The sequence below is a fragment of the Mirounga angustirostris genome, unplaced genomic scaffold (assembly GCF_029215605.1).
Source record: "Mirounga angustirostris isolate CCGP_5_RB_7025 unplaced genomic scaffold, mMirAng1.0.hap1 SCAF_10, whole genome shotgun sequence".
NCBI lineage: Eukaryota > Metazoa > Chordata > Mammalia > Carnivora > Phocidae > Mirounga > Mirounga angustirostris.
Window position 1 is genome coordinate 37924578 of NW_026991718.1, and position 72089 is coordinate 37996666.

At 46.1% G+C, this 72089-nt stretch overlaps 1 protein-coding gene and 1 long non-coding RNA gene across 2 annotated transcripts; one reads left to right on the forward strand and one right to left on the reverse strand.

The window, feature by feature from the left end:
* Positions 1-9831: 9831 nt before the first annotated feature.
* Positions 9832-31825, forward strand: LOC135361853 (uncharacterized). The gene is made up of 3 exons (XR_010405988.1): positions 9832-9976; positions 28948-29142; positions 31572-31825. It is a non-coding gene; the product is annotated as an uncharacterized LOC135361853 (long non-coding RNA).
* LOC123850749 (large ribosomal subunit protein eL8) lies at positions 24590-25199 on the reverse strand (the record flags this gene model as incomplete). The annotated part of the gene is made up of 1 exon (XM_045883973.3): positions 24590-25199. A coding segment is annotated over one exon (552 nt), but the record flags the coding sequence as incomplete, so codon positions are not given.
* Positions 31826-72089: the final 40264 nt, after the last annotated feature.

Here is a 72089-nt window from a genome sequence, read left to right on the forward strand (position 1 = left end):
GTTATCCCTACTTTCTGATATTCATGCTTTTCTGTTGTCCCCTTTCACACTGTGTCAGGGATGGTCTTTGTAGCCAACAGAATATGGCAGAAGTGATGGGTAAGGATTTCCAAGGCTAGGTCATAAAAGACATCGTGGTTTCTATCTGGCTTTCTTGGGTCACTCCCTCTGTTGGAAGCCTGCAGCCACGTTGTAAGGACACTCAAGCAGCCCTGTGGAGAAACCCAAGGAGCAAACAGCTGAGATCTCCAGTCCGTGTGAATGAGCCATCTTAGAAACAGATTCCCCAGCCCCAGTCCAGCCTTCAGATGATTCAGCCCCGGCTGTCATCTTGACTGCAACCTCACAAAAGACCCTGAGCTGCACCCACCCATCTTAGCTGCCCCTGGATTCCTTACTCTCAGAAACCGCGGGATGTCAAATGTTTGCTATTGGAAGCTACTAAGTTTGGGGATAATTTGTTGTGCTGTAATAGACACCTTGGTTTATCTAGCCTGGCCCAGGCAGGAAAACAAAGCATTCCCATATGTCAACTGTTCAGAAATGATCTATTGTGTATAATTAATCTCCTCTCCTACATGGCATAGAATTAAAATAGCAGTCACCATCAGACTGTGTTTTTATTCTTGCCCCCTCTTCCTTCCTCTTTCCTTTTCCTTCTTTCCTCCCTCCCTCCGTCATAAGTGCTATTCTCCTTAAGTTTCCAGGGATAAGAATAGGTGCTCTGGCATCAGGCAAACTGGGTTTGAATTCTTGCTTCAGAACTTACAAGCTGGGTGATCTTGGGAAAGTTTCTTTACATCTCTGCGCCTTGGGTTCCATTTTTCTGAGCGGTAAAAGAGATAGTAATACCACCACCCTCACCAGAGAGGACAACACAAAAACCCGTGCAGCGCTTAGAATGGCTGTCACATACTAAACATCCAGTAAGCGTTCACTATCATCCTCTCGTCTCTTTCCCTCAGCTCCGCTCCCCCCACCTCTCCCCTCCTCTTCCCTTCCCTCTCCCATCCCCTGCCCGTCTCTCTTTGCCCCTTTGCTTCCTTCATTCTCCTCTCTTCTTCATTCCCCTCACTCATTTACTCTTCAACTTCTGTTTTCTCATCTCTCTTGCTTTCTCTCTCCTCCCATCTCCTCTTCCAGCCCTTCTGCCAAGGCATAGGCAGAGCAAGCTTCTCCGGGTCTGGGACTCCCCCAGAAGAAGAAATGAAGCATTTCTAACCATAATGACATCCAAGGGCATGGTCAACCGGCTATATCATCAAACAGCCCTCCATCAAAAGATGTGGTCCGGGCCCAGGACAATAAGCATCTGACCGCCAATTCCAGCATCAGGGCAGTAACTCGGCTCTTCTCAGAGAAGGTATGGGAAGTTGCCTCAAATTTTTGGCATCTATTTGAAAGCTGCTTCCCTAGCATGACACCAATTTGTAGATATTCCTCCTCCTCAAATTTATTTCAACATTTAAGAGATTTAATAGACTGTTAAGTTATTACATAAGCAACAGTTGCTGAAAGATTGTCAGACAAAATAAGCATGAGTAGTGAAAAGAGTAATGTCCTCCTTCCCCTATCCTCACATTACTGGTTGGTGTGAGGACTTCTTTTCTATATTCACATGGGCGTTGTGGCTTTGTTTTACTTACATAAATGGGCCTACATGCTTCACAGTGTGCTGTGACTTTCTTTTTTTTCACATACAATATTCAGTGGACCTCTGTCCACACCAGGACCTACGGATCTACCTTATTCTTTTTTTAATATATATTTTAGCAAATATACCTTATTCTTTTTTTAATATATATTTTATTTATTTATTTGAGAGAGAGAGAGCACACAAGCAGGGGGAGTGGCAGAGGGAGATGGAGAGGCAGACTCCCCCACTGAGCAGGGAGCCCGATGCGGGGCTCGATCCCAGGACCCTGGGATCATGACCTGAGCCGAAGGCAGACGCTTAACCGACTGAGCCACCCGGGCGCCCCTACCTTATTCTTTTCAATGGCTACATAGTACTGCAATTTGACCATTCTTCTCTTGAAGGACATTTAAATTCTTAACAACTTTTTACTCCTAACAATGCTACCATAAATATCCTTTTATATATATTGGTGGGTACTATAAAAACATTCCTTCAAGATGGATTTCTAGAATTATTTTTCGTGGGCCCATGGGCAGATCTTTTATGTTTCGAGGTATTTTCAAATTGTAACAAACCTGAAAAGAGGCAGCTACTCACTTGACAGAGTATGGAGAACATACCAGGCTAAGAGTCCCTGAAGGCTAAGGCCCTGGGGCAAAAGAGAGATAGACCTGTTCCAGGAACTGAAGGAAGATGGGGTGACGGGATTTAGAGAAGAGGAGAGTGGCCTCAGCTGACGTTAGTGAGATAAGCTTGACAGAGTTAAAGAGGGCCATTGGGGGGATTACATTTATTGTAAATGCTATTTAGAGTCATTGAGGAGTATTAAACAAGCGTGGCTCTACTGATGGAGATCTCTGATTACACAGTGCCTTCAGGCATTCACCTTGAAGTCAAAGCCAATCTTCAGGTTTAGGTCATTCATAGACACAAAGATCCGCACACACATACACATACACACGCACTCAAAGATACAAGGGACTACCTGGAGTGTTCTGGAGATAACCTGATTGATCCAAGTTCCAATACTTTTCAACTAAATGACTCAGATGATGGCAGTAAACGTTCGTTCTGAGTTGAAGTCATGGGGCTGCTAATGCTTTGAGGTTTCATGCTCTAACCAGGCTGAGAGGGCCTTGGGCTTTAAGATGGTTTGAAGGGAACCTGGGGAGGAGGAGGGAAATTCCAGTGAATCAAGAAAAGAATGAGAACCTGAAGTCGATTGAGTAGATCATGTGGTTCACTGTGGTAAGAAATCCTGGAAAAAAGAACTTTAAAAAATGAGTAACTGTTTCAAGGCACATGTCTTGAGAATGGAGTTCCCAAGACTCTATGCTGTACTGAAACCAGAGCATCTAGAGGGAGTGACTTTCAAACTTCTTTGCTCATGTTACCCTATAAAAGAATTTTGAAAAACTGTGTACTCTTTTATATACTTTTTAAGTTGACATTAAACATTTCTTATTTGTTTAGCTGGAAAATGTGATTTCTGAATATATATACATACATACACATACATGTGACTTAAAAATATAATTTTGTCATTTAAATTTATCTTAAATTTATCTAATGTGACCTACATTTCACAATATTTTCATATTGATCAGCTGCTTAAAAAAATGCATAAACTCTTTTGTAGAGTTGGAAATTTTACATCCCACTTTTCTTCCCTGAACCTTATCTTAATGTAATTTTTGCCTAAAACTGTTTTACTGACTGTTCACTCTCATACACCTCTGCAATAAACATATTTATGTTACTTTTTTAATGTTCTATAACAATAAAGCTTTCCATTAAAATATGTGGTCATTTCCAATGATTATTAAAACCTAATTGATCAAAACATCGTAAGAGTCCAAAATTTGATATTTATTAAATATAACAAGCATTTATTAAAAACACAGTATTTTTTCTCTGCCAATTAGTTCATTTTTCTATGGATGTGAAGGTTAATTTTGTGTGTCAACTTGGCTAGCCTTTGGTGCCCACTTGCTTAGTCAAACACCAGTCTGAATGTTGCTGTGAAGATGTTTTTAGATGTGATTAGCATTTGAATCAGGAGACTTGGAGTAAAGCAGATTACCCTCCACAATGTGGGTCGGCTTCATCCAATCAACTGGCCTTTACAGAAAAGACAGTTTTCTCAAAGATGGATTTCTCCTCAAGACTCAAAGATGGAAACCCAGCCTGAGCTTCCTCCCTGCTGCCTTGTGGTATTTGGACTTAAGAGTCTCCAGCCTGGCAGCCTGTCCTACAGATTTTGGGCTTGTCAGTCACCCCAATTGTGTGAGTCAATTATTTAAAAATAAATCTCTGTTTCTGTCTGTGTATCTCTCTGTTATCTATCTATCCATCCAACTATCTATCTATCTATAGTTATCTCTGTATCTGTAACTCTTGAAGGCAACTTGTTAATGAAACTAGATTAAAAATTATTCTGATAAATTGGTAATGGTGCATTTTATAATTTTTCCTGGTACCTGTGGAGAAAGTTCCAAATATACGTGTGAAATTTTATTTTTATGGGCAAGTTTGGAATGTCTTACATGAGTGTGATATACAGACAGAGAAATGGACAGTTGAGAGTGATTGTAGTTTAGTAATTCATTTCATGGTTGAATATGATTATATCTAATAATGACGTATTTTCAAATAGACTGATTTAATGTCGGTTTTGCTTTAAAACAATGGGGATAAGGAAGTAGGTAAAGGTGTATAGACACCTTCCATGAGCTGGAATTTGTTGAAGCCAGATGATGCATACATGAGGTTTCACGACACGATTTTTTCTAATTCTAAGTATGTTTGCAGTTTTCCCAAATAAAAAGTTAGGAAGAGGAGAAACAAACTGGTTATATTTATGACTATGTTGTTTTTTAAAGAATGATTTTATTTATTTATTTTAGAGAGAGAGCGCACAGGGGAAGGAGCAGAGGGGGAGGGAGAGGGACAAGCAGACACCATGCTGAGCATGGGGCCTGAATTGGGGCTTGATCCCAAGACCCCGAGATCATGACCTGAGCTGAAACCAAGAGTCAGACGCTTAACCGACTGAGCCACCCAGGCACGCCTATTTATAATTATGTGTATTAATTCTATTATCATTTTAGTTTTTGGATCTATAGATGATCTGCCATTGACTTGGTAGATCTCTAGTGCCTTCATACAGATTTCTTAATAGTTTTTTAGTGGAAAGGCTGGTCTGCAATAACACGAGCTGCTATTGATAGAATTATCCGGCTTTTTTTTTTTGATGGTTTCTTAATCCTTTTTCATGTTTTCAATGATCTCTTTAATTTCTTTTTTTTTTTTTTTTTAAGATTTTGTTTATTTATTCACAAGAGACAGAGACAGAGACAGAGAGAAGCAGAGGGAGAAACAGGCTCCCAAGGAGCAGGGAGCCCGATGTGGGACTCGATCCCAGGACCCTGGGATCATGACCTGAGCCGAAGGCAGACGCTTAACCATCTGAGCCACCCAGGCGCCCGTCTCTTTAATTTCTTTAAACATCTTAAATATATTTATGTTGGCTCTACAGCTTTTTCTGCTGACTCTTGGTCTTAAAACCTTGTTTTGTCATGTGTATTTCAACTGTAAACTCATATTTGTTGGAAGGCTACCAGTGGGAACCTTCTGAGGTTTCTGAAGGAGGTACATGCCTTTGGAAAGAATTTGCATTATTTTCTGGAGACAACTTGAAACATTGCCAGGTTTGGTCCATTTTATTTAATTTTTTAACTCATGATAGAAAATTTCAAACAGGGGCACCTGGGTGGCTCAGTTGGTTAAGCGTCTGCCTTCCGCTCAGGGCGTGATCCTAGGGCCCTGGGTTCAAGCACCACATCGGGCTCCTTGCTCAGCGGAGAGCCTGCTTCTCCCTCTCCCTCTGTTCCCCCTGCTTGTGCTCTCTCCCTCTCTGTCAAATTAATTAATTAATTAATTTCAGAAAGAATAGTATAACACCTCATTTTTCTAACCCCCAGCTTTGACAATTGTCCACTCATGGCCAATCTAATTTCATTGATAAACCTCAATCCACATCCCCCTCACATATCATTATGAGTAAATTCCAACATATAATCGTGTCCATAAATATTTTACTACATATCTCTAATAGATAAGTACTTTAAAAGATCAAAACCACAGTACCATTATCACACGTAAAAAAAATGAACAGTAGTTCCTTAATATTCAATATTCAAGCAGTGTTCAATTTCCAATTATATTATGAAAGTCATATTTTTGTCTGTATATTTATTTGAACCATGATCTAAATAAGGTCTTCACATTGCAGTTGGTTGATATGCATATTAACTTCCTTCACTTATAAGTTTTCCCTCCATCTTTTTTTTTTCTCCTTGTAATCCATTCATCGAAAAAACTGGACTATTTGTCCAGTAAAGTTTCCTACTGTCTAGTGTTTGCCGAAGGCAACCCTCTGGTGCATTTGACATAAGTTTTAAAAACTTGATTGGATTCAGGTCTGATTATTTTTTTTCTTTTTGCCATCTCATTTTTTAAAAAAAGATTTTACTTATTTATTTGAGAGAGGGAGAGCATGAGTGGGTGAGGGGCAGAGGGAGAAGCAGGCTCCCCACTGAGCAGGAGCCTGATGCGGGACTCAAGCCCAGGACCGTGGGATCATGACCTGAGCTGAAGGCAGACGCTTAACTGACTGAGCCACCCAGAAGCCCCATGCTATCTCATGTTAAATTAAAATGCTTATCTTCAAAAAAATTTTTTTGACCTTGCAAATGATGTGAAGACAAGCCCATATCCATTGGCACTCAGGCTTTTGACTGAGATTTCTGAGGAGACTTTCCTTGTCCTCACCAAGAGCCAGGCCGAGACAAACTTCCATACTGCCTTCTCTCAGTGCCAGATTTTTTCTCCAGATTTTTCCTCGTTTCCATAAGGTGTGGCCCTTTGTAGGGTCCAACTTTAAAAAGGGGTCTCTGATCTCACTCCTCGCTCCGGAGAGTCTTCGTCCAGTTCTCTGTGTGTGGTCTCCATGCTAGGTGCCTGGGGTGAGTAGATTCCTCGGGGGAGCTGATAGCTTCCACTGGTGATTACCCTGCATTGCTTCTTCTCTCTAGGATTTCCCCCGCCCCACCGTGTTTGTTTTCCTTTTTGCAAACTCGCCCATGCGCTTTAAAGTGTGGAACTGTTTTGTCCTGGAGGATTTCAGTATATTTACTTTATTTCTGGAAACCCTGAACTCCTACGTAAAAACCAAGTGTTAGAACTACCTCTGAACTATCCCCTAGCTACAATTTTGAGCAGAAGGAAGGTTTGAGCAGAGGGGGTGTCTGATGGAGATCTGCTCCTGGAAATGATGTTAAACCTGAGACCCGACTGGTGAGTAAGAGGGGGACCAGAGGAGTGGGGAGGAGGCCGTGGTTTGGAATTGGGGAACAGTGTTCCAACCGAAGAAGCGCTGCCATGAAGTCTTTGTGGCACAGAAGGAAGGAATGAAAAGCTGGAGCGAAGGCAGAGGGCCCAGGAGGAGGCAGAGGGAGAGACCTATTCCATCTGGCCTCACCAGAGAGGCTGGGCTAGAGCCTTGAGATTTCCACCACACCCGAACTCTTCACTGTGATCTCACCACCCAGCCTCTCTTATCGTCACAAAAGTTCCAGGATGTACAAAGGCCTCCCCCTGCCCCCCTTCAACAGCGGAGAGTTAGTCTCACTGCACCAGTCAGGAAATTGAGGCTGGAAAACCTAAACTGTCCATAAGCTTCTGGATAAGCTCAGGTTTATGCCCCGAGAATGGTTGCCCTATAAATTTATTTAGAGCAAGTGGGCTGGTCTGGGTGATCAATACCACACCCTCGGATTTCTTTGCTCAAACGTCCCACCTTCCTTTTCTTGTGTTGTTTGGGAGGCACTTTCCTTGTCAGGTAAATCCAGCCCCAAAGTAGCTAAGGGAGCTTGGGTGGCTTCCCCTTGGGGGGCAGCTGCCTGGGAAGCCAGCCAAGTTGCCTTTTGGTCTTCTGAGGGGAAGCCAGGGTACAGGTTGGGGCGAGGGGCTGAGGAGAGGGAGGGCTCAGCCTGCTTCATGTGCCTGCCAATAGTCTTGTACACCCCTGCCACCAGCCATTTCTTTAGAGTTAAAAATACAAGTTGAACGACTCCATTAAAAACAAAAGACTTGTTGGTTAGCAGACTTGGAAAGAACTCATTCGATGATGCCTGAATAATATTTCTCCCTTTTTAGAGAGTCTGTTTGTTTCCTAGGGCTGCCATAACATCCCACAAACTGGGTGACTTAAAACAACAGAAGTGTCTTCTCACACAGTTCTGGAGGTGAGAAGTCCAACATCTAGACTGTTGGCAGGGTTGGTTCCTTTGGAGGGCTCTGATGGAGAACCTGTCACATGCCTTTCTCCTAGCTTCTGGTGTTGCCAGCCGTCCTGGGCGTCCCCTGGCTCATTAGATGTACCACTCCAATCTCTGCCTCTGTCCTCACGAGGCGTCTCCTTGGGCCTCCGTCCTCACCGGGCCATCTTCTTATAAGGATGGCAGTCACGCTGGATTAAGGGCCCACCCTAATTCGGTGTGACCTCATTTTAGCTTCACTAATTCCATCTGCCATTATTGTCGTTCCAAATAGAGTCACATTCGGAAGTCCCAGGGGTGAGGACTTCAACACATCTTTTTAGGGAATACAATTCAACTCATGACAGGGTGAGAAAAGGTAAGTAAAAGATCTGTAATACCTGTTCATTCCTCTGCAGTCTGGCTAGAGGTCAACTGCTGTTTTTAACTTCCATCGTCCTCTAGGCCTCCATGTCTGAGAATATACCAGCTCAACTCTTCAAAAAGGCAAAAAGAAATCCTCCAAGTTTTCCTCACTAATGACCTCACGCAGCAGCTGAGTCCAAGGGTCAGCTCTTGCTGAGGACCTCACTTAGAGACACTCAGACTGGCTCACCGAGGACTCTTGGCAAGAAGATACGAAATGACAAGGTGGGGAGGAGAAAAATCGGAATCTTTTTGGAATTTATTTTGGAGTATGATGTCAGACAGGGATTTTATTGTTACTCCAATGAGTATCCAGTTATCTCTCTGCTCTTCATTGAGATACAAATGTAGTATGTGGAAGCCTCCTCTTGTCACACACTGAAGCTTTAAGTATATTTGTGTCTTTCCATCCAGAATCATAACGCGCGTCTCTAGTTCTTCAAGTGTCCTCCAGAAAGCGCTGAAGTTCTGTTCATGTACATCCTGCATGTTTATTATTTTGTTTACTTTTTGGTCTTTTGTTTGTTATTGCTCTTGTTGCCGAAAGGAGACTGTCCCCCATTATATCTACTAATTGCTCACAAAAAGAAGATGACTGATTTTCCTCACGTATATTTTGTAACAAGCCACTTTGCCAAAGACTCATAAACCCTAATAATTTTTCAGATGATTCTTTTGTGCTTTCGGTGTAGACATTCATGTCATCTGAAAATAGTGAACCGTTCTCCAAATGTAGTCTGTACATTCCTGCCTCATGGCCTTTGATTTTGCTCTTAATTGTCTGAATTGCCATCATTCACATCTCCTAAAAGCCTTCTCTTCATCAAGACTTAATTTCTCTGTGAGACTTCTTTCAACCTCCCTGGAAAAGTTAAATTCCCTCTCCCCGAACTTCCATAAAACGTTGTACATGCCTTTATTACAACCGTAGCAAAAGGCATTATAATTATCTGCTTATAAAACTGCTTTCCCTCAGGACACTCAAAAAACAAACAAACAAAAAGCCTACATTTTTTCTCTGGGCTAAGAGTCAAGTTGGAAAAGTTCTATTTGGGTGATAGAGGAATGAAGCCCTTATTCACCTAAGTATTCCCTCTTCTGCGGTTTGGGGATTGATGCAGACAAGTGAGGGAGTGAGCCACTAAGACCCAGACGAACAGACAAAGGAGCCCACGAGGCAGAAAGAGCTGGAAGCAGACCTCAGACCTAGGACCGTGGCTTTTGTGCCCAGATGCTGAACTGCAGCAGGGACCTCCTGTCCCCAAGGCTCTCTGCCGGCAGCTCGTGTGGGGACTTGATCAACCTGGAGGAAGGGAAGTGGGCTGTCTGGTCTGTGTCCTGCGCCCTTCCCAGACCTCGGTCCCTGCTCTGCAGCCCGGACCCAGCCAGGGTTCACTGACGGCTCCTTGAGAAGAATCGTGCCACCTAGAGGCCCGACGGCGGAAGTCCTCCTCCTACAAACCGGTCCAGGGCTTGAATTCCAGTCCCCTCAGCCGACGTGGGGACTCCTCCCAGGAGGTGCTCGCGTCCGTGGTGGAATCTTCCGCGAGGGGCTGCCTGACCCGAGAGCTACGGGGGCACGCTTGCTGAGGTAGGAGCCGGGGAGGGGGCTGCCTTCTCTGCTTCCCACGCCAACTCCCAACCCAGGCCGGAACAGGGCGGAGGGAAGAAAGGCTCAGCCTGCAGGGACTCCGCCAGCTCGCCGCTCTCTGATCCTCCCTCCCACCGCGAAGGCCTCGGCGAGGCCGGGATTGCCAGGCGCGGGGGGGGGGGGAACAAGGCAGCTTTATTTTGCATAATGCCTTCGGACAAACGGCCCCACAACGGGGCGGAGGAGGCGGCTGTCAGGCCAGGAATGCACACACCTGTACCTGGGAAGGTTCCTTTGAATTGCCGCTGCTCCGCGGCCTCCCGGGGGCCTGGCCGCTGGCGGTGGGTGGGAGCTTGGCAGCCTGTGCCCTGGGGAGGAGCACTCCACCCAGACCTCCAAGTCGGGCGGCCACCAGGGGAGACCTGATGGCACCCAACCGATTTCTAAAGTTCCCCCCAAAGCGCCTGCCTTCCTCGAGTCCCCCGGACTCCCCCCCCCTGCCGTTCCCACCCCTCCCCCACCCCAGACCCAGTGGGAACAGAGCCTTCCAGAAAAAGAACTAGTTGGCTGACAGACTTCCTCAGGGGCTTTCAGGCGAAGAATGGACCACAGAGAGCACACAGGAGGCCCCTTTATCCTGTCAGCCGGAGCCTTGCTCTTCGTTTTCCTTGCTTCCTAGTTCATTATCTGACGGATGAGGAAACCGAAGCCCAGAGCAGTTAAATGCCCTTCCTACTTCTCCAGCTGACGGGTCGGGTCGCAGAGCCGCCCTAGTACTTGTTTACTTTTCATGACTCGTTCTGTCAGAATTATTATTATTTTATTTGAGAGAGAGAGAGAATGCACAAGCAGGGGGAGGGGCAGAGGGAGAGGGAGAAGCAGACTCCCTGCTGAGCAGGGAGCCCGATGCGGGGCTCGATCCCAGGACCCTGGGATCATGACCTGAGCTGAAGGCAGACGCTCAACCAACTGAACCACCCAGGCGCGCCTCTGTCAGAATTATTGTATAACAGAGCCATGCTTGACCTTTTCAGATTAGTACCGCTCACGAATCAGTATTTTGGAAACTTCACATGAAAGGCTCTCTAATGGGATCAGAGGGAAGTGGGTGATCCGCTCTGACTGCACGGGGCCTAGTGCTCAAGATGGCAGCCCCAGCCCCAACTGCACATCTTCCCTGCCTCATGCCCGGACCAGCTGCTGCTCGGGAGAGGGAGAGGGAGAGGGTGAGGGCTCGCCACCGCAGTGGACAGGCCAGCCTTCAGCCAGGAGGCAGCGAAATAGGAGTGAGATGTAGTGTAGAGACTAGAGTTCTACCTGTTGCTTTCCTTTAGTTCTACATAGAAGACCCATCTGAAAAGTTTCTCCTTATCCCTGTGAAGTGAGGGCAAAAGGAGTTTTCTGGTTTTTCCTCCTGAGTCAGGGCAAGCTGGCACCCGGGGACCGAGAGTTTTGGGCAGAGCCCAGCACAGTTCAAGAAAACCCCAGGGAGGGGGGAAAACGAGGGAGGTCTGCAGGCCCCTTTGGCCCTGGGCCATGTGTCCAGGAAGCTGGGAGGGTGTGTCTCACGGCTGTGGGGTCTTTTTGCAGCTAGAACAGAAGGAAATTCTTGAACAAGGGCTGGTGCCGAAGGAGAGAGTAGATGAGGAGGATCAGCAAAGAGAGATGGAAAGAGGGAAAGAGGAGACAGGGTGCCCATGGACTCTCACCAGACCTCTCATTAAAGGAGCATTTCTTTGAGCCATAGAACCCTGTGCAAGGTGTGGTGAGCTGGTTGGTAACAATGGAGTTGATCATGACGGGTGCCAGGAGAGGTCCCCCAGCAGCAGTGGGGGGTGGGTACAGACCTCCCTCTAGGGGTATAGAAGAGCCTGGGCTACAGTTCCAGCCCTCAGGCCAGCACAGCTGGGCCTGTGTCTTCTAGCTGGGATAGGATTTGATGGATGAGAGATTTCAGCTGGAAAATGATCCTAGATTTTTCTCATCTCTGAAAGGCTTCTGAATGAACAGCAAAATGACAAACCACAAGAGCTCCAAGGATGCAAGGAAGTCAGCAAAATGATCACTTTGGTTCCAGAACCAGCAACCTTTCCCTATGTCTTCTGGGCCCAGTTGGGTATTTGGTCAGGGGACAGCGCCCAGGCTTTATTGCTCTCATGAGGAACAGAGGGCTCACAGAGGGCCAGGGCTTGCAATCTGAAAATTGTGTCCAAAGCATGTCATATATTTGAGTACAGTGGCAGGCTGTGTTTTCTAAAAATGACCACAACAGTGTTTTCAGTCCCACCCTTCTTCCAGAACTTGTCTCTCTCCAATCAAGAGATGCTATTTCTCCTCCCCTTGAACAAGGGCAGGCCTTGGGACTGCCTCACCTGATAAGCCGAAGTGATGATCTCTGATTTCCAAGGCTTGCTCATTAGAGGTGACACAGATGCCATTTGACTTCCTTTCTTAGGACTTGGGAGCCTGGAGCTGATATTTAAGAAGCTCAGATATCCTGAAACCACCACCTGGAAAGACTATCTATACCTGTCCCTATACCTGTATCCATCTATATCTATATCGAGAGAGATGCTCATGGAGCCCCCCACATGTTCCAGTCCCCAGATGTTTGAATCTTCCCTGCCCAGGTGCCAGGCATGGGAGTGAGCGACCTTCAGATCACTCCGGCTCCCACCCCTCGGCTACTCCAGCTGCTGCCAGATGGAGCAGAGATGAGCTGTCCCTGCCAAGCCCCCAGAATGTTATTTTAAGTCACCAAGTTTTGGCGTGGCTTGTTGTACAGTATCGGATAACTGAAACACACTTGTTTCTTCACCTCATTTAAGGCTGTCAGGCACCGTAAGAGGTGTGTATCACCATCCCTAATTTATAGGCAAGAAAACCAAGGCTCAGAATAGATTAGTCACAAGATGTTATGGACTGACTTGTGTCCTCCCCAAATTCATATGTTGAAGCTCTAACCCCCAGTGTGATGGTATTTGGAGATGGGGCTTGAGGGAGATAATTAAGGTTAAATGAGGTCATAAGAGTGGGGCTGCAATCTCTTAAGACTGGTGTCCTTTTAGGAAGAGGAAGAGACACCAGTAGAACTCTTGTCCCCCTCCCCTATTTGCACACAGAGAAGAGGCCATGTGAGGACACAGTGAGGAAGAGAAGTGTCACCCCAAACCAATCCTAGTGGCACCTTGATCTTGGACTTTTGGACTTCTGATCTCCAGAACTGTGAGAAAATAAGTTTCTGTTGTTCACGCCACTCAAGTCTGTGGTATTTTGTTATGGCAGCTGACTAAGCACAAGAAAGTGCCATGGGCATGATTCATATTGCAATTCTCTGACTCCAGCATCCATAGCACGCTTGCCCGCACTGCCTAGCTGTTGAAACAAGACTCTGTTCGTGAGTAATAGTGCTCCTTGGTCTAGACTCCCAAGTCAGGGTCTTGTTCCAAGAGTCAGGCAGAACCAGAGCAGGGTAACTTTTAATTCAGGATTTGCCTGATTTGCTGGTAGAGCTCAAATATTGGACGAGGCCTGGGGTCAAGGGCCAGAACCTCCAGCACGCAATTTCCAGAAGCCAAGGGAGGCACTCAATTCTCGCCTTGGCTGGGACAGGCTTGAGGTAGCCCCTAAATGATTTTTGGGACTCGTACTAGATCAGGAAATGGGGAGATAACCAGGATTTTTTCTTAAACTTCTCTCTTTTTCAAAGTATTTGTTGAATGTCAGTGATTTGCCAGGTGCTATTCTAGGCATTGGGAATAGAGTAGCAAGCAAGCCAGACAACGTCGCTGATGGCATGGAACTTACATATATATATATTTAAAGATTTGATTTATTTATTTGACAGAGAGAGACACAGCGAGAGAGGGAACACAAGCAGGGGGAGTGGGAGAGGGAGAAGCAGGCTTCCCGCCAAGGAAGGAGCCCGATGCGGGGCTCGATCCCAGGACCCTGGGACCATGACCTGAGCCGAAGGCAGACGCTTAACGACTGAGCCACCCGGGCGCCCCTGGAACTTATATTCTAATAAATGTAGTAAACAGAGAAGTAAATGAATAAATACAAAAACAAACAAATGAGCTTCTAATTGTGATAAATGCTGTGAAAGAAAGAAATAGCCGACCTGAGAGAGAATGTCTTGGCGGGTGGGGGGATCTGAGGGGTGAGATTTGAGCTGGAATGTAAAGAATGAGAAGCAGCTACCATGTAAAGAGTGGCAGGTGAGTGTTCCAGACAGAGGGAAGTGCAGGTGCAAAAGCCCCAAGGTGGGACATAGCTAGGCCCATTGGAGGAACAGAGGGAGAGGGAGTTGCTAAGATGATAGTGATGATGTGAGGCATGGTATGAAGGAAAGTTGATGGGGGAGGCTAGACTTTACAGGCCTTAGAGGCCACAGCAAGAAGTTTGATTTTTAATACACTAGGGGTAGAATTTTGTCACCGTGGTGCTGAACAAATGCACAGACACTGTTGTTGATGGAAAGCATGCTCACCCTCTCTGCGAGGGTCTGGACAGCGCCTGGTGATGAGCCTTTTGTCTGTTTGCCGGTCCAGCCAGGATCCCCTCTTCCCCTGCTGGGGACACGGGGAAGAAATGACCACTAACTTCCTTCCAAAATTGCTTCTCAGGGCACAGGGACATCAGAGCCCTCAGTGGCCACTGCTGGGAGTAGGGACTGACAGCCCAGGAGGAGAGTAAAGGGAACCACAGTGCTGGTACTCATGTCCTAGTGCTGTAATACAACAAGCTTGGTGGCTTATAACAACACAAATGTATTATCTTACAGTTCTGGATGTCAGAAGTCAGACATGGGTCTGGTTGGGTAAGATCAAGGTGTTGGCAGGGCTGACCTCCCTTCTGGAGGCTCCATAGGAGGATTTATTTCCTTGACTTTTCCAACTTATGGGGGCTGCCTACATTCCTTGGCCCATGCCCCCCCGCCCCCGCATCTTCAACCAGCAATGGCAGGATGAGTCCTTCTCTATTTCTTCTTATGTCCTCCTGACCATAGCCAGGAAAGGTTCTCCACTTCTAAGGACCCATGTGATGAAATTGGGCCCATGTCTTAGTTAGGGCTGCTGCAATAAAATACCACAGACTGAGGAACTTCTAAAGAACAGAAATTTATTTCTCGTGGTTCTGGGGCTGGAAGTCTGAGATCAGGGCAACAGCATGGCTTCGTTCTGGTGAGGACCCTCTTCCCGATCAAAGACTTCTTGTATCCTCAGGTGGTGGAAGAGGTCTCTTTTGTAAGGGGACTAATCCCGCTCACAAGGGCTCTGCCCTATGACCTCATCACCCCAAAGATCCCACTCCTAATACCCTCACCTTGGGGGCTAGGTTTCAACATATGAATTGTGGAGGGACACAAACATTCAGACAGTAGCAGCTTACCTCAACAATCCCGTGTAATCTCTCCATCTCAAGATCCTTAACTTCGGGGCGCCTGGGTGGCTCAGTTGGTTAAGCAACTGCCTTCGGCTCAGGTCATGGTCCTGGAGTCCCTGGATCGAGTCCCCACATCGGGCTCCCTGCTCGGCGGGGAGTCTGCTTCTCCCTCTGACCCTTCCCCCTCTCATGTGCTCTCTCTCATTCTCTCTCTCTCAAATAAATAAATAAAATCTTTACAAAAAAAGATCCTTAACTTCATCATATCTGTAAAGTCCCTTTTGTCATGTAAAGTAACAAATTCACAGGTTCCAAAGATTAAAATGCAGACATCTTTCTGGATCACTCTTTTGCCTAAGTTTGCCCAAAGTTAGTTAAGGGCTAAAAGAAGGATAAAAGTGGTTAAGCCTGGGGCCCCTCAGGTGGACACATCCAGATAGTCTATTTAGTAAAGCTTGGTGAGTTTTTGTCTGAAGTTTAATGCTTGTTCAGGGAGACAGATATGAACTAAAAACAATCATCATTTATTGGGAACCCATCGTGTACCAGCCGCCTTCCTGTAACTACTATACTTACTACTTATAAGAATTTGCACTTGCTACACGCCATGCATTATGAGAAGTGCCCTACATAAGTGATAAGAATGAAAAGTACTTAATACTTGCAGAACTAGCTTTATAGTGCCTCACTTCAGAAACCCCAGCATCAGCTGGCTGGTGCCCCCTCTGAAGGGTCTAGTTCCCAGGCTCAGAAGGACCTCCCTCTGAGCTCAGAGACACCAGTACTTGTTAAGTAGTGCCTCTTCTTAGGATTTTGAGTTTCAGCTCCTTAGTACTCCTTCTCCTCTGCATCCTAGGCATTAATATTTTTAATCTCTTTCCTGTGTTCCCTTAGCCCTGGAAGCTTCCTGTAATTCTTACCCTCATGATGCCTTAAGGGTTAGGATTTACCCTTTCATTCACCTAGCTAACAAATGTATACCTAGGTAACATTTTTTTTTTAAAGATTTTATTTTTATTTATTTGAGAGAGAGACTGAGATAGAGCATGAGAGGGGGGAGGGTCAGAGGGAGAAGCAGACTCCCTGCTGAGCAGGGAGCCCGATGTGGGGACTCGATCCCGGGACTCCAGGATCATGACCTGAGCCAAAGGCAGTCGCTTAACCGACTGAGCCACCCAGGCACCCTAGGTAACATTTTTTAATATTACATCTCCTCTGTTTAAATAATGGTACTATTTCTGTCATCTGGATGGTTCCTGACTAATACAGAAATTGGGTCTGGATATCAGGAGATAGAAATAAAGTGGGGCCTTTCATGATTATATCTAATAACCCACTTGCAGAATTTCTGCTTCCCATCTCCACCATTTTGAGCTCTGTTGATTTTAAAGTCTTAATTCTCAAGGGGGAAAGAAAATGCTTCCATCAAAGGACACATTAGCAATTCCATTGAGCTAACAGATGAAACTGCCACCTGGCCATTTTGGTCCACTCCTGACAAAGACTCCGCAGACAAGGAAAAGTGTTAGTATTCTTTACGGAGACTAAGGGGTGAATGATCTCAATACCAAGAAGGAATGGAGTTCCAGCTGCACCACAGGACATGTCTGGAACCTAAGAGAGTCCCTGGGATTTCTCTCTACTTCCATGTGCAATGGTAAAAGTCAATGAAAATGTCAGCAACCCCCCAAAATGACAAGGACATTGAAGATTCACTTTCCAAGAATGAACGTTTGTGTCACTTGGCCAGGTAAAAGGAAACCTAGAAGGGGCTGTGGAGAAGGAAGTTCATGTCAACTACATCTTCATGACCATTTACAGAATTAAGACTACCAGAGCTAGACGTATGTGCTTCTTCACTTGCGTGTGTGTGTACATATTAATGATTTACCCCTCCTCTGTCCTTCTTGACTGAGGTAGACCTTTTGCCCTCTTTGAAATTTTGGAGTAAACCAAGGCTGAATCCCAAGTTTGCATCTTTTCTATATGCAGGCTCTTTGGATAATGTCATCTATGGCTTTAAATCTTATATGCCAGTGATTCCCAAATTCATATCTCTTACCCTGGCCTCTCACTAGGATTCCAGACATATATTTTACTATCTACTTGATATCTCCACTTGACAATTGAGTAAGTATTTCAAGCTTAACATGGCCAAGATAGAACTCATGATTCTATGTATCTCCTTCATACCACCTACTCAAGCCTACTTCTCCCTAGGTTTTCTCCTTTGCAGTAAATTACACAGCCATCCAGCCAGTTCTTCATGTAAAAAGCATAGACATCTTGATTTCTTTCTTCCCCTTACTCTCTACATCTAATCCATCAGCAAGGCCTAATAAAGATGTCTCCAATGTATACTTTGGTCTGTAAAATATATCCACATCTCACCATGTCCTTCGCTACCACTCTGGTCCAAGCCACCATGTTCTTTAACCCTGACATCTGCAGTAGTCTTCTAGAAGGTATTCCATTCCTTATCCCATTCTTGTGAATCCCCTACACCCCACCCTCTATATGGTAGCCAGAATGATCTTTTAGATACATAAATCAGCTTTAAATTCCTCTAAAGCTTCCCTAACATATACATCATAAAATGAACATGGTCTATCCTAGTTTACAAAGCCTTACCCAATCAAATCCCTGACCATCACCCCTCTCACACCACTCCCTCCCTGCCTTTCCTCTTGAGGCTGAGACATTTGTTAGAGTCCGAGAGCTACATCGTAAGGAGTAGAGCCTAAACAGGGGGAGATGCAGAGACGAAACTCTAAGGCTCGACATCTCACAGGCTGGTAACCGGAGGTCTCAGCCACAATGAACCGACTATCCGCTACCCATTTCCTCCCTGACCTGCAGTCATCTCTAAGATGATTATAGCTCCTGGAGATCAACCCCCACCCCAGCTCACCTCTGTTCATCCCATAGCACCTTATTATAGTCTCTCAATACCTGACAAGACTATCAATTCCCAGGGAATTACAACACAGAGGAAACAGAGAAGCTGCTTGTCTTTGTCCTTTGTCGTGCTCTAGCTCCCCTGACTTCTGACATTAAAGCTTCTGTCAGAGTGGATACACTAACCTGAGTTTGACCGTAGGTTGGTTTGATTCTGGCTGTTGCAATTTGAAACCTTACCCGAGTTTTCAGCAAAAGATCGGGGTGCAGTAGACAGCCTGTGGGTTTCTTTTTTCTGTCAAGAATTATCCTCTTTGGTAATTGTGGTTGTTCAGGTGAACTTAATAATGAGATAATAACTAGATACATCCGTTTCACTTTGTATTGAAGATACAAGCAAGGAGATCTATGTTGGTTGGTCTGTCAATCAGGAATCATTAGGGAAGTTAAAAAAAAAAGAGAAAAAGAAAAGAATACTCTCCAAGCTCTGCTTCAAAGACATCAGGAATCAGAATTTCCTCTACTGAAGAGATTTTTATGTGAAATTAAGATTTAAAAGCTTCATGAGTGATTTTTTTTTTTAAAGATTTTATTTATTTGTCAGAGAGCACAAGCAGGAGGGAGAGGCAGAGAAAGAGAGTGGGAGAAGCAGGCTCGCTCTGAGCAGGGAGCCCGATGCGGGGCTCGATCCTAGGACCCTGTGATCATGACCTGAGCCGAAGGCAGATGCTTAACCGACTGAGCCACCCAGGTGTCCCTTCATGAGTGATTCTAATGCATGTCCTGGATAAGATGGGATGCTTTACAAGGCTTCCCAGGAGTGGTTTAAGCGTTCCTGCCCTCAAAGACGCCAAGTGGAACTTCAACTAGAAGCAGAGACTTACACCTGCTGTCACATCTCATTTGAAGGTTGAGAAAAAGAGGCCCAGAGAAGTCAGCAGCATCATCCCCAGCTCACACAACATCCTAGTGTCAAAGCCAGGGCCTCGACTTAGGTCTCTGAATGAATGGGACAGAAGGAAAGCAGCATTTATCGTGGCACAATGATTCCCTCATCAGAGAGATCGAACTTCTAACAGTAAGGAACGTTCTGAAGGGGAAAAGGGAGGAAACAAATATGGATATTTTGAAGGAAGAACAGGACTGGGGAAGGTCAGTGAGGGGCAAGGGCAACACCCATTCTCACCCTTTAGCCCCCACCATACCCCCTCCCCCACCTCTGCAACTATGATGGATTTTCCCAATGAAGGTAAACTCTATCTGGCAGGGTTGCTGGAAGAATGGGAAGGTAACATCTGGTGAGGGTAAAAATAGAAAGTATTATTGGGCTTTTGAGGCTGCTCACTTGAAAGAGGAGAATAAATCATTCCTTCGCCCAGAGCCCTTATCTGTTCTTTATGCCTCTAACTGTGGGTGTGTAGCAGGTGGGGATAGAGAAGGTGAGGAAATTTTTCCTCAGTGGAAATCCCCTCTTGGTCAGGCATCCATTTGAGGGAGATGGGCGTTGTACCCATAGTATCTGTATGGGGAGGAACATCTCCACAGAATAATGGAGAAGCAGACATGAATGAGACACTGGGAGAGGGTAAAGACAAGAGGGACACTGACTGATACAATGATAGAAACAGGAAGGTCCTATAGGGATGGGGGAGGTAGGAAAAAGAAGAAAAGAATGGGATGGGGCCTATTATACTCCAAGTCCAATTTATATGCCTCTCTGATGTTTTTTGTGGCTCTCTGGTTTTCTAGACACATCTCTCGCACATTGCTTCCATATCTCCTGGGGCTTAGCTCTTTTTGGTGTCCAGTACTTATGATGAGGTTTCTCCCAGGGTTGAGAATTTGGTTAGGGATTGAAAGGTGGGGCCAGGGGACCTCTGGCAGTCCCTTGGTTGTCTACTCATCATCAGCGAGGACCCCAAAGATGCTCCTATGCCTTGACTTCTCCCCCAGGCTAGAAACCTGGCATTCTTATTCACCTTTGACTTCCAGCCCTATCCCCCTGCAAGCAGGCGGGCTGAGGAGATTTTCTTTTAATGTGCATCCCCTCTTAGTCAGCACAAAGGCCTCTATTCTGTTCAACCGATATCCTGCTCCTCTCCCTACAGTCAACATTTCTTTAGCCTTAATCCCTTAAAACCCCCTTAAACAACTCAAAAGCAATAAAGAGATAGTTCTTGGTTACATTTCTCCCTTTTGCTTTGTTCTTCCTAAACCTGTTCTCAGATTGCAGGCCAGAAGGTCTTTGTGTGAATGTTGACTCATCTCATTCTAATGAGATCACCGACAGCATAACTGGGCGGCTGGCTGCTCCTGGGCTGGGTGTTGGGTAACAGAGCTGTCTGGCTATGGGACAAGCTTCCTGGAGCAGAAAAGGAGGGAAACCTTCTGTGCCTGGGACTTTGCAACATCAGTTACTCCCAGGGGCCTAAACTTGTGATCTTTGGATACTGCAGGACTGCGCATTTGCAAGTGACTGGATCTCTTCTGTCCATCCCTACAGTCCCTAAACACCCACAGCCTGTAATGAGGCTGGTAATCTGTCTTCCGTCTTACTCCTGGGGTTTGTATTATAGCCACAAGTGGAAATACGCATTGTACTCATTAAACTGTTAACTTTAATTTGGTTTCTTAGCACGAAGGTGTTTGATTGAAATTAGCTAGGAAAGATATATATTTTTTTAACATTTTATTTATTTATTTGAGAGAGAGAGAGACCTCAAGATCATGATCCGAGCTGAGGTCAGCCACTTAACCAACTGAGCCATCCAGGTGCCCCAGAAAGATAGATTTTAATGAAGAAAATAAGTAAGTCTTTGGACTATAACTGAGGAGGACAAGCCTTGGCCAGGTGAAGAAATAGAAAATCCAGAATGCAGTCTATGGGAACCTGGGGAAGGGCACCTCCTAGCAGATGGTAAATTTGGACAAAGGCCATTGCCTCTTGGAACCTCATCTGTAAAACAAGGAAAATATAATATTGTTAGTTATTTGATATGGGCAAGTATAGACAAACAACAAGTAAATAGAACGGATCAATATGTTGACCATTAAGCAGTAATTGGTAGGCCAGATCAGGAAGCAAACTATGAAGGGAGTGGATGCTGTGTGTGTCCATGCATGAGTGCACACAATTAAACTAACTGTAATCATTCGGCATAGAGATAAGCAGTGTGGGGACAGGGCAGGAGGCAGGAGTGAGGTGGTGGTGAAGGGGAAGGGCAAAATGCTACCCAAACCAAGCAATTAAAGGTAATAAATGTTGTTAATATATAATGTAATATAACACACATATTTACATACACATTCACAGGCACATACATATGTTCGTATGTATGTGTGTATATATATATTTATATTTATCTATGGAAGGAGGTGAGTGGATAAAGGGATTAGGTGAAGGTGATGCATGAAAAGATGTGGGCTTGAAAAAAAATTCTCCAAAATAAGATGAGGCTTTGTGTATTAACCTGCGTCTCAGGTAGCATCAGTCTGAACATTGATCTTCCAGTCTACAAACATAATACATCTCTCCACTGAGTCTTCTTTAATTTATTTTTGCAAGGTTCTATAGTCTTCAGTATACAGATCTTGCATGTCGCCATTAAGTTTATTTCTTGAGTATTTTATTTTTTTGATTGCAATTTAGATGGTGTCATTTAATGGAGTTAAGTTCATTTTCTAAGTGTTCCTTGCTACAAGACAAAAATGCAAGGGATTTTTGTATATTCATGTAGTACTGTACAGTCTTGCTAAGTTATTAGTTTTCCTAGCCTATATGTAGATGCCTTAGGAATTTTTAATTTATTTTTAAGTTTAATTCCCACCCCAGGGAATATTTGGCAATGTCTAGAGACATTTTAGTTGTTACAACTAGAGGGGTGCAACTGCCATCTAGTAGGTAGATCCAAGGATGCTGCTAAGCACAGAATAGCCATGCACAACAAATTTTCCAGCCTAAGATAGAGAAGCCCTGATGTTAAAGTATGTTTTTTTTTTTAAGTGTGTTGTTTCATTTCCCCAAATAGGGTTTTTTTTTTCTCCCCTAGTTATTTGATTGTTACTGATTTCTAAGTTAATTCCATTGTGGTCAGAGGAAGTACTTGATATGATTTAATTTTTAAAATTTGTTGAGAGGTGTTGTATGGCCCAACGTGTGGTCTATTCTGGTGAATATACCATATGCACTTGAGAAGAATGTATGTTCTGACTTGGTGGGTGTAATGTTTTATTGATATCAGTTAGGTTAAGGTGGTTGATAGTGTTGCTCATTTTGTCTGTGTGTTTGCTGATTTTATTTTATCTGATCTATTCATTGCTGAGAGAGAAGTCTTAACACCTCTAAATATGATAATGGGATTATTCTCTCTTTAATTTTGGCAAATTTTACTTCATGTGTTTTGAAGCTCTGTAATTAGGTCTACACACATTTATGACCATTAAGTCTTCCTAATGAATTGATCTTTTTGCTATTATGAAATGTTCCTCTCATCTCCTGTAGTACTTTCTGTCTTCAAATATCTTTTATTTGATATGACTATAACCACTTCAGCTTTATTCTACTTACTGTTTGAATGGTATAAACTTCCTCATCCATTGATTTTCAGCCTCTGTGTGTCTTCTAAAGAAAGCATGTAGTTGTTGTCTTAGTCAGCTTGGGCTGTCTATATAACCAAACACCATACACTGGATGGCTTAAACAACAGACATTTACTTTCTCATTGTTCTAGAGGCCGAAGATCCTGAGATCAAGGTGCTGGCCAGTTAGTTGCTAGTGAGGACTCTTTTCCTGTCTTGTAGGTGGCCACCCTCTTGCTGTGTTCTCACACGATGGAGAAGAAAGAGAGCAAATTCTTGGGTCTTCTCTGATGAGAACACTAATCTTTTCAGATCAGGGTTCCACCCTTATGACCTTATTTAACCTTGATTAATTTCTTATTCCAAGTATAGCCACACACTCTATGTGGGGTTAGGGTTTCAGTGTATGAATTTGGGGGGGACACAGCTTAGTCCACAGCAGTTGGGTCTTGCTTTTTTTATCCATTTTGATAATTTCTGCCCTTTAAGAAGTTTCAGTTCATTAACTTTTAATGTAATTGTTGATATATTTGAGCTTGGGCTTATCATTTTATAATTTGTTTTCTATGTCTCTCTATTTTTTATTTTTCTTTTCCTCCTTTCTTGTTCCTCTTTTTTTTTTTCATTACTTGAATATATTTTAGAATTCCAGTTTAATATTTTTCTTTTTTTTTAAAGATTTTATTTATTTATTTGACAGAGAGAGAGAGTGAGCAAGAGATCACAAGCAGGATGAATGGCAGAGGGAGAGGGAGAAGCAGGATCCCTGCTCAGGAGCCCAGTGTGGGGCTTAATCCCAGGACCCTGGGATCATGACCTGAGCCAAAGGCAGACGCTTAATGGACTGAGCCGCCCAGGTGTCCCTTTTTCTTGTTTTTTAAGTTATATTTCTCTGCACTACTTTTAGTGGTTGTTCTGGGATTATAATATACATTTTTATCTTTTCACCATCCACTTATAGCTATTGATTTTTTTTTACTTCCTGAAAAATATAGAAACCTTGTAACCATATATGTCTCTTACCTCCTTCCTTTATATTATAACTATTATATGTCCTATATCAACACAGGTTATAAATCCCACAAAAAATGTTATCACTTTTGCTTTTGGCAGTCATGTGTATAAAGACATTAAGAGAAAGCCAAAAAAAAAAATCAGTCTTTTAATTTACCCAGATATGTACCTTTTCCAATGCTCTCTATTCGTTTGTTTATATCTGGTAATATTTTCATTCAGCATAAAGAAATTCCTTACTATTTTTGCAGTGAGGGTTTACTGGTGAAGAAGTCTGTATTTTACCTGCATTCTTGAAGGATATTTTTGCTGGATATAAAATTCTGGTTTGGTGGTTTTTCCTTTAAGTACTTTAAGATGTTTTTCACTCTCTTCTGGTCTTCATAGTTTCTGATGATGAGTCATCTTTAATCATTGTTCCACTATATATATAATTTGTCTTTTTTTTACTTCTTTCAAAACTGGCTATGAACTTATATTGCCTTACTTCATTAAGGATAGTAATAATAGCTGCTTTAAAATTCTTAACATGTCCCTATAAGGGAACAACTAGTAACAAATGAATGACGGAAGTCATGTATGATACTCTAGTTCCCTTGCCTCTTGAAGGCATGAGTGTGAGTGAGGCATATGTTTGACTTTGGCTCCCAAAGTTCTTACAGGGTCCTAAGTTTTAGCTGCCTTCAATGGTTGTTAGCCTTTACACCCCTTTATTTATTTTTATTTTATTTTTTATTTTTTTGAAAGACAACGTTTTATTACTTTTATGTATAGAAAATTCAACAGCATCCACTCAGCCCAGTTTGGTGGCCAGTTCTTTAGCCTTTGCCTTTTCCAGCTTGGCAATGCAAGCCACAGACTTCAGACCCAGGACGTTGCCTCCCCAGTGGCGGCGGATCTCATCGTATCTGTCATTGTAATTGGTCCCAATGGCTTCCACCAGCTTTGCCAGAGCTCCTTTGTCTTCCGAGTTGACCTGTGTGAAGGCGACAGTGGTGCAGGTCTTCCTGTGGACCAGACGCCCCAGCCTGGCCTTCCCCTTGATAATGCAGTAGGGAACCCCCATCTTACGACACAGGGCAGGCAGGAAAACCACCAGCTCAGTGGGATCCACATCATGTGCAATCACTACCAGCTGAGCCTTCTTGTTTTCCACCAAGGTGGTGACAGTGTTAACCCCAGCTCGAAGGACAGGTGGCCTCTTAGTGGGGACATCCCCTTTGCCCGCAGCTTTCTTCTCGGCCCGGGCCAACAATCTCTGCTTCTTCTCCTGCTTTGTCTCTGGTCTGTACTTGTGGGCCAGCTTAAGCAGTTGAGTAGCTGTCTGGCGGTCCAAGGCCTGGGTTTACACCCCTTTATTAAACTGTCTTCTTGACCCTGTTTCATGCCTCACTCCCCAACTGGTGTTTCCTTCACCAATAAAGCAAACTATTGGCTCTTGAATCTTTATCTTGGGGTCTACATCTAGGGGAACTCAAACTAAGACAGAAGTTGTAGTCGAAGAACATTGTCTATAATTCTTGCTACACAAAGTACAGTCTACAGACCAGCAGCATCAGACATCACTTAGGGACTTAATAAAAAAGCAGAATCTCAGGCATCATCACCAGAATTGTAATATCCATTATAACAAGATCTTCGGGGATGCCTGGGTGGCTCAGTCGGTTAAGCATCTGCCTTCAGCTCAGGTCATGATCCCAGGGTCCTGGGATTGGGTTCTGTATCGGGTTCCTTGCTCAGCAGGGAGTCTGCTTCTCCCTCTGCCTGCTGCTCTCCCTGCTTGCTCTCTCTCTCTCTCTGACAAATAAATAAATAAATCTTAAAAAAAAAAAACCCAAAACACCAAGATTGTTGGGTGATTTGTGTACTTATTAGTTCGAAAAGCAGTGGTCTATATGATACCTATTCTTTGACATTTGCTAAGTCTTGCTTCATGACTACATGACACATTTTCTTTTTTAAGATTTTATTTATTTATTTCAGAGAGGGAGAGAGAGCACGAGCTAGTGCAAGCATGAGCAGGCACGAGCACAAGTGAGGGAAGAGGCAGAGGGAGAAGCCCACACTCTGCTGAGCAGGGAGCCTGTTGCAGGGCTCAATCCAGGACTCTGGGAGCATGACCTGAGCTGAAGGCAGACATTTAGCCAACTGAGCCACCCAGGTGCTCCATTCGTTTCTTTTCTTTTAAAAAAAGATTTTATTGGGGTGCCTGGGTGACTCAGTTGGTTAAGCGTCTGCCTTCGGCTCAGGTCATGATCTCAGGGTACTGGGATTGAGCCCTGCATCAGGCTCCCTGCTCAGCAGGAAGCCTGCTTCTCTCTTTCCCACTCCCCCTGCTTGTGTTCCCTCTCTTGCTGTCTCTCTCTCTGTCAAATAAATAAATAAAATCTTTAAAAAAATAAAAAAATAAAAACAAAAAAAGATTTTATTTATTTATTATTTGAGAGAGAGAGCATAAGCAGGGAAAGGAGCAGAGGGAGAGGGACAAGCAGACTCCATGCTGAGTGTGGAGCTCAATGTGGGGCTTGATCTCAAGACCCTAAGATCATGACCTGAGCCAAAACCAACTCATGACGCTTAACCAACTGAGCCACCGAGGCGCCCCACATCCATTCCTCTCAAGATTGCTCATCCTGTTTGTTCATCTTGATCTTTCTGTTTCATATTGTTGGCCGCTAACAAGTCTCTGGTGATCCTTGGTTGTCTGTTCATATTTCTAAATGAAAGACTCTTGCTAAGTGTCTGTAGCTATGACAAATTCCTCTGCCATTATTCAGGTCTGTTTCCCCAGCAGACCTCACCCTTGAATGGGAGGCTGAGTAGACGGCACCTACAGGGCACGTGCGTGGGCAACAGCAGGCTGGCAGGCAGCTCGGAGCCCTCACAGCTGTCAAAGAGGAAGGCTTTACTTGGCAGGAGAAACACTTTGGTGTATTTCATCTGGGGGGAAGAACTGAATATCTCTCAGCTTCTGCTCATCCATCATGGATGTGCAGAGTTACTAGGCTTTGCTCTGCTTCTTCTGGCTCTAATACCATGTCCCAGAGTTTCCCTCAGCAGATCCTTCAGTTCATTCAAGAGCTGTTCTCAGGGGTTTACCTGAGGATGATGCCCTCATTGGCTGCTCTGAGCAGAAGAAGGGGCTGCACAGGTGATCTTTAACTCGTTATCCCAGTGATCACCCCTGGACAGCCCACCTGGTCTCTGCACTTTGAGATGAAGAGTTGGAGTTTCCTTAGGGACCTTCTAAAGGAACATTCCTCACTGTATCTGCCTCAGATGTGCTTTCTCCATAAACCTAATCACATCTATTTTCCAGTTTCCACCAATCTCTTAAAATTTTTGTGCTATTGATGGCCCCATGTCTTTCCAGACCTGTTCTAAATTTATTATTTGAAAATTATGCAACCCATTATTTCACTTAAATGCATATGCTTAACCCATCATGTTGAACTAGATGTTTTATTACTTTCTAAGTTTAGATTTGTAGATTTCAACTGAATTTACTCTTACAGGAAATTGTTCATTCCATTTCTCTGCCTCAACAAAATATAGCTCTTTATTTAAAGAACTATTTTGATAACCCTATCAAATTATTTTAATAACCCTAGTTAAAAAGAACTTCCCTTTAGAACAACAGAAGAAAAAATAAGCATCCAGGTTCCCATATTAACTAACTGGAATAATTATTCCTATTAACAGACTTGATTTTGAATATTCTGTTGTAATTCAATTAGTCATATGTCCTTCCTTATCTTCCAGTATTTTACTATATGAATTGTAACTATTCTTTTTTTTCTTTTCTCATTTAATAAGAATAAACACTTCAGTTGCCTGTTCCATCCCTTTCTCTACCTTATGACACCTGTGAAACCTTACAAATTTTCCTAAATTACAATGTCCCTGATAACTTAGCTTTGTAGAAGAGATACCAATCTGTCTTTTGTATTCCATTGTCAGAGTTAATGAAAATTGACATTTATATCTAATAACTATAAATTTTATCAGTTAATCAATACTTTGGAAATTTTCCTTAAAAACTTCAATTCGGGGGTGCCTGGGTGACTCAGTCATTAAGTGTCTGCCTTCGGCTCTGGTCATGATCCCGGGGTCCCGGGATCAAGCCCCACATCGGGCTCCCTGCTCGGCGGGAAGCCTGCTTCTCCCTCTCCCACTCCCCCTACCTGTGTTCCCTCTCTCGCTGTGTCTCTCTCTGTCAAATAAATAAATAAAATCTTTAAAAAATAAATAAATAAAAACTTCAATCGGGGCACCTGGGTGGCTCAGTGGGTTAAGCGTCTGCCTTTGGCTTAGGCCATGCTCCCGGGGTCCTCGGACTGAGCCTGTTTCTCCCTCTCCCTCTGCTGCTCCCCCTGCTTGTGCTCTCTCGTGTGCTCTCTCTCTTTCAAATAAATAAATTTTTAAAAAACCTTCAATTCACCAGCTTATGTCTGCATTCTGTTAAAAGATCACATCCTTTTAGCTAGAACACAAACTTTGAGGGAAAAGAAATCTACCCGTTTTAATAGAAAACTTGAGTTTTGCAGAAAACACTTCAGTGTAGACCGGTAGAAACATACACGTTTCTCAAGGCACACATGGCACCCAGGGTTGCCCACGATGAGTCACCTTCAGAACCAGAACCTGGTGATTGTGGGCTCTAAGGCTGGGTTTCCTGGGGAGCTATTCATGTTAGTTCCTGAACACAGGACATTTATTATCTGGATTATTTCCATCAGATTCTTCGGTGTCCTTTCATAAGATGCTATAAGGCAGAGCAAGACCTATTCCACTTTTTCTCTTGGTCTGGGGTATGGATCTATGTGTTCAGGGAGGGAGAGAGAAAGAGAGAGAGGGAGGGAGGGAGAGAGAGATTATCTTCTCAGACTCTCAGGAGAGGGGAGGGGTAGTGTGGATGCCTGTCACAAGCCTCCTTTTCTTCTTACTGTAAAGTAATAAAAACAAACAGCATCCTAACCTCTCTCTGCCTGGGGAATGGGGCCGCTGTTTACAGATAAACAGAGACCTGCTGCCTGTTAGGATCCCAGGAACAAAATTCAGTCAGAAGACTGAAAACACAATTGTGTTTACAGATCAGCAGCGACATGCCAATGTCATGTTGGTGGCAGAAGGCAAAGGTCATGTTTACTGCAAGCAGAGGTGCCCGGAGCTGCCACGGGGGCTGCCGGCGGGGGATCTTGAGGAGGAGCGCGGCTGCAGCTGTGAATCCGCGCTTGCCTGACGCAGACAGCCTCAAACCTCAAACCACCCGGGGAGGGATCGCGGAGGTGAGGTCCCCCGACGGCCGTGCGGCACAGCATCGAGGCCCCTCGGCGGCTGGAATGGGCTACCTTGGCCCTGTGCGCGCGCTCTCATTTTTCCAGTCCTCAGAAAATTTGCTTTCTCCTGGGGAAAGCCCTCTTCCAGAAAAAGGAAGCGAAGCTGCAGCAGCCTAGGGTCACAAATGCCATTAGAAAAGCGTCTGCCCTATGTGCATATTACTGTGTCGGCGGGAAGACAAGAGCGCCCTCCCCTAAAGACAGGTAGTGACGCTCCGCTGGGTCAGTCCCTTTAAAGGCCAACGGCTCAATGGTTCCGAGTGCCTGTTCTGCGGTCAGAGACACCTGACACTCTTCTGGCTCTGCCACCAACTTTCAGTGTGACCTTGAGCAATTATTTAAGCTCTCATTGCCAGAGTTTCATCATCTATATAATAAAAATAAAATTGCTTGTCTCTCAGGATTAGGAAGAGGATTAACAAATAGTAGAGGAGACTGTTTTCCGCATTTCCTGGGGTAAGCACTCGATAAAGGGGAGCCGTTGTTGTAACAAGGAAATTTGGGGGAAGAGCCTTGCATCTAGGAGAATTGGGGATAAATCGCTGATTCATAAGGAGTTCTAACAGCTCAGGAAAATAGTCCAGCGGATCTGTGCTTTGTCTTCTCGGCTGGAGGGCTCCACAAAACTGCAGCATCACGGTAGGAAGGGAAGGTAACCAGCTCATCGCCATTTGCCTTGGTTCTGTGATCTCCTGTCCTGGGAAACTCCTTGATCCCAGGCAAACGTGGATGGTTGGTCACTCTAGAGGCCAACCAGAATCTGACTAGGGAATGATTCGAAGTAAAGTGCCTCGTGGAGTATTTGCTCCTAGGCTGACCCACTGTGTCTTAAAGCCCAGACTTTTGGCGAAAGGGGCCTAACAAGGGATAACGGTCCTTGGCTTCATTTCTCATTAATGGCTTTAATTGGAGCTGGGGTTATCTGGCAGGGTAACTTCCACCCAGCCTGCTGGGCAAATCCCCTCCCCACTGGGCCCAGTCATCAGGCAGATTTGTGTGGGGTGGCAGGGACACAGTTTTCCCTTGCTCTTCTCCAGGGAGAATCCACGCAGGATGTTTATGTGATGCTGCCGACCATCTGCATTCTGGGGCAGACCCGTAGGGTGAAGCAGGGTCTCCACCGACCCTGATCCTCCTGGATATGGGGCAGCTGTTGCACTCCTCCCTGGAGCCCACATCTGTGGCCCCTTTGGAACTTGTCCTCAGCATCAGGAAAAAGCTAGAATCGAGACTTCCAGAAATCAGCTAGCCTAATGCATCCAGGCCAAGTGCTACAGCTTGTGATTTCCAACTTGCTGTCGGACATTTGGGGGTAGTACCACAGCCTGTCCTGATTTATAGGAGCCACACACCAGCATCCCCAGGATCCTTCAGTCCTTCCAGCTTCCTCCCCTGAGCTCTAGGTAGGAGTAAAGGGTGCTGATTAGTATCAGTATTTGGGGAGCATTCAATATCCATGTTTTAATTGAAAGATGTGGTTTAGGAGTTATAATACTTAATTTCAGGCTATTGACTTACACGAACATACTATTTCTACAGTACACATTGCCTAACAGTACGCAAGCTTGCAGTTCAAAGAGGAAAATGTTGTCTGAGTGTGCAAATGTGTCAGTTTCCTATTGCTGCTGTAACAAATTACCACAAACTTAGTGCCTTTAAACAACACAGATTTATTAGCTCACAGTTCTGGAAGTTAGAAGTCCAAAATAGGTCACTCACCTTTTTCCTTCCCTCCAACCCTTGACAACCACTAATATGTTTTCTGCCCCTATGGATTTACCTCTTCTGGACCTTGCATGTAAATGGAATCATACAATATGTGGCCTTTAGTAAATGGCTCCTTTCACCTAGCATAATGTTTCCATAGTTCACCCATGTTGTAGCAAGAATGAGCCCTTCATTCCTTTTTGTAGCTGAATAATATTCCATTGTATGGCTATACCATATTTTGTTTATCCATTCATCAGTTGATGAACATTTAGGTTGCTTCCACTTTTTGCCTGTTATGAACAATGCTACCATGAACATTTTGTGTGCAAACTGTGTGTGAACATAGTTTTCATTTCCCTTGGATATCTATCTAGGAGTGGAATTGCTGGTCATAAGGTAAGTCTATGTTTAACATTTTAGGAACTGCTAAAATGTTTTCCAAAGTGATTCTACCATTTTGAAATTTTACCAGGAAGGAATGAGAGTTCCTCTTTCTCTGCATCTTTGATAGAAATTTATATTTTCAGATCTATGGATTTTAGAGACTCTAAGAGATATATAGTAGCATCTTTTTTGCTTTAATTTGCATTTCCCTAATGACAATGATGTTGATATCTTTTCTTATGCTTATTTTCCATCTGCAAGTCTTTTTTTTTTTTTTTAAGTAGGCTCCACACCCAGCATGGAGCCCAATGTGGGACCTGAACTCATGACCCAGAGATCAAGACCTGAGCTGAATCAAGCATCAAGAATCAGATGCTCGGGGCGCCTGGGTGGCTCAGTCATTAAGCGTCTGCCTTCGGCTCAGGTCAGGATCCCAGGCTCCTGGGATCGAGCCCCGCATTGGGCTCCCTGCTCTGCAGGAAACCTGCTTCTCTCTCTCCCACTCCCCCTGATTGTGTTCCCTCTCTCGCTATGTCTCTCTCTGTCAAATAAATAAATAAAATCTTAAAAAAAAAAAAAAAAAGAATCAGATGCTCAACCAACTGAGCCACCCAGGTGCCCCTGCACATCTTTTTTAATGAAGTGTCTCTTCAGATCTCTTGCTCATTTTTAATTGGGGTGTTCATTTTTTTTTATTGTTGAGTTTTAAGGGTTCTTTGTATATTGTGTATGCAAGTCTTTATCGGATATGTGATATCCCATATCCCATTTGGCCCAACCCCAAAATGATAATTTAAATATTTTATTTTTAAGTACTCTCTATACCCAGTGCAGGGCTTGAACTCACACCCTGAGATCAAGAGTCCCATGCTCCACCGTGTGAGCCAGCCAGGTGCCCCTAACCAAGTGATAATTTAAAAAAACAAAACTGAAAAAGCATGTAAGCCAAGAGAGGAAAGTAAAAAAGGTGGGGAGGGCATGGTCTCTGGAGCTGGTAATCCTGAATTCAGCTTCTGGTTCTGCTCTTTGTTAGTGGTATGACCTCCTGGAGTCTCAGTTTTTCCCTCTAAAGATTAAATAATATCTATCTCTGAGAGTGTTTAAATAAGATGATTACTGGAAATTGCTGGTGCTTAGTAAACGTTCACTAAATAGTAGTTTTAATTGACTTACCTTATCTAGGTTCACTTGGTCAGCAAGTTGTGGAACCAGAATGCAATATAGGGGTTTCTGGTTATAAAACCTGTGCCTTTCCCATACTGCCCACAAGAGGGCAGCATTCGAAGTCCGGCAGTCCTGGGCACCAATTTTACCTGTGCTGCCTGCTAGCTGGGTGACATTGGAAAAGTGACTTCTCTCTGAGCCTCAGTTTTCTCATCTGTGAGGTTAGATGAACGAACGTATTTTAAAAAAGAGTCTAGTACTGTCTCGGGAACATAGTAGATGGTATAAATTTCATTTATATACATTTTGAAAAGATACACCATAGTGCATTGGGAAGACACCGAACTAAGGGTCAGAAGTCCTAGGCTCTTGTTCTCTCTTGGCCTCACCTTGCTGTGTGACCTTGGGCAAGTCTTGACCTCTCGGGACTTTGAAGGCTTCATCTCGATTAAAGCATTAGAACGACAAGGGAGAAGAGGAGCTTTTAAAATGCCAATAAAAATTATGAAATAGGGGGCGCCTGGGTGGCTCAGTTGGTTAAGCGACTGCCTTCGGCTCAGGTCATGATCCTGGAGTCCCTGGATCGAGTCCCGCATCGGGCTCCCTGCTCGGCAGGGAGTCTGCTTCTCCCTCTGACCCTCCTCCCTCTCATGCTCTCTGTCTCTCATTGTCTCTGTCTCAAATAAAAAATAAATAAAATCTTTAAAAAAAAAATTATGAAATAGATACGTGAATGATAGACACCAAAAATCCAGATAGCAGATGCTTCTGGAGAGGAAAAGAAGAGAATGAGAATGAAGAAGGACACACAGAGGTTCAATTGTGTTTATGACACTTTATTTCTTAAAGAAAATTTGACATAAATACAGCACAAAGTGTTTGACTTTCATAAATCTACCTGGTAGAATATGGTGGACATTATTCTCTATGCTTTTTAAAGGGAGAGAAGAGTTTGGTGAAAAGGAGATATGGTTAATCTTTTACTGAGCCTCATTTATAAATTAAACTTTTTCATAGTATATATGTACAGGAAAAAACATAGTATATATAGGGTTCAGTACTATCTGCGGTTTCAGGCATCAGGGTCTTGGAACATATCCTCTTAGCTCTAAGACTGTTGAACTGGGCAGCTGACCTCTTATTAACCGGAAGATAATATATGTGTATTGTTTAGGCCACCATGTTTGTGATAAATTGTTGTAGCAGCAATAGAAAGCGAACAACCCCTCCCACATGAAGGGGCGGGGAGGAGAAGAGGAAGCAGCTGAGGGGATGGAGAAGCAGCCAGGGGGTAAGAGGAAAACAAAGAACAGGGTGTCCTGGGAGCCAAGGAGGAGGCAGCAGTAGACTGGTTCGTATTGCTCACAGGTCACATAGGATGAGGACGGAGATTCCACCATTGGACTTAGGAATGTGTGTGGGGGGGGTAATTCTCTGAAGAGTTTTTCTGTCAAGAGGGACAAAGAAATGGGATGGTCCTTAAGGGATGTTTGCAGTCATTGTGGCTGTTTTATTTATTTTTATTTTTTTAAAGATTTTATTTATTTATTTGAGACAGAGAGAATGAGAGAGAGAGAGAGAGCACATGAGAGGGGGGAGGGTCAGAGGGAGAAGCAGGCTCCCCGCTGAGCAGGGAGCCCGATGCGGGACTCGATCCCGGGACTCCAGGATCATGACCTGAGCCGAAGGCAGACGCTTAACCGACTGAGCCACCCAGGCGCCCCATTGTGGCTGTTTTAAAACGGGAGAAGTAACAGTGTGTTTGTAAACTGATAGGAGTAATCTGGAGAAAGGGAGAAACGCAGAGGCCAGAGACCAGCTGCAGGAGCAGGACAACAGTGAGTGCAGCTAGAATCAGCTTTCCAGGACAGAGAATGGCGACTGGCGGGAAAGCAGGGCACGCGGCTGGTAGCTGGGTGGCTATGGCAGCCCAAGTCTTTGACCTTCTCTTATGCTTGTCCTGTTTTCTCGGTGAGGCAGAAGATGGGGCAGGGGACGAGGAGGTTTGCAGAGAAAGATGTAGAATGATCTTTTAGGAGAGTGGGAACAGGAATGGACCCGGGAAGCCCCGTATGATTGCCAGGCAGCGTTCGAGACCCACTTTGGCGTCAAGTATTTCCAAAGGGCAAGCAAGGAAATAGAAATCGTAACCAAAAGTTGATTTGCCAAGTGCAGGTTTCTCACGATGCTGGCCATCTAATTCCCAGCCCACATTTGCCTGAAACTGAGGCTCTCAGCACTGGGTCTTGGACTCTTTATTAGCAACTTTTTGGCCTCTCATCTATGAGGCCTCTGGGCTCTGTGTTTTTGCCTGCCTCCCCGGAGCTAGTCTGATGAATATCCTGTTCTGTTCAAGGCCAGATGAAACGAATTTTTCTGTTTCCAGCTGCACCACACCCTTTAGCGACCTCCCACTGAGGTCTGGTTTCTGGTCTAGACAAGACACTTGGTTTTTTGGCTCATTTGCATAGCAGAGATTATTGACATCAGCCAGATCCCAATGAGTGCACAAACCTGTCTCAGCCCAGGTTCTCAGCCCCAGCCCTGCTCCAGTCTCCTCTCCCAGGTGGCACTCTCTTTTCTCCTTCCTGTGGAGAAGTGTATCTGGCAAAAGTCCCATGTGTACGTAACAGTGATACACATCCTATAGAACTAAATGATAGTGATCCCTGTGAGCTGTTCTTTCACAGACCTTGAGCACTCAGGGGGAAAGTGAGCACCAGCAAGGAGGGAGAGGGAGGGGGGCACCAGCTGATTTAAAAGGTGAGGCCAGAGACAAAACTTCCTTATCCAATTTGGTCACATTCTGGCTATCAGTAGGACTGAAGGGTTGAAGCTATTAAAGAAGGAAAAGACATAGAACAGGTCACCATCTAATTAGGAAGAAATTTTTACATGCCTATGAAATAGTCTGCATTTTCCATGGAAGATTCCAGGATTCCCTGCTTTGAGCCCCTGCTCCACTGGGAGTCAACTATTTGCTGTTTTAACTGTAGGACAGCTCCTTTCCAACCTCCAGAATCCCATTTACCCATTCCCTCTACCTAGAATGCCTCCTCCCCTAATCTCCAACAACCAAAATCTTTTTGGTGTCAAGTCCTTCTTCAAAATTTACCTCCTATATCGAGACCTCCTCGATTTCTTCAGCCAAAAGTTGTCTAAGTTTCTCCTTGAACTCTTAAAGCACTATCTCGCAAACTTCTTCTTCTTTTTTTTTTTTTCATTATTACCCTACTAGGGAGACCTTTTTAGATTCCACACACCCTCCCACCCCTGCCCTGAGTAACCTTCTGAAATTGTAATACTCCAGGGTAAGGGTGTCTAGAAGAAGGCTTGTCTGCAGGACTTTAAAGCCATGGTAATAAGAAGGAAGCAATACAAGTCACATGGCTAAAGAACGGGCACAGCTGATTTCCTCTACTGGTTTGAGTAAGGCTCTGCCCACAGGATTCCAGGTTCTTTGATTCCTTCTTTGACCAGAAGACCAGTCACTGACACAGATACCAAAAACCTGGCTCAGACATTCCTAAAGCACAATAGAACAAGAACGAACACACAAAATGTAGAAGGGCTCCATTTCAGAAAGTGATTATGAATATCTTAAATTTGAATCAGATAAACTATGGATAGATTACAAGATATTTGCACTACTGAGGTGCCTTAGAGGGTGCCTTTAGGTAGTAGTATTGTGTGGGGCAATGCAAATAGAATTGGACTTGCAAAAAAAAATACAGAAATTTGGGGGAACATATATATTGTACCAAGCATGGTGTACTAACATAGCATCTATCTGAATACAAAATATTGTATGAATAGGGAGGCCTCAGGGGAGGGAGAGAGACGGACAAGGGAATAGTCAGAACACACATGTGTATTGATTAAATTCACTATCTTATATAAGTGTGGTTTGCGGTGCCCCAAAATAATTACAATAACAACATCAAAGATCACTGATCACAGGGGTGCCTGGGTGGCGCAGTAAGTTAAGTGCCCAACTCGGTTTCGGCTCAGGTCATGATCTCAGGGTCGTGAGATCAAGCCCTGAGTTGGGTTCCATGCTGAGTGTGGAGTCTGCTTGAGACCCTCTCTCCCTCTCCCTCTGCCCTTCCCACTTGTGCTCTCTCTCGCCCTCTCTAAAATAAATAAATCTTTAAAAAAAGGTAAAAAAAATCACTGATCACAGATCACCATAACAAATATGATAATAATGAAAAAGTTTGAAATATTGCTAAAATTACCAAAATGTGACCCAGGGACATGAAGTGAGCAAATGCTGTTGGAAAAATGGTGTCAACAGATTTGCTCAACACAGAGTTGCCATAAACTTCAATTTGTAAGGAAAAAACAAAACCAAACCACCATATCTGTGAAGCATAAGAAAGTGAAGAACAATACCAAGAGGTACGCTTGTATAAAATTAATGCTTTAATCATTGAGGAAAAGTTGGAGGATACTGAAAAACATAAAAACCAAAATGAAGTAATCCCAACTATCTAGAACTAGCCACTGGCAATATTTTGATGAGCATCCTTTCCGTCTTTTTGCTATCCACCCATTTATCTATTTATCTATCATACCCATCTCCCTTATCTTGTAGCACCATGGCTTTCTTGATTTTCCTTCCTCTTTTCTCTAGCCATTTTTCTTCATGGGTTTCTTTTTTTCTATTCATTCTGACGACACTGTTTGTCTCTTACTGGTGGAGATTAACAGACACTGTAAAGTATCTCAGTGTCCTCAGTCCTCGAATATAAGCATTCAGTGAATGTGTGCAGAATGACTGAACTTTCCTAGGCAAGATCGAGATTTCCTTTCACCTAAAACTATGTGTTCTCTGGTAAACACAGTGACTATTCACATATGTTTGGTTCTCTTTTCCTTTAGAGTTGATTATACTTCTCTGCCTGTTGAATTCAAGTGGGTCAGCGTGACTTGCTTTGGGCAATAAAATGTGAGCAGAATAGATGCATCATGTGGGGGCAGAAGCTTTCAGAACCAATACACATTTTGCCCGTTTCTTTCCCTCTGCTTAGGTGATTAGTCATGTACCATTTAGAGGCTCCTCCATTGAGCTGGGTTGTAGATTAAGAATGATTGTCCCATGAAGCAGAGCCCCCACTTACCCACGATGGACACGGAACACAAGCATGAAATAAACCTTTGTTGTTTCACACCATGGGTTGGTAAACTATGCCTAAGGGCGGACTGTGTTTGTAAATAAAGTTTTATTGCAACACAGTCATGGCCACTGAGTCATGTAATGGCTGTTTTCATGCTAGAAAGGCAGAGTTGAGTAGTTGTTACGTAGACCTTAGGGCCTGTGGTCCTAACTGATACACATTCCAAATATCCACATGAGTATCAGGAACAGGCTGGAGGGAGAAGAAAACCACAGCCAAGCCAGATACACTGACCCTAGAAGACCACAGTAGCTATATCTGCTTTTCTTAACCTTTTAAAACCCATCACAGACCTTTTTCATATCTTCCTTAAAACTCAAAACATTCTTAATGTTTAAAATATAAATCATTTGTTCTTTAGTAAGAATAAGTCAAAACTGTGGTAATTTCTGAAGAAAGTTTTACTTTGATCTTGAAAGAGGCACTTTTTGTTTGTTTTGTTTTGTTTGGCGGGGTATCAGGGCGAACAGCAAGTCTGGAAGGAGAGTAGAACACAGCGGGGAACTTATTCTCTGCTCTGTCATCAGGGATATGCCTCCTCCCAGAGTCTCAGAGCCACCACCCGGCCCCTCTGAAGGATGGTGACTATGGGACCGACAACATCACCAGAGACGGGAAAAACTCGAGGGGAGATGCCAGGAGGGTTTTGTGCAGGATTCCAGCAGACATGTAGTCCTCTCAGCCAGAGTCCACAGGGGAGGCCGCACGGGAACAGGAGGATGGAAGGATTGAGAGTCAGAAGGACAGAACCTGGGGGTGAGGGTTCTGAGACGTGAAGGATCTGCGGACTAAAGGGGAGGGATGACAGGGAGTGCCTGGAAGGCTTTGCTCATACTTCATAACTGAACCAAACTACCTGAACAAGGAGAGACTGTTCTTCTGAGGACCCTTGCTGATCTGTAGCTGCTGGGGACACACGTGGCTTCCGTGCCCTCTGGGGCCCAGCCCAGCTCCTTTGCTCTCTCCTCTCTTCTCCCAGGACTCCTCCTCTATTTCTAGCCACAGCCTACTCTACTTCCTAGGATTCCTGAGATTGACATTCCCACCCTCTGGCACTCCCCATTCCCCCCGCCCCCCCAAAGGAGCACAAGAGTTGTTTACATTTCCCTGGAGTGCAACTACCCCGGGACCAACTGTGATGCCCCAACTCCAGGTTCTAGCTCCACCTTGACCAGTGCCTAATGGGGCCATCTTGGCTCACGAGTCCATTTGCCTCATTGAGTTCACCTGTAAAATTAGGAGTTTGATGATATAATCTGTAAAATCACTTTTAACTCTCAAGGTGTTTCTGCAAATCACTACAGGGAAATAGAGATCACCAAAAACAAACAAACAAATAAAGGAACGTTACAGGCTTCTAGGAAACCTCAACATAGCCTCATAAAAGTTTTGTCTGAGTTATGGTGAAATGAAAATGGGGTCAATCCTTTCTCCAGTGCCTTTTCTTGACAGAGGGAAATCTCCTAGGATACAGGAAACTCATTTGTATGTCAAAAGGTGGGACTCACAGGAAGGTTTCCTGTTGTTTCCAGAAGTAAGAAGTCAGCCTGGCAATTTGGATCCCAGATAACAATTTGTCTGAGATATGTTCATTACTAAGTATACCAGCACAAACTCTTGGACATGAGGATGGGCCTGAAATCTTTGGAACATTTAGCCACTAAATAGTCTCTTATTCTATTCCCTGAAAAGAACTTACTGCTTCATTCAAAGCCAATGAAGCTCATCCAGCCCCTTCCTCCCTGGAAACCCTGGCTTCTAGATCTCACCTGGCCATGGAGGCTAAGCCAGTCTTTAAAGAGTCAGATAATAGAGGAGTTCAAGTGAGACTCCAGAGTCAGCCAGCTTGAGTTTGGATCTCCTCCCACCACTTACCTGAATGGCTAAGGGCAAATACATAACTCTTTCTAAGCCTCAGTTTCCTCATCTGTACAATGGGTACTTATTTTATAGAGCAACAGTTTAATTGAGAGAAAGCCAGTCATGACCTGAATGAGTGCTAACAGATACCAGCAATTGTTATTATACTGAATCTTGGTAGACTGGATAAATCTTATGGCAGAAGACCCTCCCCTCCCCCCAGGCCCCTGTCTGCCACCTGCTCTTCTCCCCACAGCCCGTTTTTATAGGATTCACCATTCCTTGATACCCTATAGGCAAGCTGGCCTCAGGACTTGTGTGTTGAGCCCCAGGCAGAGTGGTAGAGCAGCTTACTGGCATTTTGATCCAGAAATCCTCCCTTTTCACCCTTGGTTGGTGGGCAGGGGGCAAAGTGAAAACACCAGGTCCAATGGGAGCTTCCCTTCTGGGGCAAGGGATGAATGAAGAGCTTTCGAAGCCCTGCTCTGCCAGTGACTTGGGCCAGCACTTGGTACATGGTGAGACTCGATTTATTTGCTTCTCGATTCCATCCGTGGCCCCCGAAGCCATGAGAAAAGGGGCCAACCCTTCTCTTCTCCCTCCCCTAAAGAAAGTTCTCACCTGTCTCCTTCCTTATTAGAGTTTACCTGGAGCTTCCCCCTGACCCAGACACCCCACCACCCCCACCTGGGGAAGAGTCTCACCAAAGGCGCTTGGGGCCCTTTCCAGGTGCAAAGCTGGTACTGGGGCCGGCCTGGGGGCAGGTGCGGCTGCGGATTGGCAGGCAGGGTGGCGAGCAGCCCCGAGCCCAAACTTGGTGGGCGCCGCGGGCCGAGCGGGGAGCGGGGGGGGGGGGGGGTCGACGCAACATCAAAGGCTGGGCGGGGGGTGGCGCGGGGCCGGAGCCCACCTGCGAAAGCCCGGCCGACCCGCAGGTTTGGGCTTTTCTCAGGAGAAGAGAAAATTCCTGGGTTAAGGACGGCGATCGCTTTCGTCTTCCCCGACAGCCGCCGTCCTGCCTAACTCCGCCGCTCGGAGGAGGCCGCCGGGCATCTGGGGCGACCTGGCCGCGCGGTCCCCACAGCGCAGCTCGGCGCCCGGCCCGATGGCTCAGATCTCTCCGAATACAGGAGGTTGAAGGGAAACAGGACGAGGCGGCGCGGGACGCGGATCTCCGGCCGGCGCAAAGGCTTCTTTCTCCAAGGAAGCCCGGGCTCCGAGGACCCGAGGTTCCGGGACTGGACAGAGGGGCGACGTTTGCCCCTGGCAGGGTCAGCAGGCGGAGCGGCGGCTGGACGCCCCTCTGCCTCGGCTGGGCGTCGGAAAGGGGGCAGTTTAAGGGTGCGGGGCAGATGATGGGGAGAGGGCCGCGTGGCGCTGCCGCAGCGGACCTCCAGAAAATAGGTAACTGAGAAAAGTGAGGATGGGGGTTAAAAAAAAAATGGCTAAGAAAAAAAAAGATGAGAAAAACGCAAAGAGGGAAAGGACGGTGGGAAAAGAAGGGTGCAATCAACGGGAACAGTCAGTTGCTGGGTCGGTGCCAGGATGATAAGTTCCCAAATAAAAAGTGGACGTGAAAAAGTAGTTCTCGAAGTGCTTCCCAAGACCGCATCAGCATCACCCGGGGAACTCGTTAGAAATGCAAACCTACTGCTCAGAAACTTCGACCCAGCAATCTGCATTTCACCAGGTCCTCTGGGTGATTCTGCTGCCGGCTCAAGTTCAAGAACCACTGGTACCAAGGAAGGGCACGGCCTGGGGGCTGGGAAACTGGGCCTCTCGATTTTGCCATCAGTAGAAAGGAGGGTTGGACTAGATGGGGGGAGGCTGGTGGATGGAGCCAGACAGGTCACACAGAGTAAGGTGGGCCAGGTTGGGAATGTCACCACCCAGAGGGCCTGTGCCCTGGGCCAGCCGGTTTTTGCCTGGCTTGAATGAGGGACAGGTGTTGCGATATTATTGGGTTTTGCAAGAGTGGCTGGAAACCTGGATTTTTTAAATGTGAAATCTCTTGGGTTTCTTTTTTTTTTTTTTAAGATTTTATTTATTTATTTGAGAGAGAGAATGAGATAGAGAGAGCATGAGAGGGGGGAGGGTCAGAGGGAGAAGCAGACTCTCTGCTGAGCAGGGAGCCCGATGCGGGACTCGATCCTAGGACTCCAGGATCATGACCTGAGCCGAAGGCAGTCGCTTAACCAACTGAGCCACCCAGGTGCCCTCTTTTTTTTTTTTTAACGTTGGCAACTAATTAAACATTTTTAAAAAAAATATTTGTTTTTATTTATTTGACAGAGAAAGACACAGCGAGAGAGAGAGCACAAGCAGGGGGAGTGGGAGAGGGAGAAGCAGGCTTTCCGCCAAGCAGGGAGCCTGATGCGGGGCTCGATCCCAGGACCCTGGGATCGTGACCTGAGCCAAAGGCAGATGCTTAACAACCGGGCCACCCAGGTGCCCCAGCTAATTAAACATTTTAAAAACATTGTTTGGGTCTTCGCTGACGGCCAAGCAAGACAAACCTGCAGCCTGGATTTGCCCTATGGGTCCCAGCTTATATTCTTTAGACTCCAAGATCTCACCTTATTCTGAAAGGGTCTGTGAGACTGATGGAAAGTGCGGCTGCTGCCCTGAAATGGAAAAGTCCGACCTCCTGAACTTCTAGAAACTATTATTAGGAGAAAGGTTTTTGAGCACCTCACAGTCACATGAAACTGTGATTGTTCCTTGAACTCCCTCCTTGCTGCTACCGCTCATCCTCTTAACCAGGGAACATCACTGTTCTCATAATTTAGACCTAAAAACAGAAACAGTAAGCAACCTGCTGAGAGGCACCTGCCAGAGCCAGCCTGCAAAGTACCACCTCCTGGACGGCAGCTTCCTTGTTAAGACCCACTCTAAAAAACACCCAGTGTTTATCAAATGTTTTTCCTCCGTGCCAGAGATGGTTCTAAGTACCTTACACGAATTAATTCTTTTAATCCTACAACAACTCTATGAAATAGGTATGGTTATTGTCTCATATTTTATAGATGAGGAGAGAGAGGCCCAGAGAGGTTAAGTGACTTGCCCAAGGTCACCCAGCTTGTATGCAGTGAGTGGCAGAGTTGGGATTTGAACCCAGGCGCCCTGGCTGGCTCCAGAGCCCACCCCACTTTACTGCCTCCCGTGCTGTCAGTGATAAGCCTCATCCTGTCCCACCCCGATGGGACCCCTAGGAATGTGGCCGTTCAGAAGGACATTAAAGGGTCTGTGCCGCTGGAGTTGGGCAGGCCCAGCACACATGGAGCTGTGACCCAAGCAGGTGGGCCCCTCAGCAGCATGCCCGCTAATGTAGCCAGTCGGGCTTAAGGTGTCACGGAGTTTGACAGCTTTAACAAAGGAGGTGTCATCCGGAGGAGATGAAAGAGCAGAGCTGTTTATTTGAGGATTAGAGCCTTAAGAAATGTCTATAACTCTGCAGGCTGCATTTCTGCATCTTATCCTCCTTGTTCTTGACAGAGTGTTCTCAGGGTTTTAGAGGTAAGAATGCTCCATAATCTAGTTTAATGTTACAAGGCTTTCTAGGCAGAGGAACTGTCTCCCTACCACACAGCATGTGTTCTGAAGGGCTCCAGGTGGAAAGAGCACCCAAAAAGGAGTCAGGAGACCTGGGTCCTAGCCCTCGCCTTAAACCTAATTGACTGTGAGGCCTGGGGAAACCATTTTACCTTTCTGGGTTCCAGATGCTTCCTTTCCTGTGTTGTCTGCTCAAGTAGCTGCTCACCACATGAGGCTAAATTAAACATTCAGTTTCCGACCTGCACCAGCTGCATTTTCTGTGCTCAAGAGCTCCATGTGGCTAGTGGCGGTCACATTGGCTGGTGCAGATGTAGAATATCTCTATTATGGCAGCAAGTTCTATTGTGTTGTGCTGCTTGTGATTGAATTAGATCATCCTAAAGCCCTCTGAACAATTAAATTCTATGTTTTGTTTGTTTCTGCTACACAAGCATCACTACTCACACCTGTGAGACATGCCCTGGGGTTGGCTAATCTCTGCCAGCAAGATGGGTACAGTGAACTGGTCCATTCTCAGCTTTGCGGCCAAAGGCAGCTACTAGAGAGACATCTGGTCAGAAATAGTGACGCAGGGGCGCCTGGGTGGCTCAGTCGTTAAGCGTCTGCCTTCAGCTCGGGTCATGATCCTGGGGTCCTGGGATCGAGCCCCGCATTGGGCTCCCTGCTCCGCGGGAAGCCTGCTTCTCCCTCTCCCACTTCCGCTGCTTGTGTTCCCTCTCTCGCTGTCAAATAAATAAAATCTAAAAAAAAAAAAAAAAGAAAAGAAAAGAAATAGTGATGCAGCTTTTGACCACGAACATTCCTATCAGCTCACAAAGGAAGTGATCTTGGATCGGATCTAATCATTTGGGGTAAAAGTAAAAATATTGTTGTGACTTCACGAACTCTAATAGTCTGCCCCTGGCCTGGTTGGGGGATGAAAACAGTGGAAGGGCACCACCAAATACTAGTGAAAGCCAACATTTATCTAGTGCTTGGCATATGCCAGGCATTGAGGTAAGCACTTAACAAATTTTAACCTATTTAATCCTAATAGCAGTACTAGGAGGTGAGTACTACTGTTGCCTCATTTTGCAGAGGGGGAAACTGAGGTACAGGGAGGCTCAGCAGTGCCCACTGTCTGATGGCTAGTAAGTGCTGGAGCTGGGATTAGCATTGCCAGATAAAATACAGCACTGAAATTCAGTTTTTACTGGATGTCCTGTATTTTTGTTGGCTAAATCGGCAACCCTACCTGAGATCCAAGTTCAGGCTTTCTGGCTCCAGAGTCTGTACTCTTCATGCCTTTATTTACTGCCTCTTACAAGAGAAAGGTAATTCTGGATACTCTGTTGTAAAACACAAGGAAGCACCTCTTTGGAACTATGCAGCTCCCCTCCTCCGTGTACCCCCAAGCCCTCATACGCAAATGCGTGAACATCAGCCGGGAATCTTGGGAGTACACATTGTCTACACACTGACAAATTACAGATGCCCAGTCAGAGAATCCAGCTCTTCTTTCCTAAAGCATAAGCCCAGCTTCACACCTAGACCAGTAGACACCATTATCCCCACAGTTCCATGAGCAAACCACCTCCCCCACCGGCCCAGGGAAGTCCTCTCAATACTTTAGCTTTAACACCAGACACAAAAGTCAGGTTGCTGCATGAGAATACCTGGGGCTTATATTTAAAAATGGTTACATAACTGACTGCAAATCTGCTGGAATTGAATCCCCAGGGGTAGGGCTAGGGGCATCTACAGTGGGTTTTTAAAAGATTTTATCTATCTATTTATTTATTTATTTATTTAGAGAGTGTGAGAGCAGGGGGAGGGGCAGAGGGAGACAGAGAATCTCAAGCAGACTCCCCGCTGAGCACAGAGCCCAACATGGGGCTAGATCTCATACTCCTGAGATCATGACCTGAGCTGAAATCAAGTCTGTCCCTTAACTGACTGAGCCACCCAGGCACCCCATGGGCACCTATAATTTTAATAAGCTCCCCAGGTAGTTCTGTGGGATCCTTAGGTGCTGCCTGGAGCCCCTGCCCACTCTGAGGAACTTCCTCTTCCTCTGAAGGACCTAACCTACATCACATTCCACACACCCCAGCTCCTGGTGCCTACCGCCTGCCACGTTACCTTGCATCCTTTCTAGTCTCTTCCACCACTGCCTATTTCCTCCATTCGTCTCTTGTTGATTCTTCCTACCCAGAGCTGGAGCTTCCCAGGCTTTCTCTCCTAGTGTTGTTTTGCACCCTATATAGTCAAATTTCTGGCCTATCACTATATCCAGAGTCTCATGACTCAGTCTTGTACCACCTCCACTGTCACGGAATCTTAGTGGGTTGGATGTGTGGACAAAACCACAAAGAAAAAAAATCCTCATTTTACAGTTGGAAAAAAACAAAAAAAGCTTAAAGATATGGAGTAACCTTCCCAAGATGCAGAGAGAGCTTGAGGAGAATCTGTCTAGAGAATCTGGCCTCCGGAGACCTGGGCATGTGCACATAGGATATCTCATATTTACAGGGACAAATGTCTGTTATTTCCAAGCTAGATCGGATCTCAAACAAAAGATGTTTGCTACATTTTCACCCCTGCTGCAGGAATGGTTTTAACAACTGGAAGTATACTGATGAGTGATCAGCCCAAATCAACTAGCCACAGCCTAGGAATTCTAGGAGTCTCCAAAATGTGAGATAAGCAGGCCTGTCAACCATCTAATTAACTATGCGTACTTTGCAGAAACTATGACTCCACTACCAACAATCTGAGCTGACAGGTACGCCTGACAGGTGGGCAGGGGGGTGGGCAAGCTGGGTGTCCTCCGTAGCTTCCAGCTCAGAGACTAGACAAGCCCCCTTATTTTCCTTTAAAAAACTACCCTAGAGCTGCCATCTATTAGTAATTCAGTCTAATTTGGCAAGGACTTTTTGAGTATCCACTGTATCCCCAGAGCTTGTTAGCTCCATAGTGTATGAGAAAACAAGCATGTGCCATCTTATTAGACAGACAAGACGGTGAGAGATGAAATGGTTAGTGTAAGCTTCCCACTGGTGCCCAAATCTGTGGGGAGCAACTTTAAGCACTAAGATACCTGCAGACAGAAGGCCCTCGGAACCCTTCAACGCATTCACAAAAATGCACTGAGGGCCTCCTGTGTGTTGAACACAGGCCCGAGTGCTGAAGACGGGGATGGAGGTAGATTGGATGTGGGCCCTGCCCTTCCCTGCAGGCTCTTACTGGGAATGACAACTGCGGGGCCTCTGGCTGCCAGGGGACCTCACTATGGCTGGGAGGGTTAAGTGACAAGAAGACCTGCGGGCTTGGGGCGGGGAGGGGCATCTGTGGTCCACCTGCTTCTGGGGGTGACTTGAAACGAACAGGGGGTTCATTTTTCTGTGCATTACCATACATGTGAACATATGACCTTCATTATCACGCATGTTAGTGTGTGTTAGGCATGTATCACACATGGGCAAGCTCCTTAATCTCCTCTGCTTCCATTTCTTAATTGGTGAAATACAGAGAGTTCTATCTACTTTGCTGGATGGTCATGACGGTTTAATTAAATTAGATATAACAAATTAAACTGCCTTCTTAAAGTGCCTGACTCCTGGACATGATATGAAGAGGGTCCCTCGCCACCAGTCAATTCTACCGTTTAAAATAAAAACTGGTCCTACTATTTATTTGGTTTGGAATTCGATAGAGCAAATGCCGGGGGTTGACGTTATCCCCAAATCACCAGAATGACGGGGTCATATGGCCCTGTGGCAAAGCATAGCCAAAGAAGGAGAGAAGGAAAGAGAAACAAGAGCAGAGAAAAGGCAGAAAGAGAAAGAAACGGTGAGGGAACTGGGAGAGAGAGTGCAGAGACATAATAAGAGCCAGGTGGGGAGATATTTTATGTTCGCTTTGGATGAGCCATTCATACATAGCCCACACAAAAGAAAGCAATGCGATAGTAGATAATTATTTAGATAGTATCTACTTAATCAGTCCCAAATAGTGCTCAATTACTACAGAATTAGAAATCCTTAATTATTGGTGTGGAATTTCAAAAGAAGAGCCTAGGAAGGATGCAAATGCTCCCGCCGGGTGCCCAGGTGGGACCCAGGCGTGCCAGGCTGGTGCCATCCCTCACCTGGGAAAGGGGCTGGGCTGATGTTTTCAGAAAGCAGCTGGGACAATTACAGGTCTGTGGAGAATAGCTGGAGAGCCAGGAGAAGCAAGTGGAAGCTAAGCTGTGCCTGAAGCTATATTTGAATAATTGTGTTTTATCTGTGGCTTTTTTACTTAAAAAGAAAAGAAAAAGCACAGCTACGATGCACCCTGAATGAATGAATGACTGAATGAGCTTGAGAAGCTTTTATTACTTTAATACATATTCTCCCTCTCATGCTGGCTCCATTCACAAAACAGAAAAAATAACTTTTGTCTAAAAGAGGGAATGCTGATTATAATAAAGTGACACATGGTGCTATATTATTTTAAATACTTCGCATAATTAATATAATCCCCAATCACTACCCTCTACGGTAGGTACTATTATTATTCTCATTTTAGAGATAAGGGGCCTGAGGAATAAAGGTCAAGTAACTCACTCAAGATCAGGCAGCTGAGTGGTGGGGCTGAGACTCGCACGGAGCGGTCTGGCTGCAGAGTTTGTGTGTTTCTAGCCACTAGGCCCATGTCCTCTCCATTCAGGGCCTGAATGGCAGCCTCAGACACCGGGGCAGCGAGGCTGGAAGGGACTGGTAAGGAAGGCAGAGTGCATTTTCCTGCAGAGCCCACGCAGAGGACACACCCTCCGACGCCGCCCGTGGGGCCTGTCTCCGTTGGCTGACTGTGGTGTGGGCGTTGGACCTCTCCTCTTTGTCCCAGCCTGCCCTTGGGCCTCTCCTGCTCAACTCCTTCAAGGGTGTGATACTCAACACATCGCTTCTCTGGAGTCGTGAAAGGACTCTGTGTGTCCATTTTGATGATGCCTACCAAGTGAGCAGCACTCTCCCTGCTTCGCCCCAAAAGAATTCCAGGAAGACCTCGCTCCAAGTCCAAGGGGTCCTATTAGCACTTTGGATGTGTCAGAGATCTCTGTGTGGTCATATGAAAGCTATGTCAGTGGGTTACCTCTTGACTGACCAGATGGAACCTTCCCTAGAAATCAGAAGTTCTCCTGTGATAGGAGATTAAGGATCTATTGCTGGAAGAAGGCCCTGTGTAGGCTCAGAGGGAAGCAGGAGAGGCTGAGGAGGCTTGTGGGGCATTTCCTGGGGCCCTCTCGCCACCTTGCAGAAGCTCGCCCACCCCGAGTTAAGCTCTGCTCTCCTGTCTGATTTTCCAGCTGCACATGACTTTGCCCTGACAGACAGCTTGGTGGACAGTGGCTTGGACTGTGAGCCGGGAGAACGGAGCAGTGCTGACTCTGCCCCCATGAGATGTGCAACTCGGGTTGGCCAGCTCCCTTCTCTGGGTCTCACGGAGCTGACTTAAAAGGCAGAAGAGCCAGAGATGTCCTAACCTGGGCACTAAGGTCTCCCCCTCTGCAGTCCCTAGGAAGCAGCTCCTCCCAGACCCCAGGTCTCAGTCCTCCCTTCCTGCCCTCGTGGCCACCCCGACGCAGCCACCCATGAGAACCGCCTCAGCCTCCCTGTTGATATTTCAACACTTTCCCCCCCCTCCGCCCCCTCCCCCCGCGTCTTGCTGTGGGGGCCAAAGCCACAAGCAAGTAGGCATGTCCAAACCTCGGTTCTCACAGCACCGCCAAGCAGGCTGTTCTCAGAGGTGAGCCCCATCCTGACCCAGACTTCCAGCCCAGCTCGCTTATCTGCAGACGCTCTGTTCCTCCAGGCCCAGCACGAGACTCAGTTTCAACACAGCCCGGCAGATCCCAATCTTCCCAGCCCACCCCATCCTCAGGCGCTGCCTCCAGCCCCGTGCTCACCGCTTTCGGAGACTTGGCTCTTTGTCTCCAGGGATGCGGGCACCCACGCGCTCCCTCCCCAGTCTCCCTGGGTCCCAGGCAGGAGTGGTGACAGTAACAAGGGGCGGGGGGAATTGCATAAACCTCCCCTGGACGGGCAGTGAGAGCATCTATTTATTATTTTTCTGCTGATTTATTGGGCTAGCGGAGTCCTGCCTTTGGTGGGAAAGCCTTGGGAGCTCGCTGATGGCTGTGTTCTGGAAATCCGAAAGATGGTGGCAGTCACGGCGGCAGCAATAGGAGAGCGCCAAGTCTTAAGAGATGACCCCCACATCACGTGGGACCGGGTGAACTCCAAGCACTCGGCTCCTCCTCGGGACACTCTACCTCTGGTCCTCAGAGGAGAAGCCACTAGGCGGGGGGTGGGAGAGAGGCTGTCCCAGGCAAGCTCCACAGATTCTCCTGTTCCGAGAACCATGTCTGGGCACTTCCCCTCTTCTGTAGGGAACAGGTGGAAGTTGGTCCTACATCGAAGCCACTGGAGTTTGCGCTTTGCCAATGGTTGACTTTCACTGATGGCCTGAGTTCAGTTAATTATAGGCTTTAATAGAAACCAAAATAAACTAGAAGTAGCAAATGTACCGGTCGGGGCTCCCTGGACATTTAACACCTTGATCCTTCTAGAAGATTCATGCCCAATCATTCCTATTCCTTCTCGCTAAGTTGTTACCCTCTTCCAAATCCCTGAGCAAGTCTCCCCTGACCATCCCAGGCCTCATAATCACACCCTTTCTGAGCAGCGACTGCATGCAGAGCCGCCCACATAATTTGGCCCCCGATTGTGCAATATTGTCTATTGTTCACTAACTCCTTCTTATCTGCGTTATCTCCCTAAAGAATCTCAACGACTAGGAGGCCTATTTTTTATTTCTTTTGGAGCCTGTCTTCCATTATTTTCTGGCACGGTCCTGATCGCAGAGTTGGGGCTTAATAAAGGCTTGCTTGATTGAGAAAGAGAACACGTTGTCGATAGATGAAAGAAGCCAGAGATAAGGCACAACTGTTCCAATCCCAAGGAAGAGACAGTTGCACTTAGCTACTGTTGTCCAAGCCCCCCTTCATTCTCTAATCACCCTCTTGGGGGTCATGGGACTAGTTCTGGCCAATGGATTGTGAGTAGCAATGCCAAGGTCACTTTCCATCCGAGGGACATCAAGGCATTGTGAGCTTTCTGCAGTGTTCTCTGTCCTCTGCCCCTCACCGGTTGATTCGGCTGTGTTATCAGAGAGTGGCATCTCCATCGGCTTGGGTCTCCAAGGGACCGTATGGAACAGACCTCCCAATGTGCAAGTCATGTGATCTAACCAGAAATAAACTTTCCATAAAACTCCTCAGGTGTGAGAATGTGTTTGTTACTGCAGCAGAACTTCACCTGGAGAATATGACATCTAGCCCACTTATTTTCAGAAATAGGGTGATCTTCACATTGGAAAGGGAAACGCATTGGAAAGGGAAGACCAAGAGAATCATTTTTAGCCCAGGCTAGGCCAAAAGAGAGCATCACGCCCCGTTGTTTGTTTTGCTTCTTCGCCATCTTGTTGTTTTTTAAAATGTGGTTGAGGGGCATGTGCATTAAAAGTACCTGAGACACTGGTTAAAAATGCAGATTCCTTGAAGGCCCCACCAGTTGTGTGTCTGCATTTTCAACGAGCTCCTAGGTAGTTTTTACCCACAGTCAAGTTTGAGAGACTCTGATCTCACCCCTTTAGATGGGATATTCTTCAGGCTGTGGCTCAAAACCTTGGCTGCACATTAGAATCATCCAGGAAGCTTTTAAAAATGCTGATTCTCTGCCTCACTCCTACCGACCCTTTTTAATTCGTCTGGAGAATGGCTTAGATATAACTTTATAGTTGTTGTTGTATAAAGTTCTCTCTGTTGGTTTTAATATGAACCGTTGACCTAGATTAATTGTTTAAAAGCATTTTCAGTTCATATTTCAGAGGGCCAACTAAGAAAGAATTGTTTCAAGATTAAGACATGAGCTGAGATGAATGTAACCGGCATGGGGTCCTGACTTAAACATCCATGACCTTCAACGGCAACAGCAAGATTCTCACTCCTCCATGGCTCATCCCCATTCCGGTGGCACCACCAACACACGCCATCTTTGGAACCCGTGTGCATGGCTGGCCTTATCCAGATGAAAGGACGTTCTCTGGCACCAGAGACTTTGTTTTCCAAAAAGAGGGCTCCCTTTAAAATGTCCAGCTTTCATGACAAAGTATTTCTTGTCACCCAGTTTTGCTTCAACTATTTTCCTTATCTGTAAAGTAGGTGTAACAGTTTCTACCTTATAGGGTTTTTGTGTTGTTTTTTTTTAAGTTTTAGTCTGATAAGCTTGCTGCCTGCCAACACAACATTTCAGAATCAGTCTTTCAACAGTGATCATCAGGAATTGATGCAGGTTCACTGAAAATAAGCCCTGCCAATTAAAAGCCTCTTCCTAATAAGACTGGTTATTGACCTGGCAAATTGGTAGATGTAATGTATCTTGACATAAATGTCAAGCAAGGCATTTGGCAAGTTTTTTTTTTTTTAACTGTTATGAATAATTTAAAAGCATGTGTTTTTAGTTGAATTCTTTGAGTTTATCTAAAAAATATTCGGTTGATGGCTTTGTGAGCTTTCTGTAATATTATGTACTCTCAACTATACCTTAATTTGGAGTCATTCAGAAAGCCCAGTGTAGCATCTCACTCAATGTGAAAACACCATAAATATTCATTAAAGCCGTGCTTGAAAGGGATTGAATTCTAGTTAACTTCCCCTCATGGCTCTTTGTGGCTCCCTTGTGTTTGATATATTGACTTACAGCTTAGATAACAATGATCAGCCATGAGGTCAAGGCTCCCAATGTTCTCTGCATGAAATCAATGGGGAATAAGATGACCTCTGTTTTGCTTAATGAACAAGGACATGAATGCAGTTGGGGAGATCTGGCTTAGCAGCGTTCATGTAAAATCAGTGTTCACGTGACAACAAAGTTCATTTGAGCCAGTAATGTTCTAGGCAACTGAAATATTTAAAAATCTTAGCATTTATTAAGTCATGAGGTCATCGAAGCGATGGTCTCATTGGGGTTGGCAGCAGTGAGACCTCATTGGTTCTCACTGTAATGGGCTAAATGGTACCCCCACCCCCATCCCCAAAAGAATCAGAATCTGGAAAAGGTTCTTTGCAGATATTATCAAGTTAAGGTGAATTAAGTTAAGGGAGATCATCTGGATTTAGGGTGGGTCTTAGGTCCAGGGACAGATGCCCTTATAAAAAGAGGGGAAGGCAGTGTGAAGAGGGAGGCAGGGACCGGCGTGGTGCAGCGACAAGGCGAGGACTCTAAGGATTGCCAGGAGCCCCTAGAGCCCGTAAGAGACAACAAAGGATTGGATTGGTCCCTTGGAACCTTTGGAGGACATGCAGCTCTGCCAACACCTTGATTTTGCACTTTGGGCCTCCAGGACTGTGAGAGAGTCCATTTCTGTTCTGTTCAGCCCCCCAGTTTGTGGCAGTTTGCTGTGGCAGCCGCCGGCAACGGTTCTGCCACTGTCACAGTTCAGCAGCGCTGTGGTGAATGGCTGGGGAAGTAGGATTGCTGTCTCACGATTTAAGGGGCTGCCCGGGAAGAGAGGGAAAGAAAACGAGCTGGATTTGAGTACTGCTCAGCGTGTTTTGTCCCTTCCATGCCTCATAGCACTTCCGTCCAGGCGCTGCCTGCTTCACTCCTGCCTCAGGAAGACTCTCCTGAGCACAGAGTGTGTGCCAGGCCCTCCTGCAAAACGCTCAGGGTAAACCAGTGAACAACACAGGCGAAATCCCTGCCTTCAAGGAGCTTGTGTTCCCCTGGGGAGGAGTTCACCAGAGCAGGTAACTGGAAAACGGAACAAAAGCCAGAGTTTTGTTTGCTTGTAGTTGTTTTTAATGCCTGGCTTAAATCACCACCAGCAGCCCCACGAACGGCTTTGAGTTGAGGAAGTGTTAACATCCAGGGTGAGTTAAAAGACCCCCATTCCACGTTGGAGGAAAACCAAAGGCCAAATTCTCTCTCTCTAAGAGAATTCTTTTTCTTTCTTTCTTTCTTTCTTTCTTTCTTTCTTTCTTTCTTTCTTTCTTTCTTTCTTTCTTTCTTTCTTTCTTTCTTTCTTCTTTCTTTCTCTTTCCTTTTTCTTTCTTTCTTTCTTTCTTTCTTTCTTTCTTTCTTTCTTCTTTCTTTCTTTCTTTCTCTCTCTTTCTTTCTTTCTTTCTCTCTCTTTCTCCTTCTTCTTCTTCTTCTTCTTCTTCTTCTTCTTCTTCTTCTTCTTCTTCTTCTTCTTCTTCCTTCCTTCCTTCCTTCCTTTCTCTTTCTTTCTTTTTAAAGATTTTACTTATCTATTTGAGAGAGAGCGAGCATGAGGTGGGGAGGGGCAGAGGGAGAAGGAGAGAATCTCAGGCAGACTCTGCACCTAGCGCCAAGCCTGGGGCCTCAATCTCACGACCCTGAGATCATGACCTGGGCCGAAACCAAGAGTCGGACGCTCATCCGACTGAGCCACCCAGGCACCCCGAAAGTCTGAATTCTCTTATGCACCCCAAAAGTCTGAATTCTCTTATGCAAAAGGAATTTGGAGGAAAGTTCCAAATTTTATCTGGACTGACTTTTCTTTTTGTCTTCTTCTCTGTCAGTGTTACTTAGTGGTCACAACCGATGTTACAGTTTTTACTTTAAAGGGCATATTTAAAGGAAAAGTATGTGACTTTTTCTCTAGGCCCAGGACCCCATGAGAAGCTTGGGTGGTTGAATCATGAAGCATTACTATCCAACTAGTGGTAATTTACTCTAATTGAGGACAAAATACCTAGGAGGAATTGAAAATGTCTTTTGATTGCTACTTTGTAAACCCAGACCTTAAGGAGACCGTGAGAAGCAGAGAAAGCATTTTCAATTTTATGAAGGGAATTAACAGGAAACCAATAGCCTTCTCTTGAAACAGAATCCATATTAGAATCCAATTGGTGTTAGCTTTGCTAGAATCCAGCTCTTTCACAAAGTAAAGGATACCACCAATGACAAATGTACCAATATGTATATTGAAGCCGATAACCTCCAAGGACACAGCTGTATCAGAAACAGAGACATTTCGGTTGCACAGCTGCAGACCCAGACTGCTCTGCAGTCCCTGATTATGAAAATTTCATTTGTTATTGTTGACTTTGCTTTTGATACAATGAACTTTGTTATAAAGCTCTGTTCCCAAGAGATTTGTTATTCTAAGCAGTGCTGTGTTCCAGAAGGAAGGGGCAGTGGTACAGAAAAGCAAACCCCATCTTTCCTCCTGGCAGACTCTGTTTAGGAGCAAGGTAAATAAACGGAATAGATGCAAAAGCACTGGAGGCCGGAGGATTTCTTCCTCTTTCTGTAATGGCCAGTGAAGAGGAACAATCCAGAAGCCACTGTGCAAAAACCTCCTTTGCCTTCATGGCCTGAGATCTTGCGAGGAAACCACATCCAGGGCTGTGGATTTACCCGAACAAATAGACGGAGGCCTTCCAAAGCTGCAGCCTAAATGCTGTTTACGGTGTAAATAAGAAAGACACAAACAGCTCTCTGAGGAGTTACTGTCACATCGGGGCTGCCTCGTGGGAACGGGCATGTTAGGGAAGCTCGGCCGGCAGCAGGTGCATTCCCTAAGAGCTGCCCTCCTGGTAAAACCTGGGAGATGCAGCCGATAAGAGATCTGGAAATGATCGTTCCTGGCGCTTTCCATTTTATTCTTGAAAACAACACGGGCTGAGTCTCACCTATTACTCCCCGCACACTCGCCTTACGGGAATGGGCCGCAGGGATCCGACGGAGCTCAGCAGCCCCGCCTGGTGCTGGAATCCTGTCCATGCCTTCATCTCCGGGGCTGTGCCTGGATCTGCAAAGGCCCCCAGTGATGTTGGCTTGCTGGCAAGGGTGGGTGTGTCCCGACGGTCACTACCGGTTGAAAGAACACTCTGCATAAAGCTCTGTGCTCCTTGATGGGGAAGATAGAAATTTAGTATAGACAGTCGCTGCCCTCAGAGCTGTCAGTCTTGCTGAGATCAACTGGGAAGCATTCAGTAACGGAGAGGCAGTGCAGGATGGCCCACAGGAAGGCTGAGCCAGCTCAGCCCTCATACTGACGGCTAGGACCCTCTAGGACCCTCGGCTCTCTGCAGCAGCCTGCTTTCTACTCTGTCTTCCTCCAGCTCGCCCAGGAGAGTTTTGCATGGAAACCACGGCCCGTGGAGCTCTGCTGACTTCCCTTGCACTTTGCACATGACCTTCTCTGCAGACACCCCTTTCTAGGCTGGCATGCTCCCATCCCCTTCCTTCTCACCCGGCCACGCCAGCAAGCCAGCCCCCATTTCTCCTCCTCCATGAAATCTTCTGTGAACCATTTTTGTGGGAACACTCCTGGCATTTATTATATGGAACTGTGGTTCTCAAACTATGTGCTGGGGCACCCAGGCCACTGCAGCAAGTTCATAGGGTGCTGGGGAATATTTTAGATTTTCTCAAAGAAACATCTGTCAGACGCCCTGCAAACTACTAGCTTAGGGTCTCCTCTTTATTGGGCCACAGTCCTTCTGACAACGTAGTTTTGCACTTGCTATGATTTAAAAAAAAAAATAATAAAGTTTCATGTGAAAATCAATGTGCAATAGGAAATGAGGGTGGTGATGTTGTATCGCCCTTGATCCCGTGGTCTGAAAACTGTGCTGTGCCCCATAAATGATCGTAATTATTTCATAATGAAACATAAATATTTTTTCTTTCGATCTTTTGAGTATTAATTTTTCAAGTGGCTACTAAGTTGTTAAGCCATAAATACTTATTAAGTTGTTTGGACCTAATTACTTAATTACTTAATAAAGGGAACTGTTGATATTTCTTTTGGCCCGGGGGCACCATGAAAATGTTACCGAGGCCCTAAGGGTTCTGTCTTAGAGAAAGTTTGGGCCTAGAACCTTCATTTGATACAGAGCATTGACTGCGTGTTTTATCTCCTCACGTGTGTCCTTGCGAAGCAAGCTGGGTTTTGTTGGTTTGTTTATTTGGCTTCCCCTGGGGCTGGGCTTGAGAAGGAAGAGGGCGTTTTCTTCAGAAGACCCAGAGGGGCTGCAAGAAAGGAGAAAAACTGCCCAGCAGATGGATTGGAGAGAGCGGGGTGAGTTTGGATGGGAAGAGAACCCAAACAAGGGAAAGGCCAGGAGGAATCCATAAATAAAATTAAGTTCAATTAACTAAGTGGTTAGAGGATTGTATCACTTCTATGCAAAGGCATGTCACCACTCCTCTGCACTAGACTTTTGAACAGCACATGTTTTTCCTTATTTCATAATGAGGGGTATATGTTAAGTACTTTTGTTTTATTACTATTAATAGGTGTTTTCAAAGTTTGTACTAATGAGGGAATGAAAACTTATTTCCACTTGTTTGTTTGTTTGTTATGTTTTGTTTTGTTTTCCGTGCTTTATATCTAGAGTCTTCCCTGCTGAAAACACTCTGCTTTGCTATTCAAACAAAACGCCAGTTCACCCGCTGTTGGTAGCGAGATGTAAAGATGAACTTGAGTGGAGTCTTTCCCCAATGAATTTGCCAGCTCCTGGTGGACAGGAATGGTGCATGTGCTATGCTCTTTTGACTCCCTGCAGAGAGCCTTGAATGCTAAATACCTATGGATTTTTCACTGACTGGACCCATGGGAGCCATGAGCGGTGGAAACCTTGGGAAATTATAATGATAGCTTAGAATTTAGATCATTTTATGTCGACAGCCAGGAAGTCTTTGCTAACACTATAGCAGGACTAGTGGGTGGTAACTCAGACCCTCAGAACTCAGTTTCTATGAAAAATCTGACCTGAGGTCTAAATAAGATTGCACCTGGCAGGATAGGACACACAGTCAACACCCGAGACTTCCTGGCCGGGTGGGACCCGCCATGTGGGCTCTACACATCCTTCCTTGCTTTGCCCTCCCACCACTGCATTTCTTTGATTTCCATTTGTGAACCTGCCTTCCGACTGTTGTCACACTGGCTGTTGCATTTGGGTGCTTGGTGCCTTCCGCTTGGGGTCTTGTAGGGCCTTCAACCTTCCATGGCTGCCTTGGTGAGGATCTGATGAGGATCGCAAAGGGTGCAGCTGTGACGTCTTCCAAGTTAAAACATGGGAACCACCCCCAAACCCTGAGTGAGATGTTGCTCTGAGCTTGGAAATTTACAATCAAGTAGTGGTTATATAATTGACTCCGGAGTCAGGCTGTCTCTGCTTGAAAACCAAATTCTGGCTCCAGTATTAATGGTTATATGGTGTTTAGCAATTTACTGAATGTTTCTGAGCTTCTGTTTCCTCAGCCGTAAAATGGGAATAAAAATGGCATGTTTTATAGGGTAGCTGTGAGGATTAAGGGTCTATCGTGTGAAAGTGTGCAGTGTGCGGAGGCCAGAGGAAGCGTTCAGTCAGTCACCAGTCAAGGGCCTTCCATCAGGGTCCCGGTTCTAAGCCTGCACCACCATCTGCTGGCTGTGTGGCCATGACCAAGTCCTGTAACGTCTCTTGGCCCAGATTTCTTTACCACAGAGTATTGGTGGCACCTCTGTAACTCTTTAGTACACTGTTGTGGGAGCAAACTGGAAAATTCTGCACAAACCTAAGAATTCAATTTGTTATTAGTGGCCCCCCTTCTCCCCCCTTACAGTCAACAGAGCACATGGTAAAGCCTCCCCCTTTTCCTAAGGGAGGCTGCCGAGTGCTGGACACGAGTGCAGAGGCCCAGCCCGGGCTTCCACGGGGCGCCCACCAGCCGCCATGTGGGGTAGACTCTGAATAGCTGTTTCACCAGGATGCCCAGGGAGATGTGTTTCTTGGATCCTGCCTAGGCTCATAAACAAGTCCAGAGTCTGGTTTTCTGTCTCCCCTTTTCTCAATTAGGGAAACAGTCAGGCACTGTCAGTTCCCTTTCAGGTCTCAACAAGCCCGGGTTGCCCTGGAGGGAGGAGGAGACAGGAGGAAACTCTCCCTGTAAAACTTGGCTTTGACTGAATAGCTTCCAGTTGCCTTGAAATCCAATCTTCTTTTGAACTCGAATTTGCCGTCAGTCACATTCTTGGAAGGCGATGTGCTCCAGTCCCGTCCTGACAGCCAGGCGTGAGAATACCTTTCCAAGAACCCCACTCTCGGGGTGGCGGGAGCTGGTTGCAGGCCAACGCTCCCTTTCACCTGTTCAGCCAGACGGGAGTGTTTAGGGGCTTCCGCCCTGAGAGACCCTGCAGGCATCTGATTACTGGGTTTAGGAGAAAAAGTGATCCTCTTTCTACCTGTTGCCCCTAGAACTGAGGCTCTTTTGATATCTCTTTTATACCATTGTTTGGAATTCCCAAGTGCCTGGCTTCTCCATTCCAACCAACAAAACTTTACCTCATGTAGATGTTCACTAACTCATGAATTAATTCAACGAGCATGTATTGAGTGTCTACCATAGGTTCGAGGCACTGGAAGAACAGTGGACAAAATGAGTGACATGCCTGGTCTCCACGAACCCCACCCCCAACACTTAGCCAACAGGCAAGGTCGGGACTGACATCTGTCGGAGGCCCAGGTTTGAGAGAGAACTCTGCCACATAAAAGACACGTGACACTGGGTAAACCACTAAGGTTTCCCAAACCTCACTTTTCTCATCTGTACAATAAATGAAATCATTTTGCATGCTGTAACATTCCACTTGAGTTGGTCCAGTACGGATCCAAACTTTGTACAAATATGTCCAGGCTTTTGGTTTCATTACATAAGGAGGATTTACTGAGCACCTGTGGTATTCCATGCATTTGGAACACAAAGATGAGTAAGATCCGGCCCCTGTCTTCCAGTAGAGGAGATGCCCACAGAAGCTGTGTGGTGAAGGCAGTGGTAGGGCCTTACAAGAGAACGATGGGAGAACTGAGGAGGGGACCTGACCCAGTCCAGGGGGGAGAAGGTGGAGGAGACACTTGGGCTGAATCTTAACTGTGTTGGAGGTAGCCAGGTGAAGAGAGTAGCCGGGGAGGGGGGACACCCTGGAAAAAGGACGTAAGCAGAAGAAATGGAAACCAACCACACTACAGTTCATGGTTCTAAAGCATTCAGTACTGACAGGGAATGAGGAGAGAACAGAGGTCCGCGGGGACCAGCTGCTAGAAGACCTTGTCTGCGGCGGCCATATGCTGGAGTCTGTTCTCTAGGCAAGGGGGTAACATTGAAAGGCTTTGAGCAAGGACGTCATAGCATCAGCTCTATGTTTTAGTTCATGGCAGTTGTATAGAGGACTGACTGAAGGGCTCCCTGCAGGGGCTGTGAGACGAGACTCTTGCTGTGTACCCACAAGCAAGAGGGGGCCTGAGCGGGGGTGCTGGAGAGGTTAGAACGGATGTGTGAAATATTGTAGGGCTGGGTCACTGCTGCGAGGTAGGGTGAGTAGGGTCAGGAGATGAAATGATCCCCAGATTCCTGGCCTCAGTGCCTTGGTGGAGGCTGCAGTGGGGAATCAGGGAGGAGAGCAGGTTTCAAGGGACAGATGACAAGTTTCAGGTGCTTGTTGGGTTTCTCAGTGGAGCTGTGTGACAGCAAACCGAGTACAGGCAGGCCTTGCTTTGCATGGTTCCACACGCGTGGATTCCCCTTGCCACGTGTGGTTACTAACACCAGTGCCCCAACACCCCGGGTCATCTTTCAGGTACCACGGCGTAGGAAGTGTGAGTACTTGCAGAAAACACCTACTTCTCTTGAGTCCACACATGACTACACAATGACAGATGTGCATCATGACCCATGACTAGTCCTGTGCATCAAATAAAAAGTGTGTCCAAATTCACACAACACAGAAATTGGGAGTAAAGCCCCAAGTCAGGCTAACACGTATCTGTGCCCCACTCTACCCTCCCGCCTCCACCCCTCACCTGGACCAGGTTTCCTGGAAGAAATGGGACTTTGAGCCAAGCCCTCAAACGCCATGCTGGAGCATTGTCACACCTTCCAGTGTCTTCAGAGCAGAAGCTTGATATCTGCCAGGCTCACCCGGCAGAGGTTCTCCTGTTTTGTGCAAGTGAAGCAATTCTTGTCATACTCGACCTGGAAACCCCACCCAGCATCCCAGGATCACAGAAGAAAACAGAAAGGATGGAGACAAATATCGCTGTTCCTCTTCTCTGTACCCCAACAAGTTTTCGAGGACCCTTCTTGGGCTGAGGAAATAGGCTGGTTAGGGTTAGGGGTGTGGAGAGGAAAGGAAAGAAAGAAGGAGTGGGGGAGAGGGAGGGAGGGAGGCAGGGAGAGGGAGAGCCCGGGGAAGGAAAGACAGCTGAAGGTAGCGAGGAGCGGGGGAGAAACAGGAAAAATGGAAGAGCTGAGGCTTTTCACCCCAGAAGCATTATCTTTGTAACTGGCCACAACAAGCCTTAGAAACTCAAAGGACTGGGGTTTTTGCTTCGGGGCAACATGCGTGCATGGATCCTCCTTTAAGGTGTCCTGCCATCTGTTCTGCAGGAAAACAAGAGGAGACAAAACCTGTCAGAAGCAGCAGAAAGGGACGGAGTGGACGTCGGGGAGGTCTGGAACTGGCTGGGCGTGTGGGTTGAAGGAGCAAAGGAAGATGGCAGCGGCGTCTGTGGAGGAGGTCTGGGCGGGTCTCTGCCCTCAGAAGCCTGGGGTCCGCAGCTCCTCACCAGCACCCCCCTAGCGCTAGCTTTGCAGGAGGCCCGACAGAGTCTCTGCCAGGGGCTGCAGGCCCCTGGCAATGCTTGGTGGGTGAGCCAGGTCGGTGGTCAACCCCAGACACATCCATGGCCTGCCTACTTGAGGCAGAGGGGGCCCTGCCAGCACCGTGCTGAAGACCCCCACACGGGCACCAAAGGGCACTGAGTCTCCCATGAGGAAAGGGAAGAACTGCCAAACTCATTTGTGCTCTGAAGTCAAAGAAAACCTAGTATAAACATAGTGGGCTCTGTGAATTATCCACATGAAATGTTTAATGCATTTAGCCTGGAGCAGATGAGATTTAATAAGGGGATGTCCCCATAGTGATTTTATTAGAAACTTTAATAGTAATCAGCTACCATTTATTGAGCACCTGGTATCAAGTCAGCGACCAGGCTCCAGGTACCTTGCCACGCACTCACCTGCCCCAATCCCTGTCAGGAACCCTGCCCACACACCTGCACGCGTGCACAAACACACACACACACACACACACGCAGCCACCACCAATGTTTTAGTGAGGAAACCTCTCTGAGGTTCAGTGACGTTAAGTAACTTACTTAAAGTCATGCAGTGTGTAACTGTTGAGCATCAGAACTGGAAACCAGGACTGGCTAATCCAGACCCACAGCCTCCATGACTGAACTGTCCTGCTTCTTGTTCCACTCCAAGAATTAACCAGGCAAGCAGAGTCAGTCCTTTCTCTCTCTCTCTCTCAGCTCCCTTGCACTGGGGGAAGCAGTTTCTGTGCCATGAGTGCCCCTGTGGAAAGGACCATGTGGTGAAGAACGGAGGTTCTCAGCCTCACCCTGTGAGGAACTGAACCCTGTCAGCACCCACTCGACCAATCTTGGAAGCAGATCCTTCAGCCCCAGGCAAGTGTTGGTGATGACCAGAGCCCCGGTCAGTAGCTTGGCTGCAACCGCCTGACAGATCTGGAGCCAGAGGCCCCCAGCTAAGCTGTTCTTAGATTCTTGACCCAGAGAAAGTATGAGATGATAATGTTTTCAGCTTCTAAGTTTTGGAGTAATTTGTTACGCAGCAGTTGTTAACTAACACAGAGTCATGAGGTTGTCAGTTCTCAAGGCTGCTTGTGGTGAGGTCTTTCAATTATATAAAACGATACATTTTCTTATTTCTGAAACCAGTGGAAGCGAGGTTAGGCTGCTCTTACTTGCAGCCAGAAGCACGTTAACTGATAAAAAGACCACACATGATCTGTCTGTAGCCCTCCTGTAGCAGCATTTGAAAACTCTCTCCTTGTTCTTTCTCTTTTTTTTTTTTTTTAAGATTTCATTTATTTATTTGTCAGAGAGAGAGAGAGCACAAGCAGGGGGAGCAGCAGGCAGAGGGAGGAGCAGGCTCCCCGCCAAGCAGGGAGCCTGATGTGGGACTTGATCCCAGGACCCTGGGATCATGACCTGAGCCAAAGGCAGACGCTTAACTGACTGAGCCACCCAGGCGTCCCCGCTCTCCCCTTGCTCTAAAACGACTCTACCATGGCCATCTTCCATCCCCTGAGCATACCAGGCTCCTTCCCACCTCTGGATTTTCACCCATTTTGTTCCTGCTAGCCAGAGCTCTGTCTACTTTATCTTGTTAACTCTTTTGAGTTTTTCAGATTTTAGCTTGAAATCCCATTCCTTGGTAAAGTTCCAGACCTCCCTCTGAATTATTATTATATCAAGTCCCCCTTGTTATGCACTTCATAGCACGATGTACTGTGATACTTTGTATAAAATCATTATACTTTGTGCAACCACTTGGTTACTCTGTCTCCCTTCTCCCCGAGGACAGGGTTCATATCTGCTGGGGCACCATTGTACCAGGGTGCTCAGCACAGTGCCGGAACTGGGCAAGCTCTCAATGAATAATAATCGAGTGAATGAACAAATGCATTGGAGATATACATTGCTTGCTCTAGACTAATTATATAGATTTTGGAGTCGTCAGTATGGAAGGAACATGGGAATTCCTGAGAGAATGTGGTCTCCCAGGAAAAATGTACAAGTGAAATGAAACTTGAAATCACCAACCCCTGGTGGCTGGGGGAGAAAGAGGACCCAGGAGAAGTGGTCCACAGGTGGTGCGTGACAAAGCCTGAAATGCCAAGGTCATTTCACCATCAGGAGGAACTCTGAGTTCTTGAGAGGTGGCAAGAGGTAGGACTCTCAGAGCCGACCAAGCCAAGGGGGACATGGTGGCACCCATGCCAGGGTACGGAAAGCAGCCCAGAGTGTGGAGCCCTGAGAAGGACATGTGAGTGACTCTTCCTCTTGGAGCTAATGGACCAGGATGGGCTGTCCGCTCCTCACCCTGGTCTCCCAGTGCCCTGCCCATGGGCGTGGGGTAAGACAGACAATGGAAGTGTAGCCCTCTGAAGGCAGTGCCAACCACAGCATTTCACACATGGAAAGGGGTTTCCTCCCAACAGATTCGGATTGCAGCATCTATCATGGTCCCCCAGAGAAGGCTTGCCAGCCGCAGGAGGGTCCTGAGTCGATCGTGCAATCACCTGTGACATCTCTCTGGATAATGCCGTCCCTCCTCCTCTTTTCTTTTCAAGAGCTGAGGTAGGGGCTCAAATTATCCTGACAATTGTTTCATGTCTCCTTTTTGTTCAGAGCCCCGCTCATATGTCTAGGTGAGCCTGAAGTCCTCTGGGTCCATTACAACTTCATCCGTCAGGCATTACCCGTGGAGGAATGAATGTGGACCCAATTAACCCAATGTCTGTCTCAGTGTCTATGTCAGAGGATGGAATTTCCAGATGACTGAAATTTGCTCCTTGAGCAACAAAAAGCAAAAAAGAAATAAAGCCTTATCAAATTCAACACACACACACACACACACTCCTCGATCACCTTGAAGGCAACCTGCATCTCTACACAGCCACTGTCTTTCTTCCCCTCTGTGACCACAAAGGGGACGGTAGGGAGATGGAGAGGGAAACAACAAGAGAGGGAGGGAGAATGGGAATATGGTTGAGAATGGAAATTAGCAAACGCGGGGCACCAAATGTTTCTGTAAAAGCCCTGTGGCAAACAGTTTAGGCTTCAGGGCCACATACACTCCGTCACAACCACTCAACTCTGCTGTTGTAGCATAAAAGCAGGCAAAACAATATACAAATGAGCATGGCTGTGTTCCAATCAAACCCTTACTTATGGACACTGAAATTCACATTTCGTATCATTTTCATGTGTCACAAACTATTCTTCTTTTGATTTTTTAAAAAAAGACTTATTTGTTTAGAGCAGTTTGGGGTTCACAGCAAAACTGAAGGAAAGGTACAGGGATTTCCCATAGACCTCCTGCCCCCACACGTGCACAGCGCCCCCATGATCAACAGACCCACCAGAGGGTACATTTGTTACAACCGATGAACCTCCATTGACCCACCATTATTACCCGGGGTTCCATAGTTTACATTAGGGTTCTCTCTTGGTGGTATACATCTTTTTTTAACTATAAAAAAATTTAAAACTATTCTTAGCTCATACGCCATACAAAAACAGGTGGTGGGTCAGATGTCACCACATGGCTTGGTTTGCTGACCACTGGTCTAAAGTAAGAAGTGCTGCAAGAAGCAAAGTCTCTAAGCCTCCCTTCCCTCTTCTCCTCCCACCCCTCACCCCACAATGTGCTAACTTTATCCTGTAGCGAACATTCATTTTCCCTCTTTGCTCCTGCTTGCCTGTCCTCTAACAAATACTTACACCTGCATTAGCATTCAAGAAATCGATCCTTAACCACACATTCTCATTTCTGTAGCAGAAGGATTAGGGAACATCCAGAGCTTTCTATAGAGTAAGGTTCTTTAGAAATTGAGTAGGTGGGAGTAGTCAGGCCTGTCGGGGAGAACGTGACTTTTAAAATTCAGTTCAAGGGGCGCCTGGGTGGCTCAGTTGGTTAAGCGACTGCCTTCGGCTCAGGTCATGATCCTGGAGTCCCGGGATCGAGTCCCGCATCGGGCTCCCTGCTCGGCAGGGGGTCTGCTTCTCCCTCTGCCCTCTTCCCTCTCGTGCTCTCTGTCTCTCATTCTCTCTCTCTCAAATAAATAAATAAATAAAATCTTTAAAAAATAAAAATAAAAAAAAAATAAAATTCAGTTCAAGTGTAGGTCCACCCAGTTTTTTTCTCTGTTGCCATATTATGAGGTAAAAATCATTTCCTGCTAACCGTAATGCCCGTGTTTTATTTAAAATTTTTCTGACCTACTCAAAATGTTAAGTGATTTTCTCTAAGGTCTAAAAATGTTCAGTAGTCCCTACTTTGGGATGAAACAAATGATCAGGTACTAAGGCTTGCGATAGGGAAAGGACTTAACCATGCATACTTATGGAGGGCTAATGTTCTTGCAGTTATATTTGGGGAAGCTTCAGCCTGAGTGAATAAAGGTCACGGGCATCACAGAAGGACACAGTGTTGGCAGTGAGACAGGCCTGGCTCGAAATCCCGTTCTGCCATGTGTTGTAGGACTTACCTTCTTGAAGCTTCGGTCCCTTCACTTGCAAGCTGGAAGTAATAAAGGTCAATCATTCTGATGTTTAAACGAGTGAACAAATATGAAGTACCCGGTTAATGTTGGTGTTCTCCATCCTTTCCATCTCTGGAGTCTCTCCTTATTGCCCTCAATCTAGCAAGACTTATTTTGAGCACCACTGTTTGGTCTCAGTAGCACCTCTCTATTTTTTGCCATAAAAGTCAAATTTTAAGGCAGAGTAAGCAAGAAAAAGGTATTCAGAGTAAACTTCCTGGATTGAAGTTTTTTTGTTTGTTTGTTTTTGTTTTCATAGCTGTCTCATGATATTCAGCTGAGATTCAATTACTTGCAGCAATAATTAATAGCACATTAGTAAATGAAGCTGACTTTCTAGAAGTAATAAAGCCAGACCAGAACATGAGCTCATGGCTGCTCTTGGCTCTTAAGTCTCTGCTGAAGAGGAGAAGGAGAGCCTGCCAAGGAATGCCAGGGGGAATTATCAGGCTTGTGGGTTTGCCAAAGCAGAATTAGCAGGGCTATAGTGCCTGAGGTGGGCGGCATGCAGATGGAGAGACTGCTGGAAGCAAGGCAGGAGCCTGGGGAGGGGGTGGGAGGGTTCAGGAGAGGGCTGGAGGGACAGTGGCAAATATGGGCTGGGGTCGTGATGGGGAGTGGAGGGACACTGTAGCCAGCATGCTGTTGACTTACAGACAGGCCTTGCTATAAGGTCCGGATTCAGAATGTCAGAGCTAGAAAAGTCCTCAACATCAGGTGGCTCTACTCTCTCGTTGTACAGATGACAAAACGGACGCCCCGCCGTGTTCTGACCTGCCCAAGGACATGCGTGTTTTGTGAGGGGAGAACCTCGTTGTATATGGCTGGCTTGCTAGGGGTCATTCAGAGAAGGGAAGTTGGTGTCCTGTTTTGGCCAAAATAGAAATAGATGTCCAGAAAGTGCTAAGCTCATCTCATAAAAGTCCTGAGGCAATGCCAACTGCTTGTCCATCACCCATGGGCAGAGAGGGTACCACATAACACAGGCTCACGCTGCTCTTTTCTTTCTTTTGGAATATGGGGGTTTATGGGAGTGGAAGCCAGCTTTTATAGCTTTTTTAAAGTTTTTTGTTGCTACTGCAACAAATATTTATAATAACATTGTACTATAATAAATACAGTATAACATTATACTATATAATATTTATTATAACAATATTTATCATAATATTATAATTTCATCATAGTGCTTATTATTATTATTTTTTAAAGATTTTATTTATTTGTCAGAGAGAGAGAGAGAGCATGCGTGAGAGAGCAAGCACAAGCAGGGGGAGCGGCAGGCAGAGGAAGAAGCAGGCTTCCGGCTGAGCAAGGAGCCCGATGTGGGACTCGATCCCAGGACCCTGGGATCATGACCTGAGCCAAAGGCAGACGCTTAACTGACTGAGCCACCCAGGTGTCCCCATAGTGTTTATTATAATGAAATATTAATACTAATAATGTACCAGATAACAATTTGTAGAAATGACTCATCTTCCCTGTTCTCTGTCCTGAGAGAGGAGCATGGAATGGAATGCCTGTGACCGGCCTGGGGAGGTCCCTGAAAACACCTCCTAACCCCTGATGGTTAGTCTCCCGGGAAGAAACACCCCACCACCACCCTACCACCCCCGCTGTCCTTACATTAGGAGCCCTGGCCCATCAGCTGAAGCCTCCCCTTCCCACTCCAGGCTCCTCCCCTGGGCTGAGCTCCCCCCTTGGTCCCCCTCCCCAGAAGGAGAGAGCCTGCCGATGGGAGAAGGTGGTCGCTGGGTTTTGTGGGAAAAGAGGTGCCAATTATAGCCTTTATAGGCTCACACCCGCCGTCTCACTGCCTTTCGACTGTAGCAGGACCACACACACACTCAGTTCTCCTGCACTGGGACGGGAGACCTGTGTGGTCCTGCAGACTCACTTATAATAAATCTGCAAGCTTAATAAAAGGCATCACTTCTATCTTTTGATCTCTCTTGAGTTACTCATTAGCTCTGGGTAACACACTTCTTGACTGACAGGCCCTTCCCAGGGAAAACCCGAGCTTTGTGGTTCTTCAAACAAAAAGCAGCATGGAAAGGTAGGGGTGTGTGTTTGTGTGTGTGTTGGAGGTGGTGCACTGTGTGATTTGGAGGATGGAGGAAGGGGAAGGAGGAGCTTGGCCATCTCAGGAGATGTCTGGGACAAGGTCACCAGAGGAGAATGAGCATCACCTAGGAACTGCTGCTGCTGGTGGAAGGTTCTCGAGCCGTTAGGGCTATTGAGCCCTGTAGCCTCACCTGTTCCAGTCTTCCTTCCTACCTTCCTTCAACATCTTTCTCAGGATTCCATTTCTCCGTGGAACCTCCAAGTCTTAGCTTCAATTTAATCTGAATTTCCTTTAAACGTACTACAAACACTTTCTCGTGCAACCTCTTGCCTGGTAAATTTTCTGAAGGGATCAATACTCCATTTTCTTTCCCACTTTCTGGCACACCCAAAACTTGCCTTTCCTCCTACCATGTGTAGGCATTTGCGGCATCTTCTCTGTGCCAAGTTCTGGGCTAAGCTCTGGGCCTATTATTCCTGTGTGTGTTTACAGCCCCATGAGGTAGGGACGGTTGTGTTCTGCGTTTAATAGCTGAAGAAACTTGGACTCGGAGAATTGAGGTAAGTTGCCCAAGGTCACACAGCTAATAGGTGAAGGATCAAGGACCTCAGCCCAGCTCTGCCTGAGTCCACAGGCATACCCACTCTGCCCCAAACCGCCCGCGTTGGGCCTCGCTTGGGCTGCTCAGCTGTGCTGCATTTTGCATCCCTCCAGCCCCAAGTTCCCAGTGTTCCTGCCTCCCGAGGGCTCACGTCATGCCCACTCACTGGGGGTGACTTCACCCTGGGCCGAGGCTGCTCTGGGAAACCACAGCCACTCAGAGAATCGTGGGGAAAGCACCAGACTCCATATCGACTCACTGTGTGTTGGCGTTTCAGCTGAGCAAACACACTCAGCAGCCATGTTTGGTCCTCTTTACCACCCAGACACGGCCTTCCTCACAGCCACCCCCACGGGAAACTACACCGCAGCCACACAGGGCCACACAGAACAGAGAGGCTGTGTTGCCCGTGGCTAAGGGTGCAGCCTCTGCAGTCAGCTGAGGCAGGGTTGGGCCCCACTTATGTCCTTTCCTGCCTACTTGACCTTGAGCAAGTCACTTGGCTTCTCTGCCAGGTCTCCCAGTGCCTTCCTTAAAGGGAGCTAATGGGAACTCTTACATCATGTGTGCGTTAAAGGAGATAATCCACGTGAAAGAGCCTGTCATAAAGCAAAGTCTTTTTATAAAGGTTAGGTATTATTAATGTTATGGGTTGAACTGAGTCTCCCAAACATGTTAAAGTCCTAACACCTGGTACCTATGAATGTGACCTGATTTGGAAATAGGATCTTTGCAGATGTCATCAAGCTAAGATGAGGTCACCAGGGGCAGCCATAATCCAGTTTGGCTGGGGTCCTTATACGTAGAGGGAAATCGAGACCCAGATGTCTGCAGAGAGGAGAATGCCACGTGACGGACACAGGCATGGAGGGAAGACGGCCATATGAAGATGGCGACAGAGATCGGAGTTAGCTGCTGCAAACCCAGGAATGGGAGCTACCAGAAGCTGGAAGAGACAAAGAAGGATCTTACCCTAGAGGTTGCAGAGGGACCGTGGCCCTGCTAACACCTTGATTTCCGACTTCTAGCCTCCAGAACTGTAAGATAACACGTTTCTCTTGTTTTAAGCCATCTAGGTTGTGGCAGCCTTAGGAAACAGATGCAATTAGCATTAGAAACATCACTGGTACAGGAGCCCCAAGACTTCCGTCCTAGTTTTGAGTTTGCTTCTTTTTTTTTTTTTTAAAGATTTTATTTATTTATTTGACAGAGAGAGACACAGCGAGAGAGGGAACACAAGCAGGGGGAGTGGGAGAGGGAGAAGCAGGCTTCCTGCTGAGCAGGGAGCCCGATGTGGGGCTCGATCCCAGGACCCTGGGATCATGACCCGAGCCGAAGGCAGACGCTTAACGACTGAGCCACCCAGGCACCCCTTGAGTTTGCTTCTAAATAGTTGTGTCCACTTGGACAAACTACAGAGGCATCAACTATTAGGATGGAAAAAGACTGGATGCCAGGTGAGGGAACCAAGGCCCACAGAGGGGAGTAACTGGCAGGTAACCCCAGCGAACCTGTTACTTCATCTGTCAACAAGAGATAATTATCCCTGCCCCGCCTGCTTCCCTGAGCTGTGGTTGAGGTGTCAATAAGATCACCTAGGTAGACCAGTTGCCATTACAACCTCAGCAGCACACACACACACACACACACGCACACGCGCACACCCCCCCCCCCCCCCCCCGTCTGTCTTCACAGGAGCACCCTTGTCAGCGAGCCAGGATTCTGGTTGATTTAGGCCAATGATGAGCTATTTGAAGCAGGTGAAATTAATAACAGCCTCTGGGCACCCATGTGACCGTAAGCCCACTGGTTGGGTAAATATGGAAGAGTTGGTTAGATGTGCCACTCGAGAAGCAGTGTAGACAGCATATATGGGCATCCACAAAGGAGGGCTTGGTCTCTTAAGGAAGAATATGATGACTCAGGACGCCTGGTTTCTGCACCTGGTGCTGCTGCCTGACTCAGTATGCATTCTTGGGCAAGTCCCTTACCCTCTCTGGGCCTTCCCATGCCTACCTATAAAATGTGAGCTAGGACCTGCAGCCAGCTCTGTGTGACTCCAGAATCTCTGATCTTAACAACAACCATTTTCTACTGCCAAAAGAGATGAAACCAACTGGTCATTCCAGAGAGTACAAAATGTCAGTAGGGCACGAATGTATGTATGTTCTGAAATCACAGAGCTGACAGGGTCAGGAGGTCACCTGGCTTGACCCACCAGATGATAACCCTCATAAACAGATGTTTGGATAGCTTCTGGACATTCCAGTAATGTTTTCCTCACTTGTCTTGAGGATGCTCATTCTGTTGGCATGGAAACAGTCTTCCTTAATGTGGCGAAATGATGACTACAAACATTGGGTTTATAAAACCATAATACCTCAGTTTGGGTTCTGCCTCCCTTTTTTTAGCCCACGTGACTTTAGACAAGTCACTTTGCCTACTAAGATTGATGTGGAGACTTTGGGGGGTTGGGAGGAGAGCAAGACAAGACCATGAAAGCCCCTTGCCTCTCTGGAACATGGCAGGTGCTCAAGAAATGTGGGTTTCCCTCCCTTGGGTTAATCTGGAGCTAGAAAGATTATATCTACTCTTCGTACCTCTGTCAGCTCTTCAATTGTCTGAAGACAACTGTCCAGTGGTCCCCCAACTGTTAGCATTCTCAGGCATTCCTCCTCGTCATCATCTTCATCGTCACCATCATCACCATCACCAGCATCCTCACCAGCATTCTCTTTCTCAACAGCATCATCTTTTACCATTATCACCTTTGTCTTCATCACCACCACCACGTCATACATTTGAATTGACCCTAGAATTTATCCTGTATTCTCAGAAGTGTAGCCAGTGGATCCATCAGAGATTCATTGAACCAAATATTTTTTTTCTTTTTAAAAAGAATTGAAGTATAGTTGACACACAATGTTACATCCTTTGCAGGTGTACAGCATAGTGATTAGATAAATCTATACACTATGCTCTGCTCACCACAAGGAGAGTACCATGTGTCACCATACAACGCTATTACCACCATCAACTATATTCCCTGTACTGTACCTTTCATCCCTGGGACATATTCATTCCATAACTGGAAGCCCGTACCTCCCACCCCCTTTCACGCATTTTGCCCATCCCCCCACCCCTTGTCCTCTAAATATTATCCTTATTTTACAGATGGTGAAACTGAATCTCAGAGAATTGCTTTTAGCCTGCATAACACCTAGCCAGCTCAGGTTACACACAGGATGAGGTAGGAAGCTTCAGATGTTTTTCAGTGACGTTTGATCTTCTCCATCATATTCTTGTGCAACTGACTTCTCAAACTTAAAGGGAAGATTTTACATTTGAGTGTGTGTATGTGTGTGTGTGAAAGAGAGGGAGAGACAATGTACATATCATATCCCTGGAAAACTCTGGACCCCTTCTGCCAAGCAGATTTGGGTTTCAGCCCACACCTGCAAGATTTCATGTCTTTTGTCCCCTAATAGTCTCACTTCGCCTGGTTAATCCAGGCGGAGCTTCCTGCTGCCTCCTTACAGGACACGGTTCAGACTAGAATATTAGTGGAGATTACAGGAAGGAGAACAGATTTGGGGGAGGGATGGAGCTGCCAGGCAGGGAAGTTTGGCATCCAGGTGGGAGCCTTCCATGGATGATCTCAAAGCATTTGGTTAGAAGCAGGATGGGATGGAGTAGGCCCTTCCCAGGGGTGCCTAGAACTAAGTCTATATCCTATACTTAGTCCCTAGGTTCTTCCTAGAACAAATCTGCCCATACCTTTGTTTTTATATGTAAATGACATGCATACATCTTTTTTCTCTTCTTCATATCAAACTCTGCTCACTATAAATAGGGTGACCTATAGCCCAGTTTGACTAGGACAGTCAAGCTTGCATCTGTTGCCCTGTCCAGTTCACCATTTGTCACCAAACAGTGTCCCTGTTTGGACATTCACTGTAGAACATTCTTCCAAGGATGAGTATCAAAGAAGACAGAGGACAAGGGCCACCAAATGAAGGGTTTGCCCTGTGGCTCAGTGGGAAGAGCATTAGACTTGGAAGCAGAGAGCTTAGTTTAAGATCTCAGCTGTTCCTCTTTCTATCTAGGTAGGACTCAGTTATCTCATCTGTAAAATGGG